At 45.6% G+C, this 62596-nt stretch overlaps 2 protein-coding genes across 2 annotated transcripts in view; both read left to right on the top strand.

Annotated features, from left to right (window-relative positions):
• The first annotated feature begins 3111 nt into the window (after positions 1-3111).
• Positions 3112-44576, top strand: LOC148532593 (Fc receptor-like B). Its single transcript, XM_088467520.1, has 9 exons — positions 3112-3129; positions 15085-15105; positions 16606-16866; positions 19596-19850; positions 29886-30164; positions 34596-34730; positions 42494-42519; positions 43954-43994; positions 44477-44576. The coding sequence occupies exons 2-9, from the start codon at positions 15093-15095 to the stop codon at positions 44574-44576; spliced, it is 1110 nt and encodes a 369-aa protein (XP_088323646.1). The 5' UTR covers positions 3112-3129; positions 15085-15092.
• A 4341-nt stretch (positions 44577-48917) lies between these two features.
• The window catches only part of LOC148532592 (basement membrane-specific heparan sulfate proteoglycan core protein-like), a 114732-nt gene continuing 101053 nt past the window's right edge, over positions 48918-62596 (top strand). The window contains 2 exon segments of the mRNA XM_088467519.1: positions 48918-49097; positions 50920-50975. Coding sequence (XP_088323645.1) covers positions 48961-49097; positions 50920-50975 — 193 coding nt within the window. The 5' untranslated portion in view covers positions 48918-48960.

Below are 62596 nucleotides of genomic sequence, written 5' to 3'. Positions count from 1 at the left end.
AGGCAACAGTGAAGCATGGTGGAGGTTCAGTACAAGTTTGGGGCTGCATTTCAGCAAATGGAGTTGAGGATTTGGTCAGGACTAATGGTGTTCTTAGTGCTGAGAAATACAGGCAGGTACTTCTCCATCGTGCAATACCATCAGGGAGGCGTCTGATTGGCTCCAAATGTATTCTGCAGCAGGACAACGACCCCAAACATACATCCAATGTCATTAGGAACTATCTTCCGTGTAAAGTAGAACAAGGAGTCCTGGAAGTGATGATCTCAACATCGAGTCTGTCTGGAATTACTATACATGAAGAGACAGAAGGATATGAGCAAGCCTACATATATCTGTGGTCAGTTCTCCAAGATGTCTGGAACAACCTCCCTGCCCAGTTCCTTCAAAAACTGTGTGCAAGTGTACCTAGAAGAATTGATGCTGTTTTGAAGGCAAAGGGTGGTCACGGCAAATATTGATTTGATTTAGATTTCTGTCCATTCACTTTGCATTTTGTTCATTGATAAAAGTAAACTATTAACGCTTCTTGAAAGCATTCCTACTTTGCATCATTTTTTCCACACCTGCCTAAAACTTTTGCACAGTATAGTGTGTGTGTGTGTGTGTGTGTGTGTGTATACAGACCCTCCAACATGACCCGTTCCATTATGTACACAGTGCTCTGCTTCTGTATGTCCTTAATGTATGATTGCAGCCACCTGTGGTGACACTTCTGTCATCAATTACCTAGTTCAACACAGGTGACTGCGATTAATACATTAGGTTGGAAGTCTAGGAGCAGTGCATTTTGGTAGGTGTGTAATACATATATATATATATATATATATATATATATATATATATATATATATATATATTTTATATATATTTATGTTCCAGGCTATATGCACTTATCCTTTGAGTCCATGGTGCCTTGTACTGTCCCAGCACATACGACAGATACCTCAATATTCCATTTTAAAAACAGGGCTCTCACCAATCCACATGAAATATAATCACTTTAATATTTTTTACCTTTTAAAAGTTTCTCTAAGTCATGAAAAAATGGCAGCTTTTGTTATTCATACCACCGTGTACATCACCACCACGTAGGCTTTTATGTCGGCATGTATGTTGATGTTTCGGACCACTCTCAGTCCATTTTCAAGACCACCTGGTTCTCAGCAAGCGCCTGTTACATGCAGCATCACCATTGTGAGAGATCATCCAGCACTTCCCTATAACACACTGGGCAATCAGCCCCTGCACCTGTGACAGGTCATCAGCACCAGCTTGTGTTCCCCTGCACTGAGCATGTGCTAGCTCCAATCACTACTTGTAACCATTAGTCACAGAATGTCAGTTCATGCGTCTTAAAGGTATAAAACTTCACTATTTTGTACTGTCCACTTAGTCAAAAACACTCCATGCGCACTCACTGAATCAGCAATGTGGACTAATGGGGCCCATCCATCAGCGATGGATTGCCACGATGCGGCGACACGGGATCGCAGAAATCCAACATGTTGGATTTTGACGATCACGATCAAAAAATGATCGATCGCCAAATCGCCGACGTTTAACATGGAAAATGTCTGCGATCCGGCGACTGATTGCAGAACATCGATGGTGGGAGGTCGGCACTTCCCATTGCATTGCCGGATCGCAAAATCCGGTCTCTGTCTGAACCTGTGCATGTAAAAGGTGGCCATACATCAATCACTGGGTATCCCTATACAATTTAAAGTGCGTCTACTGTATACCCAAAGCAAGTACAAACGCCACACATATGGATATTCAAAAATACAATACAGCAAAACACACACACAAAAAAAATATTGGCAGGTTCTATAACATAGCTCCAAGAAAAGCTCTAAATTCAAAGAAAACAGTTCAAATTATTATTTGTATTTAATCCTCTTGGCGAAATAGTATATAGTAGAAAAATCAATTTTTTAGTTTCTTTTTGTAAATACTTCTGCTCCCTGGGCCTGACTCAGTAAGGATCGCTGTTGCGATTACGCACGCAGACCGATTTGCATCGCTGTGTGTGAAGGTTCCACTGTGGTCGCAGAGACTACGCAGACCCATCGCAGAGCGATTGACAGGAAGTGAGTGATTTGGAGGTGGTGATGGGGGGTGGTCGGCGACACGTAGGTGTGCCATTGCGTTTTGAACGCTGTTACATGGGCGTGCATAAATTGGCTAGTGCAATGGCATACGCAGCTGGAGCTATCACTGTGCAACAGAGTTAGCAATATCTGAGTAAGGTCAGGGCTGCTGTAATTCTGCGTGAGGGACCGATGGTACTCGATGTTACCGATGTTTCAAGGATTGTAAAGTATTACGGATGTGAGGTAGCAGTAGTGGGAGGCAGTGGGCGTCTCTATGCTGACTGTGCGATGACATTGCGATTGCAATCACTAGCATATTATCACCTGCGTGTGTGATTTATGGAGCTGCGATCCTTACCTCTGTCACCCTTTGCAAGGCTGGAATATCATCTATAATCATGCACTTGAACAATTCTAAAAAATTGGCCTATTGTTCAGACATTGGGGTATATTTACTAAAGTGCGGGTTTATAGAAGTGGAGATGTTGCCCATAGCAACCAATCAGATTCTAGTTATCATCTAGAAGGAGCTAGATGAATGAAAGGTAGAATCTGATTGGTTGCCATGGGCAACATCTCCACTTCTAAAAACCCGCACTTTAGTAAATATACCCCATTGTATTAAGGAATCTGAACAGACCTCCTCTGATATTTCTGCAGAGGGCCACATTTAAAACATACATTGATGAGACCCACATTGAATTTTCAGAAGGACAACAAATGTGCATTGGATGTATCCCCTGTAACGTAAGGCTTTGTACAAGGCACCAGTGACCGGCCGGTAGCAAAGCATATTTTTGAGAGAGGACACCAAACATCCATGCTTACATGCATACTGACCAACACGACCCCTTCCATAAATTACAAAATGCTCTGTTCCTGGACTTCTCGCTTTCATTTATGATTGCCGTCACTTGTGTCAAACTAGTTAATTGATAAGATAGGAGTTTCAGAACAGGTGGCTGCAATAAAAAATTAAGGGAGGTTCAGGAACTGTGCATCCTGGAATGGGTCATGTTGGGAGGTACTGTATGTAAGTGCACGATTATAGATCATATTCCAGCCTTGCATTGGGCCTTATTCAGAGATGGACAAATTTTGCAGAACTGCACACAAGCAGCTGTATCGTCTTTCAGTACACCATCACCTCCCCTCCTGTGTCGTCTCTCAGCCACACTGTCACACACTTACACAGATACACACACACATACAGTGCATCCGGAAAGTATTCACAGCGCTTCACTTTCTCCACATTTTATGTTACAGTTTAATTCCAAAATGGAATAAATTCATTTTTGTCCTCAAAATTCTACACACAATACCCCATAATGATGTGTAAATTTTTTTGTTTTATTTTTGCAAATTTAATCAAAATAAAACTAAGAAATCACATGTACATAAGTATTCACAGCCTTTGCTCAATACTTTGTTGATGCACCTTTGGCAGCAATTACAGCCTCAAGTCTTTTTGTGTATGATGCCACAAGCTTGGCACACCTATTTTTGGGCAGTTTCGCCCATTCCTCTCTGCAGCACCTCTCAAGCTCCATCAGGCTGGATGGGAAGCGTCGGTGCAAAGCCATTTTCAGATCTCTCCAGAGATGTTCAATGGGCTTAAAGTCTGGGCTCTGGCTGGGCCACTCGAGGACATTCACAGAGTTGTCCTGAAACCACTCCTTTCATATCTTGGCTGTGTGCTTAGGGTCGTTGTCCTGCTGAAAGATGAACCGTCACCCCAGTCTGAGGTCAAGAGCGGTTTTCATCCATGATGTTTCTGTACATTGCTGCATTCATCTTTCCCTCTATCCTGACTAGTCTCCCAGTTCCTGCCACTGAAAAATATCCCCACAGCATGATGCTGCCACCACCATGCTTCACTGTAGGGATGGTGTTGGCCTGGTGATGAGTGGTGCCTGGTTTCCTCCAAACATAACGCCTGGCATTCACGCCAAAGAGTTCAATCTTTGTCTCATCAGACCAGAGAATTTTGTTTCTCATGGTCTGACTCCAGGTGCATTTTTGGCAACCTCCAGGGGGGCTGCCATGTGCTTTTTTACTAAGGAGTGGCTTCTATCATACAGGCCTGATTGGTGGATTGCTGCAGAGATGGTTGTCCTTCTGGAAGGTTCTCTCTCCACAGAGGAATGCTGTAGCTCTGACAGCGTGACCATCGGGTTCTTGGTCCCCTCCCTTACTAGGGCTCTTCTCCACCGATCGCTCGGTTTAGACGGCCGTACAACTCTAGGAAGAGCCCTGGTGGTTCCGAACTTCCATTTATGGATGATGGAGGCCACTGTGCTCACTGGGACCTTCAAAGCAGATATTTTTCTGTACCCTTTCCCAGATTTGTACCTTCAGACAATCCTGTCTCGGAGGTCTACAGACAATTCCTTGGACTTCATGCTTGGTTTGTGCTCTGACATGCACTGTCAAGTGTGAGACCTTATATAGACAGGTGTATGCCTTTCAAAATCATGTCCAATCAACTGAATTTACCACAGGTGGACTCCAATTAAGCTGTAGGAACATCTCAAGGATGATCATTGGAAACAGGATGCACCTGAGCTCAATTTTGTGCTTCATGGCAAAGGCTGTGAATACTTATGTATATGTGATTTCTTTCTTTCTTTTTTTTTAAATTAAATTTGCAAAAATCTCAAAGTTTTTACACGTTGTCATTATGGGGTATTGTGTGTAGAATTTTGAAGACAAAAATTAATTTATTCCATTTTGGAATAAGGCTGTAAGATAACAAAATGTGGAAATAGTGAAGCGCTGTGAATACTTTCTGGATGCATCTCTATCTCCCCTCCCGCGGGAGCAATATAAACTAATACGTATTACATACCCGCGCCGGGAAAGGAAGGATCTGTCACCTGGCGGCAGCTGTCTGGGTGCAATATGGGAGGAGTGCCTTAGAGGTGCTGCTCACTTCTGCTGCAGCTCCCCCTACAGTCAGCCCAGCCGGCCCCATCAGGCACACTTGCCTGCTCTTTAAAGTGGTCCAGGCACAATGGTAGGTGGTGGTGAGCGGAGCAGGTACGATGTCCCCTCTGCTGGGCCTGCCCAGGGCACGTTCCCCGCTCGACCCTGCCCCACACTCTAGGTACGCCGCTGCCTGACCTAGTGCTACTCATGTAAGGTGCCAGGAATCTGCGTTGGTTGATGCAAATCCTGGCCTTGTCCCTACCGGAAAACTGTTTGCGGCTTGGGGGGTCTGCGAGCAAGATTGCAGGACCCGTTCTGCATATGCGTGGAACGGGTCCTGCGCAGGCACAGACCCCTACCAATTGGAGATCTACGTTCATTGTAGAATGAGTGTACATCTCTGGATTAGGCCCAGAGAGCGGAAGCTTTTACAAAAAGAAGATAAACAGAGTATTCTATTGGATACTACAGTGGTTCTTAAACTCTGTCCTAAGTACCCCACACAGGTCATGTTTTCCAGGTCATCCAGCAGGTGCACAGGTGTAATCATTATGCATGGACACGGGTCACTCAGCAGGTGCACAGGTGTAATCATTACTCAGTGACATTTTAAAAGATCCACAGGTGGTTATAATTATTTCACTTTTAATTCTGTGAAGAGACCTGGAAAACATGCACTGTGTTGGGTCCTAATGACAGAGTTTGAGAACCTGAGATACTATTTCGCCAAGAAGATTAAATGAAAATAATAATTTGTCTTAAGTGCTTTCCTTGAATTTAGAGGTTTTATTGGAGCGATGTTATAGAGCCTGACGATATATTTTGAGTGTTTTACTGTATTGTATTTTTTTTTTTTTTACTATCCATATGTGTGCAGTTTGTTTGGGTATAGTTGCTTTGGGTATAGTTGCACTTTAAATTGTATATTTGTATGTGGGTTACCCAGTGGCTGTCTGAATCAGCAATGATACATGCACAGGTTCAGTGAGTGCGCATAGTGTTTTTGACTTTTAGTGGTCAGTACAATATAGTGACGTTTTTGTACCTTTTTAGGTGCATGAACTGACAGTCCGTGTGACTGACTTTATATTATGTCTTGCTGTACATTGCACAGGTGCTGAATTGGCTGTCCATTAAGTGAATAATGGGAAGTCATGGTTACAAGTAAGTGATTAGAGCCGGCACGTGCTCCGTGCAGGGGATTACAAGCTGGTGCTGGTGACCTGGTGCAGGGACTGATTGAACAGTGTGTGGCGGATCAATTGATCAGTGCTGTACAGTCAATGGAAGATATATCTGTCCATCGTGCTGTGTATGGGTGGTCTGCCAACCACACGTCGTACACTTGCTGCAGAGGCTGCGGGGAGAAACGCGCCCCGCGGCCAGATGATGGTTGGTCAGTGTATATGAACAACCATCATCTGCAGATACAGAGCCGGCCCTAGGCATAGACAAACTAAGCAAATGCCTAGGGGCATCCAAGCCTGCCTAGGGCCGGTGGAGGTTTGGAGCAGGCATGGCCTGGCACCTGCTGCCGGCTGGGCAGAAACTCTGGCATCCACGATCTGAGCTCAGCTGACAGCTCTGATCGGGCATGGCAGCAGCAAACAGAGAGTGGGCAGCGGCAGAACAGCCGGCAGAAGCTTGCGGGGGCGCAGCACCTGGACAGCGGCTAGTGGTTAGCGCAGGGCCAGCTCTGCGGCATCACACAATCTGAATGAGCTTCTGCACATGGACAGAGGCTCAGTCAGGACTATAAGAAAGTGGTTGCGGGACGGCTGCTGCATCATGGGCCTTTGCAGAGCTCGGAGTAGTGAGTCACACACCTCAGCGCTCTGGGTTCCGCCCCCAGCAATTTTCACACACAGATGCGTCCTGCCAGCCTAAGATGGAAAAAGCGGGTCTGCCGCCTGTGGCTTGCTGTACCTTGAGTCAGACAGCTCTGCAGGCTCCGCTCAGGTAAAGTAAATTTGGAACTGGGAGAGGGCCGGGATGTTGTGGTGCTTACTGCTGGGATAGGGGTGGTGGGTACTGATTCAGTGCTGTGCTGGCCACACCCCTTTTCAGGATCCCACGGGGAGGGGGGCACCACCCAAAATCTTGCCTAGGGCACTAATTTTGCTAGGGCCGGCTCTGTGCAGATATATCTGTCAAGTGTGTACCCAGCTTTAGGGAAGTGTTGGGTGATCTCTCACAATGGTGATGCTAGATGTGACAGGCTGCTGCCATGAAACTTGTGGTCTTGAAAATGGACTGAAGCTGGCCTTCCACTAACAATTCTCATCCAACTAGTTGGTTGGAATGAAAATCTGCTAATATATAGGTGCCAATATAGCAGCCGACCCGATGGATTGGTACAATATCGCTGATCGTACCTTGTGTGGGCATGATATCGGCCAGTGCGCACTCCCTTGGGGTCGTACATCGCACCTCCCAGATCTTACTGCATGTTCACTTGATGTGGGGATGCGATGTCTGATCCCATGCAGCACTGTGGGGGTGCTGGTATATCTGGCAGTCGGGCAGCAGATCACTCCGTGTGTGGGGACCATCCGATATTTCGGCTGTCGGGTCACGTCATAAGGTGCATATCACACAGTGTATGGGCAGCTTAAGGGAATCAACAATTTGCTCCCAAACACCAGAAAACAGAGTACAATGGTTGTTAGACATGTTGGTTAAATCTGTTTGATAAGAACTTGTCTGAATGTCAGGTTTTGTCCATTTTTTGGGGACTTGGGAGCAAATTGCTGATGGTCATTTGCTCCCATACATGACCGGATTTTCATTCCAACCACCCAACTAGTTGGATGAAAGTTGGTCTGGTGTATGGCCAGCTCTAATGGTGGTCCCAAACGTCGACATACCTGCTGACATAAAAACCTGTGTGATGGTGATGCAGGTTGTCCGTCCCTGTTTGGCTTCTTATGTGAGCGGTTGGGCGTCTGTGCGCGCAGCCTCTCTCAGTAACACGCCAGTGACACCCCTCATTAGGAGGAGCCTCCCTGTGCGTGCGCTAAGCCACCTCCTGTCACCGGCCAGGGGGCATCCACTACATTGTCCACACATTTCTGAGTCTCCCATGTGCCTCACTGGCAGCGCTATGTGCACACGCTATGTGGACGCAGGCGTAGGGCGATAGATAAGCATTCACCGAAGGAAAAGATCGCTCCAGCGCATTCCAACATCAGCCGCGCTTGCGAGACGGAATCAGTCCCTTTTATGTTTAGTCGCGCTGTGACTTTTAGTGGCAAATGTATCAGCCTGGGGGGCTCGTTTAGAATTAAATATTTGTCATATTCCCCAAAAATACCCGTCCTTGGGGGATATCTGCAAATATTTAGTATCCCCCAGATGTGTTATGGAGGAACCATGGCAGATATCTGCTGTGGTCTTTCCATTTCCGACAGCAGTCACAACCCCCAAAGGCCGCCTTTGCTCCATCTGATCGATGCGCATGTTTGGTCTGTAATATATATTTTTTTTTTCTCCTCCTTGAATTTTATTCTTGTTTTATACCTACAGAAGATTCGGGAGACTGCCGAGGTTTCAGTTTGTCCCTTGTACCATTGGAGGAGTAAGTGCATCTCCCGAATCCTGCCCACATACTGGTGAAGTGTGCAGGATGGGGAGAAAACAAAGAATCACCAGTTCGTAGGGAGGAGGCAGGGCTAACATTATTTTAGCCCCCTTCCCCACATACCTGTGATTCGCTGCATTTATCCGTGATGGGGGCGGAGCCTTATGACATGAAGAGCCTGGCTCCGCCCTCAGTGGTCAGCTGCATCTCCTCTCCGGGCTGCTCCAGGACATTAAATGCAGTTATCATTTCTCAGTGGTCCTGTTGATTTTACTGCCAGGGAACCCTTTATGTACTCTTATGCTGTATAAATATGTTTTTGGTCCACCGAGACTCAACCGAGAATATCAAAAGGAAAACTCTTACTATTCGCTAGAGTTGCGGGAACAGCAAAAAAACTATCCTGTCACAGTGGATCGATCCTAATTCTATTCCCTTAACGCTTATGTTACCAAGATTAATGTATCTTTATCAGATGGACTGGGTGGAAAGCTCGCTCGATATTGAAAATAGTAGAAAAAAATTATTTTGAGATCTGGCTCCCTTATATCAGTATTTTACCTCCATCTATTAAAGAAAATATACGTAAAGTAGTATATTATAACCACGTGGTATAATACACAGTGGCGGAACGCCCGGAGACAATGGAGTCATTTGCCGCCGGGCGTCAGCCCTGAAGGGGGCACCTGGCTCCATTGTCCCCGGAGCTGCATGGAGAAGAAGCGCCGCTGATCGGCGCTCCACCTCCATTGGCCTAACTACAGAGGGTGCAAGGGGTGCGGTCGCACCCCCTGCACCCTCCATTTGCCGGGCGCCCGCTGAGTGTGTTACCAGCGGGCGCCCGGCTCCTATCCTCCTGGCGGTAGCCGGAGGACGGAGCTCCCTCCGTCTTCCGGGTCTCGCAGTGTACTATGGGAGTGATGTCATAACGTCACTCCCATAGTGCCGAGGAGCGGATGCCAGGGGTGGAGCTCAGGAGTGAGCTCCGTCTTCCGGGTCCCGCAGCGCACTATGGGAGTGACGTAATGACGTCACTCCCATAGTGCCGAGGAGCGGACGCCGGGGATGGACGGCAGCAGTACTGGAGCGGGGATAAAGGTAAGTGTTTGTTTTTTGTGTGTGCGCGCGCGGTGGGGGCCATCACTACTGGGGGTAACTACAGGGACTTCACTATTGGGGGCAACTACAGGGGCCTCACTACTGGGGGCAACTACAGGGGCCTCACTACTGGGGGCAACTACAGGGGCCTCACTACTGGGGGCAACTACAGGGGCCTCACTACTGGGGGCAACTACAGGAGCTTCACTACTGGGGGCAACTACAGGGGCCTCACTACTGGGGGCAACTACAGGGGGCCCGACTACTGGGGGCAACTACCGGGGGCTCACTACTGGATGTACTGCATAGGGGGACCATTACTGGGGAGCACTACATAGGGGGATTACTACTGGGGGCATTATATAAAAGGAACTGCATAAGGGGGCCGGCGGCAGCTGGGGCTGGCATAGGTGCTGGGGGGTGGTACATTTTAGTTTGGGGGGGGGGGGCACCAACATTTATCTTGCCTCCGGGCACCTGGGATGAGGTTACGCCACTGATAATACAGAGATACTTGAGAAAGGTCATCCACCATTCTGAGGGTAATCCTATTGTTCAAACCTCATTTTGTAGTGCAGGAGGGTTTTTGTACAATACAGTCACTATATGGTTCATGTTGTTGTGTTCTATGTATTATTTTTCTGAGATGCTGACTAATAAGTGGAGAATCTGTCTTTTATTGTATGACATACATTTTAGTTTCTTCTATATCACTATGTCATATTACTATGTCCTAGAATTGTTATAAATGCAAATTATATTGAGAAATGTATTCTCTGTTTAAGTTGTGTAGTAATAATAAAAATATTATTCAAAAAATTTTTTGGCATCAAGGGGTATATTTACTAAAATGCGGATTTTTAAAAGTGGAGTTGTTGCCCATAGCAACCAATCGGGTCATACTTGTCAGCTCTCCCTGATTGCTACTATTTCAGGGTGTCTCCCTGACTCCCTGAAGTGTAGTAATCTCCCTGATTGCACCTTACCCCCACTATGAAGCTATATATAGCAGAACAATATAATTTCAAATGGGATCATTAGTATAATTTCCCTGTATTGGGTATAAGGCACAATGATCCCTATGGCTACATACATTTTATGAAAAGTATCAGTGCGTTTTCATCAACAAGTAGATCTTACAAACTGCTTTGGGGCTCATTTGCATCTGGATGTAAATTAATTTATGACACGCCCCTCAGATGTAGCAGTACACACCCACTTTACCGCCGCACTCATAGGTGCTGCTATCACAATCTCCCTGAATTGCTTTCTTTTTTAAAAGTTGGCAAGTATGAATCAGGTTCTATTTATCATTTATCCAGAAGATAATAGCTAGCATCCGATTGGTTGTTATGGGAAACGCCTTCACTTGCATAAACCTGCACTTTAGTAAATATACCCCAAAGGCTGGCTGCCAAACTAGTTCCTGGTCTTTGCTGGTAGAAGTGTGTATTGTATTATATAGAGGAAGTGATTAGTGCCTGCAGACTGGTATCTGGCACACACTGCGTAGTCACCATGTCTGTCCTGGCATCCATCATCCTAATCTGTAAGTACAGAAACCTTCTCTTACTATCTCTATGTGACCAGATAAATAGATACATGGAAATCAGGTTATTGGAGATGGAATCAGTTATAGATGGGTAATATTGTGCTGCGTTAGTCATATATCAGTGTGGGGTTTGCAGCCATCTGTGATTATACCGGTACCTGTACAGGCCCCTACACACTAGAAAATATTTTGAAATATTTGGCCGTCTCTGAAGCATCAGTACGACAAATTCTTCAAATCGTCAAGTGTGTACGCACTATGTGCGCTCCCACGTCGTCAGCCGCATCTTCAGATCTTTAGTACATGCAAGAATCAAGAATGTCAATCTCGTTAATGATTCGCCGCAGATCGTGCAGTGTGTATTCTCTGCCAAACGACCACGCGATATGGTTACATTATATAGTTAACGATCTAACCACCAAACAATGCAAGATATACCGTTTGTTAGATTGCACAGTGTGTATGCACTAGATCGTTTGTCCGGGAGTTCAGGGGAAATCGCTGACGACATTGCACCGTTTGCAAGTCGTCCAGTGTGTACCTAGCTTTATGAAAGCCCAGTTTGGGGAAATGTGATCTTACATGTTTGTAACAGCACAAATCTTCAAACATGTTACATTCATGACCGTCTTTTGGACAGTAAATAGATTTATTCTGGAAACCTTGTCAGTGCAATGCTCTTTGCAAGTTAATAATTGTCGTTTGGTTTCTACATCAGCGCTGAGAGGAGATAAAATAAATCACTTGTTAAGGGCAGGTGCTACAGTACATTGCTTATTTCATTGTCTATTTTACAGCACTTTCCATTAACTGATACCGTTAGTCAGACATTTGGTGCATTTTTTACAGTGATAAATATATATTTATTCTTCAGGGTCCATAGGGTCCACAGAATCTACCTTGGGGGTATGTAGTGGAAACTATCCATTGCTCCATACAGCTTCTAGCTTTGCGGCTCCCAGCATGCACCGGTCCTCCTCCCTATATACCCCGTCCCCAGCCACAGGCATTCAGTTTGTAAACAAGACTAACGGTAATAGACGGATAATGGAGAAGAAAGTACATCGCACACAAGAAACACTCAACATACGAAGAGGGAATCGGTTATACGAAAAAAACTAAATAACAGATCCCAACTGAGGCCAGGTCCATCAGGGAGGGTGCTCTGTGGACCCTATGGACCTCGAAGAAAGAGTTATCTAAGGTATGTTATACCGTAACTCTGATTTTCTTCTTCAGGGTCCATAGGGTCCATAGAATCTACCTTGGGGACGTCCTACAGCAGTTCCCTTAAGGGTGGGGACGCTCCTGCGCAGAGGAGACTCCGCCGCCCAAAGGAAGCATCCTGGGAGGCAAAAGTATCAAATGCATAGAGTTTGATAAAGGTCTGGGCGGAAGGCCAAGTGACTGCTTTACACAGCTGTTCAGCCGATGCGCTGAAAAATCAAATATGGAGAACGACATGACAGTGCTGCCAAGTTAGAAACTGCGAGCTAAAGAAATAGTGAGGAGAAAAAGTGTCTTCGCTGTCAGCCATCTCAAGTCCACCATATCCAAGGGTACAAAGGGAGGAGATTGCAATGCCCTGAGAACCAAGGTTAAATCCCACGGTGCCACCGGTGGGAGAAATGGAGGTTGCAGCTGAAGAACCCCCTGTAAGAATGTTCTAACATCCGGCAAAGGGGCAATCTTGCGCTGGAATTAAACTGTCAAAGCAGAAACTTGGACTCTCAAGGTAGCCAGACAAAGACCTAAGTCTAACCCAGCCTGAATAAAAGCAAGTACTCTTGATACCTTGAAAATCTTAGGGTCATATTTTCTGTGAGAACACCAAAGAAAAAATGAATGCCAAATTCTGTGATAGATGCGGGCGAAAGCAGGCTTCCTTGCCCTCAGCATCATCTGGATCACTGAAGCAGAAAAACCCCTGGCCTTTAAGACTGAAGACTCAAGAGCCATGCCGTCAAAGCCAGCAGAGGTAAATCCTGGTATAGGCAGGGACCCTGCATTATTGGATCCGGCCGTAGAGGCAGTGGAAGTGGACGATCTATGGATAGACATGTCAGATCTGGGAACCAATGCCTCCTGGACCAGACAGGGGCTATTAGTATAATCCTGCCGCCTTCCTGCTTGAACTTTCTGACGACTCTTGGGAGGAGGGAGATTGGAGGAAATGGGTATGCTAACCTAAATTCCCACCTCACCGCCAGAGCGTCCACGAAGGCAGCTGAGGGGACCCTTGTTCTGGACCCGTACCTGGGGACCTTGTGGTTGTGACATTACGCGACGCCATGAGGTCTACGTCCGGTATGAGAGTATGGACATCGAAGAAAAAGTTATCTAAGGTATGGTATACCATAACTCGGATTATTTCTGCAGAAGTGAAAAACTTCCTGTTTTTCTTATGGCAACAAAAGTGATTAAAAAGTAAAAATCAATTTGGATCAGACTTTTTTTTTGGCCCCAATTTAATGCTAATTTCAGTCTAATTCAGCTTTGGTGCTGGGATGTAGTTATGAGACCAGAGCCCGCGGGTCTCAATCCCGATGCTGGAATTCCGACAAGGGAGTTAAAATAGGTGTCGAAATACAGTGGCAAACGCAGGAATTCCAGAGGGGTTTTTTAAATGCTTAATTTTAGAGTGAGTGTGGCCTGTCAATGAAGAGGCTATACAAAGTGTATTGTGTGTCATAATTCCAGCATATACAGGAACAGTAAGCCATTAGATGCATCAGTAGGGCCATCCTGTCTGAGTTGAACGTATATATTTTAGATGTGGGCACCATTCCGGAGCATGGGAGCAAGTACGGGAGTCTGGGGGAGCAACATAATAACCTAGCACTGCCCTGAACATACTGTATATGTGCATGTTTTCCAGATCTTCTAGTTTGTGCACAGGTTATTTATTACTGACTGATACATGTTAAAAGATCCACAGGTGGTGCCAATTATTTCATTTGTGATGCTGAGAAGAACATGCAGCACTAGTAACAATCTATTAAATTACTATTTCTATAGTGGTCATGGTGTGGGCTGGGGAAGGGGGTTTCCAGGCAGACAGAAACCCACCCTGCATTTGCCTATGAAACTCTGATGCCTATCTTAATCCCGACGCCGGAATCCAGGAGGATGCATGCCCGAACGAAAGTAAGCCGGGGTGCCCTTAGTGTTAGCCACGGAGGGGGGGGTTTAGGTAAGCTAACGCTAGGTGTTGGGGGGGGGGGGAGGTTAGGGTTACGCACCACTGGGGAGGGTTAGGGTGCTGGTTGTGGAGGGTTAGAGATAGGCTACAAGGACGGTCAGTATACTTACCCAACCCCTGTCTGCATACCAACCATTGGGATGGCGCTGTTGGTATTGTGACAGGAGTCATCCCTTTCCTTTCCAGGCCTGAGTAATACCTGCTCCCCCCTCCTGTTGGCGCCCCTGCCTCTGAATCAGATGGACACCTGATTCTGTTGGATCTTTTGCACCCAGCATGGGGCGGGTGAGAGTGCAGATACTAATGATGATGCCTGCGGCTGCAGACGTGAAGTCAGTGGGCAGGGTGGGCCGGCCTTCCGCATACAGACGCGTGGATACTTGCCATACACGGGCAGATAGTGGCTTTAGCATAAGGTTGCAGCAACCGCCAATGAGTCCTTCTCAGAATCCGCCCCAAAATGTTTAATACGTTATTACTGTATGTGAAACGCTGTGTATGTACTTTGATAATAATAAATAACTTGTGACAGAATGTGTAGTAAAGTTAATAGCAGCCAAACAATAAACAGTATATATTATAAGGTATTATATTGGTTACATCAGACAAATGTTATCTTCTGTTTCAGCTTCCTTTATGGATCTTTCCCGTGAGTATATTGTCTATGAAATTGTTATTATATCAGCTTTATATCTGCATTATGCTAAGCATCAAGTCTATTACTCTCACCTGCTATAAAATCTGTATATTGTATGTAGAAATTACACTTTCATTATATTTCAGATATTTCTTGCTGATCAGTATCATACATTACTAGACAGTCATTTGGTTGAGACAAATTAATAAAATACTAATTTCAATATTGCTGTGCTTATGGGATACATTTAAAGCGTATTCAAAGAAAACTACTCTTAAGTAGCAAGAGAAGATTTATAGGAAGTTTTAGCAAAAGTCTTAATATTAATGTAAATTAAGTGACCAGTCTCTTAACCAAAATACTGTAACTGGTTTTTGTTCAGCATGTAGGCATTTATATTTTTGATTAAAAGTTTACACTGACCAATGCATGTACATCGTAATAATATAACGTATATCAGCCATGCCAAAATGATCTGTAGTGAAAGGGAGAGAATTTAAGCCACATACACACTAGACGATAAATTGGCCGATATGGATAACGATATCATTATCGTTCATTGCATTCAATATCGTCCAGTGTGTATGCAGGGGCATATCTATAATGGGTGCAAGGTGTGCGGGGCACACGGGTCCATGGGGGCCCCGCACCGCACACCCTGCACCCATATGGTTACTTACCTCTCCGGAATCCCACGTCGGCGCGGGGGTCAGGCACTGAAAAAACTGGAAAATGCCCGCCGCGGACATTTTCCCGTCATTTGCGCAGTACAGGGAAATTGCCCACCGTGGCCATTTTCCCGGTGACCTGCGCATTGTCTATAGACTCTGGGTGCACTCTAGTGCCTAGAGTCTATAACTCCGGCGCTGGCCGCGCACAGCTCAGTGCGCTGCCAGCTGCCGGGCAGAGAGGAGGGGGCCCGTGTCGGAGACTGCACACAGGCCCCCTCCTCTCTAGAAACGCCCCCGCGTGTATGCATGATATTAACGATGCGTGCTCCCGCTGATCGCTGGCAATGTCTGTCATCGCCCGTACTTGCAGGGCAACCTGACTATATCGTCAGGTTGTGCAAGGTCGGGGATGAGGGAGGGTGCAGTCACTGAACGATATTAATGATATCGTTCAGTGTGTACAGTATGCTCAATGTCAGGAATGACATTGAGCCTGGCAGCGCAGGGGAAACACTTAACGATATTGCTCCTTGGAGCGATATCGTTAAGTGTGTATGAGCCTTTAGATGTATTGGGGGTGGTCTTGGGGAATAGGGCATTGTCGTGCAGACGAGGCTTGTGACTGGGTGTATTTATGTGGTGATATAACCACCTGTGCTCAACCATGGATATCTCTAAAACCTGACCTGTTGGGGAGGCTTGAGGGCCGCGTTTGGGAACCTCTGCGCTATAGTGTAATCATATGGGTTATGTTGGTGATCGGGGAAATAATTGCAGATTACGTGATTCTGATTTCCCATTGGCTAAACTGTCTGTGCCCAATCATGTTGCTGTTTTTAAGAGGCTGCAGTGGAAACTTGGGTGAGTTTGGATCCAAACTGGAGCAAGGTATTCAGAGGATCATCAGTGACTCTGACATGTAACAGCAAATACACCGGATGGAAAGAGCCGAGTTCTAAATGGTACAAAGACCATCAATTAATAAACGGAAGTCGGCAAACTCTGCAAATTGACTTTGCCCTGGAGAAGCATAGTGGCAGTTACCATTGCGAGACGACGGACAGCGGCAGAAGTTATCCTGTGCGGTTGGATGTTACTAACGGTGAGTCAAACAGATGCGTGTGTTTATACGTGTCCCTGCAGCCGTCACTTCCATTCATACATTACATATGTGCTGTCTTTTACTGCAAGTGTTTTATGTTATTTTTGACTGTGTAATGCAAAAATGTAAAATAATAGAGGATATAATTGTAAAGCACAAAGGATTATGCTGGCGCTGTGTATTCTCACCATAACTTAGGTCTGAGATCATTTTGACAGACCATGATTAGCGAATTACTGAATTCTTTCTAGAATTTGATTATCTGCGGCCAAAATGGAATTGGCTGACGATTATTCATATGATATTATGGCCATCGGCCAGCATCACCAGTAGTGCCCCGCAAAGCTCAGCCATTTATCCTGACCACCTACCAGTCCATCCTCTGGCTGAGGCCAGGTCATGACACGGTGACAGTGTAACAGCCGCGCCAGGCAGCCCCTCTTGGTGCACCAGGTCCTGGGCGACTTGACAGCGTGAGCTTCCTTTTTTTTAACAAAACAAAAGCGACAAAACTACTTTGCTAGATTACACTGATTAATATGACGTGTACAGCTGTGTGCAAATGAGTCTGAGCCTGTAAACAGTGCTATGATGCTGCGGCTTATTCTCACGCCTAGTGCCGTTGTGCTTCATGTGCGACTTTGCTCGTGTATAATAATAATTCCTGTGCAGGTAAAGTCGCAGCCCAGCGTCTCTAGCTAGCGCGCTGTTGTGGGGCAGATGTACTAAGCTCTGGGAAGTGGTAAAGTGGAGAGTGATAAACGACCAACCAATCGGCTCCCAACTGTCATGTTTCAAACACCGCCTGTGACGTGACAGTTGGGAGCCGATTGGCTGGTCAATTATCACTTTCCACTTTACCACTTCCCAGAGCTTCGTACATCTGACCCTGTGAGTGGCGTTTTGCTGCGTCTGCAAAATGTAAAGATGATGACTGCACGCTGCACCTCTCGGAGCAGTTTAGTCGCGCTAGGCCTCTTGCGCCGTATGGCGTATAAGCGCTAAATGTATGAGGACACATCTGTAGCTATAGATGTTGCTAAGTTTCAGCTTGACACAAATACACCATTATGTATCATCCTTAATATAACATTGGGCCTGAATCTCAGGTGGGAGTAAGGCAAAAAAAAAAGAGCAAGTAACTGCATCTTGGTAAAACTATGGCGCGCTGCAGGGGCGCAGATGTTCTATGTGCAAAGAGGGTTAAGGCCTCGATGTCTAGTGTGTATGACCTCGTCAGCGGGGGGCCGCAGTAGAAAAGGAGTCTGACCCATTTTGGAACATTGTTCCAAAACTCGGGTCAGATCCGGGACTTAGGTGGAAAAGCGGTATTAGACAAGACGCGTCCCTGACTATGGGGCGCTATGTGCTGCACCTATGATACCTCTGGACTCGCAGTTTTTTATTGCAGCCCTATAGGGTACAAAAATCCACGAGTCTGGGGTGACTGAATTGACTCTTAAGGCTAACTGTATAGCGCACAGCCGTACAACTTTCACCTCACATGCTTTCTTTCTATAAGCACTTACATTCTTACTATAGTCTTTACCCAGATTTTGCAGATTTTTCCAATACAAGAATTTGAATATACTGTACAAATATAAGTTATATTTTATTTTGCCTTTTCTCGGCATGCACCATATAACAGCACTTAGCTCATATTTCACTGTTGGTAGTAGCACAGCAACCCCGGGAATGTCATAACTGATGATTAAAGGGATATATGTCCATCATCGGAATGGGCGGCCGGCGGTTCGATTCCAGTTAGCAGCAGCCCGACATCAGCAGAGTTCCGAGCAGCGGAAGCCCGACAGCGCTGGAAATCCCGATCGTGGATAGGTGAGTATATACCTAACCCCCCTAACCCTCCTTAGGGGTGCCTAACCCTAACTTCCCCCCAAGTGCCTAACCCTAACACTCCCCCCCCCCGCGGGGGTCAGCTCGCGGCGCCCGGAATCTCTAGGATCGGGATGCCGGGCGCCGGTCTCCCAGCGTCAGGGAAATGCGGGCGTCTACATCTAGACGCCCGGCATTTCACCCTTGCCGGGATATGACAGTCGGGAAGCCGGCTGCCGGTATTTAGGCAGTCGGCTTCCCGATTGCATACCCCATCATGTTTTGTAAATGGGGATACATTTTCCTTGATAGCTGGGGTCTCTCTCGGAGAAGTAATACAGCTGGTACACCCTCTCCCTTTTTCATACCCTCACAGTTATAAAGAGTTATAGAGTTACTGTATTTGTGAGATACATTAAGCTCAACTTCTCTTCCAAATATGACTAGTCATATCATGCAATGTCTGAAATAAAGTTTAGTACCTGATTTATACAAGCAGAGATTATCTATCTGAGGCTATGGTGCATTCGCACGGGACGATCGTCTGCAATATTGATATCGCTTAATGATCTTCCTGCACCTTCCCGGTGTGCTGGATGACCGATATCCATCATCCAGCACACCACCAACCCATCAACGATGGGCCAGTCCCTATAGTAACCTGGCTGGTATTGACCAGGTTGGCTTGCATGCACGGCTGATGGACGATACTGTTATCGTCCATATGTGCCCGCGCATCGCAGGTCGTTGGTGGGTCGGCAGGCACCAAAAAATGCATGATGTGATCGATTATCGTTCATATCGTGGATTTTTATCGTACCGTGTACGCATCTTTAGAGTCTCTGGGGAAGATGATTAGCAGGGCGCTGTTACACCTGTTTGTGTTTTATTAGATTGGCTCATTCTCCAGGCACCTGCTGATGTGTATGAGGGGGACACACTGACTATGCGATGTCACGGCTGGGGTGAGAAATATAAAAAAGATTCATCATTTTACAAGGACGATGTTCCAGTACCATCCACGGATTCCGTTTTTCGTCTAGAAAACGTAACTAGCGGAGCGTCAGGACGATATAAATGTACTAGAGAAAGGTGGAACTTTGTCAAATACACGAAAGAAGCTTCTGAGACATCTCTATCTGTTCATGGTAATAAAAACAGTCTAAATGAACTAATAAAGGATCGACTTATTGTAAGGAGATGGAGAATTTTGTTACAGTGCCTTTATCTTGGGATGCCTAAAAACAATTGCTAAAAAGAAATCTTTTTTAGTAATTCCATTGTTAAATCAGTCAAATGGAATATATTGTATAAGGGTAATACAGTGGTAAACTTGGATTAAATTATAAAACAAATAGATTTAAGAATCAACAAGAACTACTGTACACCCTCTATTGAAATGTGGTTAAAATTTGAACGGAATTCTACGGCAGCACAGATGGCGTAGTGGTTAGCATTTCCTGGTGAAAAAAAAATGGAACAGCGCAGCATTCAGTTGTCTACACAAGGACTGTAAATTTAAAAAATAATGCTGTAGCTGTGCTACAAATTTAGCAGCATTTAACTTTAACAAATATAAACACAGTAATAGACAAGAATACAAATAAAATTAAAAATACCAAATATAAAAAATGTGTACTATTAAATTAAAAGTTCATGTCCAGACAGCCATAGTCAAATGTATAATTTGCTCATCACACTTATAGATACAATAACCCTCTAGAAAAGTACAAGCCTGAGCAATCCTGAATCAATGTCTGGTATTGAGGTCCGCAATCACAGGTGTAAGTGAAATGCGGGTGTCATACTGAGCCTGCATCAGAATAATAGCGTAAGACGATGCAGTTAGATACGAATACATGGCACAGATCTCACCAATAACAGTAGTTGTAGTGATGTCCACTCGGTAGTGAGCTGGGAGCCACCGGAATGTTTCTTATACCACTTTTCCACCAAAATGCTGGGTCCGATTTAGGTTTTTGAACACTGGGCCTGATTCAGACCCGGTCGCAAGCGCTGAGCGCTCACAACCGGGTCGATGGTGGCCCAGTGCGCACGCGTGAGCCCCGGAGCAAGCGCAAACAGCACTCGCTCCGGGACTCACTACAAAAGGGGCGGCTGTCGATGTTGATCGACAGCTCGCCCCATTTTGTAGGCGTGGCCGGGGGGGTGGATTCACAAACTGAGGCGTTCCCATGCGAACGCCTGCCGTTTGTGGGTGGCCCCACTGACATTACCAGTGATGTCAGTGGGAGAGCTTCCGACTCTATTTGAGCCAGAAGCTCTCTGGGGCTTGCGGCCACGAGACCCTACCACAAGGGTCTCGTCGCAAGCCCGATGGTCGCGATGGTCTTGAGCATCGCAACCATCATCATGGCCACTCGCTGTAGCTGTGGGTGGTCACCCACAGCTATGCGAACGGCCAGGAGGACGCTCCTAAAAAAAAAAACAGCGCCCGCCCTGATTCAGAGCGAGCGCTCGCTTTTTGCGAGCGCCTCTGAATCAGGCCCACTGTTCCAAACCGTGTCATAGCCGGGTCTGACCCCTTTCACACAGCACCTTGGACCCAGGTTACTCCCGGGTAGACCCCAATCACACTGAACCCATGTCTGCCCTGTAAAACTTGTGTAGCTACCAGGGTCGGATTCCCGGGTAATGCGACCCGGGTTGACCCTTTCATACCTAACCCGTACCCAGGATGCCTCGGCAATAACCCGGGTTTTTAAGTTTGGTGGAAAAGGGTTATTAGTGATTTGATGACAATGCGGAGCTCATGACTTCACTAATACCCCTTTTCCACTGACCTGAAAGTCCCGGGTTATTGCACATGAACGCGAATCACCCCGGGATTTAGGTCAGTGAAAAAATCTCCATCCGGGTCCAGTTACCCGAGAAGCCGTCCCTGCTAGCAAGCAGGGTTTTTCCTTGGAAGGACCTGGGTACGGCGCAGTGTAAACTGGTAACCCGGGTCAACCCAGGACCCGTTTACAGCACGGGGAGAGACTCAATCTGGCGCAAGGAGATGATGTCCTCTCCAAGTGCCAGCACTGCACCCGTGAGCAGTGTGAACGGCACAGATCCAAAAATAACTCGGATTGGCGCCGCAGGGAAAAAAGGGTGTTTCCCGGGCCTGACAGAGTTTGGAACTGTGGGCCTGATTCTCTACGGATCGCTATTGCGATAGCGCATGCAGACTGAACTGCAATCGCACTGCGATTACGCAGAGCACAGTCAGCCATCGCAAAGTGAGTGACAGGCAATTAGCACTTGGGGGTGGTGACGGGGTAGTAGTTGGAGAAACGCAGGTGTGCCTGTTTCATGGGCGTGCATTAGTCGGCCACTGCGATGCAGATTGAGAACTCCCTACGTGCGATGAGACCTGCAATCTCTGAGTCAAGTTAGGGCTGCTGTAAATGTTTCGATGGTACCGATGCGTACACCGAGCTCAAAAGGCATCGGATGGCGTGCGAGGAAGTTGGCAATTTCTGAGTAAGGTCAGGGCTTGTGTAAGTGTGTGTGTGAGGCTGCGATGGTACTCACTGTTACCGATGGTTTTGCATTCTTGCTAAGGATTATGGATGTGCGTAAGGTAAAGTGGGCGTCCTTGTGTAGTGCTGCGTATGGCATTGCGATCGCTATGGTAGCTATCTCAGCTGAACTGCGTGCGTAATCTCTATTGCATTCGCAGGTGCGTTCTGTAATCAATCAGGACCATAATGTAGTATGTAGAAAGCCAAACATTTATAAACCAAAACCTTGGTAAAACACTAGATAATGTGTCGCTATTAAATGTCATGCTTATATATAATCTTACAAACCAGGTAGAATTAGATCTGTGATTTTTGGTTTAAAAATCCCTATCTGAATGTGTGTGCCAATTTTTATTTGTTATTAAATTGTTTTTCACTTCAAAATTACCATTAATTACACAAATGAAATAAACAAAAAAAAAAAAACCATTGGGCTTTATACAAGTATTTCTGGAAGGGTTTGTAGGGGTAACACACAAATGCTGCACCAAATGTTCCTCTTCCTACAACACAATCACCTCCAAATGTGTATGCCAGTACTTCAACAGACCCAATATATGATGGCAACATACCAGTGCCAGGTATTAATAAGAGGGAGGCACATCAAAGAGTCAATGTCCAGATTTCATAGTAGGCCAAAATTCTAATACATCATTAAATGATCTGGATTGAAATTGACAAAAAAGTTCATTCTGTGCAATGACTCTTCGCTGTTGACTCAGGACCTGATGTCCTGGATCCACGTGGACCAACGTGTACCCTTCTCCGAGTGGTTTCCTTGGTGGGCAGGACACAAGTCCACCTCTTTGGAGCTTGCACGTGGGCCAGGTAGTCTTTCTTTTATCTCCCTCACATCTTGGTGAATTTCCCTTAGAACTGGAGGTTCTCTCCCGAATGTTGGTCTAGATTGTGTCATGCATTGACTCAATGGCTGCAGCCTGTCTTTCCACTGCCACCCTAAGCTTATTAATGACTTCTACAAGGGTGGCAGTGGTGGATGGGGGTGATACTGATGGTGGAGGTTGTTGCACACCCCCCGTCCGACTGCAGCCATTGATGGTGGTCGTCTTCTAAAAAAGAAAGGGAAGAACAAGATTATAATTTGTAAGGTAAAAGTACATAGATGGATACATTTTAACTATACATAAGTACCAGACACAACATGTGGGGCATCACTGGCGGGCACCACAGGATGCTGTAGGTGGGCATCTGCCAACTACACCCGTTCAATTTTTTAAATCTTGTGGGATCAATTCTAAGATCTGAGGGAGGGGACCACCTGGCCCTTTTTCGTGCTCGATCCAGGATTTCTGTTTGCTCCTGAGTCTGCTGCGAAGATCACTCCATCCTTAAGAAAATATGAGAGGGAAAAAAAAAAACTTTAATAAATAATGGATTGACTAATTTATCTCTGATTTTTATTTTTTTTTTGCTCTTGAAAACATCTAGGAGTAAATTTTCTAAAGTAAGAGTTTTTAAAAGTGAGTTTTAGAAGAGATGTTGCCCATAGCAACCAATCAGATTCTAGCTATTAACATTTCTTGCTTCTTCTAGAAGATAAGTTGAATCTGGTTGCTATGGGCAACCTCCTATAATTCTAAAAACTCTCACTTTAGTAAATTTACCTCCTATTGTTTACAACAAAAGCAATATGCATATTTGACAATTAGACTGTACACGGGTCCTAAAATTATCGGCTCACAGGTTGTTTGAAAAAAAAAATAATAATTACATTTATTTTAAACATTTACATAATTTTTTATTCTTGGTTCTTTTTACAATTCTTAGTTTTAGCAAATATGTTGGGGTACGTATACTGGAGCTCATAAAATGATCTTTTGTTTGCAATTTTAATATAGATCCTTCCATGATCTTTGGGACGTACTTTGGTCCCACTAAGAAATCTGCATATCGCTTCTTCTATAAGGACCTTGTTTTCCCAAACAAGTGGTTCTCATATCTTGACATCTGTTGAGTCTCCGCCAGTTCTGACAGACCCATGTGGAGGTGATGTGTGTGTGTGTAGGAGCAGGAGGAGGAACATTTGGTGAGGCAGCAGCAAAAGGATCACCATCCACATCTGCATGTATGTCCAAGGGCAGATCTTCATTTGGCAAGTCCCTTTACAAATCTTTCAGACATCCAAAAATTTTTGGAAGGATTTTCCTCCTCCATGTTTGCCAAAGTTTAAACACCATCTGAGCCTTTTAGACGCACACGCGGGGCGGGTGGTGCGTCAGTACTCCACCAATACACAACGAACAATTGGCTATAAAACCATGTTCTGAAGGCATCCGCACCATTTGTCACTCAGATCTCCTAGATGCTGCCCACGCGAAGAAATGCACAGGCAAATGGTAAGACACCTGTCCATGTGTTGAGTGGTGATAAGAATTTGAAATACAGGATGCTGTAGACTACCTAAATCATAACCAGTTATGTGTCACAATCTGACATTTTAATGTAGACAGCCAATCAAAGTACCAGAGTATTTATAATGTGTCTACTGTAATAATCGCCATTGCCATCATGAGAGCCGCGTGTTTCAACCGGTGGGAGCTCCGTGTCCTCACGGAGGTAATGGACTGCCGCCTGGGGCATGCGATGCCGTATTTAGGGAATGTAAGCGGCGGCCTACCGCAAGGTGCAGAGACGCTTCTGCAGGATAGGCTGCAGACGTACCATCGTCCAGCTGGAACAACGACGAAGCGACTTGCGGAGGCGCCAGCCTGATTTTCTGGCCCGTCTGCGGGCCTTGATTGCAAGCGGTCAGTATGCATGTAATTGCTAATGGTTGCGTGTACCATGCTGGCGTACTTCTCTATCCACATGTTTAGTGTTGCTGCTATGGCAGCATGCTGCTACCATTTTGTGTTCTGTGTGGCCATTTTGTAGGATATTTATCCACACACTGATCAATCTGGAACAAGGCAGGGACTCACAAGAACTTTTTAAGGAAACCCGGGCAGCACGTCTGCTTGAACACATCCCCAGAGGAAGGCCATTCACGGCTGAAACGCGTTGGGCCAAATCACAGATATACCGCTTCCACACCTGTATTAGTGCCGCTATACAGTATGTACGTCCAAAGTGCAGGGACATGTGACCGACAGACTCATGACGTGACTGGGACCCAGAAGACACCAGACAGTGTGGAAAAGCAGCCCAGCAGAGCCCAAGAGGGATGTGCCCGCGGTGAGCTCTTCGCTAGGGACAGCCACGGACAACACCACCCAAATAATGGATGGTGATCCCCACAAAGAGAACCGCCGGCAGCATCTCCGCCAAAGAGGTGAGCCCGCCAAAGCTCTGCACCAGAAGGCGCTACTGCACCTGAACAGCGACACTGCCGCCAACCAGGGCCACGCATCTTGCAGGACCAGCTTGAGCAAGGCCGGCTCCTGGCACCTTCCTTATGCGCGGTTGCACAGGGGCACCGGGAGTCGGCAGGAAAATGTCCCTGTCCTCCACCCACCTGTGGCTTTGATTATTATATGGGGGAGGGCGCAGTGAGGGGAAGGGGCGGAGGTGGTGTACGGGACGGCGCTGGGTGCCAAATCACGTAGCACCAGCCCTGAGCTGGAGCACAGACGCAGCAGACAAGCTTTACTGTTACACCATCGATATCACACTACCCTATAGGGCAGCGACTATAAGTGCACTTGGAGACTATCTCTACCACGTCACGAAGCCTGCCATATAGACAGTGGTGTAACTAGGACCGGCAGCGCGCGGGGGGCTGCCACCGGCCATGGTGCCGTCCCATCCTAGTTAGCCAGTGTAGTGCCAACCGTAGTGAGTGCAGTCAGCGATACGCATTTACTCAGGACCGGTGCTAGGCTTCCCTGCGCCCAGCGTCTGTCCTGTGCTGCACAGCTGAGCCCCTTCCCTCCCTCTGAGTGCTTACCCAGTAGCGCCAGGTGGAGGGTGGGAGGCAGGGTCAGGCTGGTGCATTTACACCAGCGCGATGTGGGGGCACCATTGGTTGGGGGGGGCTACTACTGGGGGCACTGCATCGGGGGTGGACCTCTACTGGGGGCACCACTGTGTGGGGACGACTATAGGGGGCACTGCATCAGGGGACCACTACTGGTGGCAACTGCTACTGGTGGGCACTGCATAGGGGGTCTACTACTGGGGGCACAAGGGACATTGCACTGGGGGGACCACTACGGGGGGCACTGCATAGGGGGGACCACTACTTCGGGTCACTGCATAGGGGGAACTGTATAAGGGGCACTACATTAAGGTGCATATGGAATGGAAAGGAATATTCAGTGATAAAGGGGTGTGACATGTTGACACGCCCATTTTTTTGGCGCACACACATGGGGGGGGCTCTATTTTTAAATTTGCCCTGGGCTCCAAATACCCTAGTTACGCCACTGCATATAGAGGCACCCAAGTGCCCAGCAGCTTTGAGAGGACTGATTCGGCAAGGATCGTTATTCTGCTCATACGCCCACAACGCTGTTGCTATTATTAGCAATAATATGCAAATGATTCCATTCGCATTGCGATCGCAGCCCACTTCCCCTTACTCGCATCGGAACACTTCCCCCCCCTTACTCGCATCGGAACACTTCCCCCCCTTACTCGCATCGGAACACTTCCCCCCCTTACTCGCATCGGAACACTTCCCCCCCCCTTACTCGCTTCGGAACACTTCCCCCCCCTTACTCGCATCGGAACACTTCCCCCCCTTACTCGCATCGGAACACTTCCCCCCCCCTTACTCGCATCGGAACACTTCCCCCCCACCCCCCTTACTCGCATCGGAACACTTCCCCCCCCCCCCCTTACTCGCATCGGAACACTTTCCCAACATAACAAAATAATCGGTAACATCTGCCCCTATACGCACAGTTAAGGCAGGTCAGACCGACCCTCCCCTCCCCCCCCCCTGTTACTACCCACAAACTGCACTTCCTGTCAATCACTCTGCAATGGGTCTGCATCGCCACTGCGATTGCAGTTCCGATCGCAGCAGCTGGTACGCGCACTGTGATGCCTATGCATGCGCAGTGCGAAACAATCAGCCGATTGCGTGCATATCAGCCACTGCGATCCTTGCTGAATCAGGCCCTCAGTGACTATTATTCAGCCGAGCGGCTAAAACCCAAGGACATTATTTTCATTTCTTTAATAACCAGCGGAAACTTTGTATCCTCATTGTCTCCTGCACCCACTTTATTGCATTGTTTAAACAGCATGGTCATACCATGTATACTGATTTGCCGTGATTACACTGATTGTCGGTGATTTTATGTGTCTTGCATCACCCAATAAAACATTACCAAGAGTTACTAGGTTCCATCAGTTTATTGGCAACATTCCCACATGCCACACATTGGGGCTGAGCGCAGTACACTTAATAGATAAAAAATATCTGGTTAGGTCAGGGCGACCTCACTACCTGCAGCACCCCCCGCTACATTACTAGCATCCAGTGCGCAGGATACTCCCTTTATTTTAATTGTTTTAATTGTTTTTGATTTTTTTTTTTTTTTTTTGATCTGGTGCATTAGTTTGTATTTTATGTTATTATTTGCATTGGTACATAAAGTGTCAAATATGGTAAAATTCTTTGTTTCCAATTTCAGATGCAGAACGTCAGATGCCTGAGTGGCAAGAGGGGCTTGTGCGAGAATTGAGCCTCTTGAGTAATTATTTGGGGCAAATGTAGGAGTCGCTGGACCAAACGCTCAATTTATTAAAATAATTGTTTTTGTTTGCTCCAAAAAAGAAAATCCTAAACTTTTTTATTATAATCTTGTTTTTTTTTTTTATATATATCATGTGTTGTGTCATTTATTATAGGTTAGCTTAGTATAGCTTAGAAGTGGGCATCTACTAACAATACACACAGGAAAATAACACACATTAGACACAACTTTTATCAAATTAATTAAAAACAATACACTTTAATTAAAATAAAGGTACACAGACAGTTATACAATTTCGTCCTTGCAAATGCAGCAGGAGGTATGACACCCCTTGACCCCTTGTTGCATTTGCAAGCCCAGCACTGCGAGCGAGGTTGCAGGCTTGGATCACCATAGCGACGATCGGTCGTGGGGACAGCGGCAGTACACCAGTCAGCTGAATAAGCCTCACCTTACTCAGGCTGGCCAGCTTGCGAGACCAGGAAAACTGCGTCCGTCGACCCAGTCCTTGCCACTCCCGGAAAATGGGGCAGACACACACCCGTTTGCCAGCACATCGTCCAGCCCCATCCTCGTACCACCCCTTAAATGCCTCTGCCTGTCAATCAGGCAGAGGAATCGATGGGACTGCGTGAGTTTACATAGGACCCATTCTGCGCACTCTGGAATTTGCGTGCAATGCTGAATCACCTCAATACAACCACAGCAAGAAAAAAAAATTGATGCACAACTTGTAATAAACAATACACTTTAATTTAAAGTCCGTCTATCATTTTCTAATTGAACACATTGCACACAACAGATTGATAGAAAAAAAAGTGCCTTTTGTACAACTAGGGGTAAATTTACAAAGATGAGATTTTTTTTCAGATTCTGCTTCGCATTTAACTAGCACCTTCTAGAAGATAATAGCTAGAATCTGTTTGCTATGGGCAACATCTCCAGTTCTAAAAACTCATCTTAGTAAATTTACCCCCTAGTCTTTTTTCATGTAGGTCATTAGCCTAAATTAGTAAGCTATCCAGATCAAAAGTACAATTAGCATGAATTATGTGTGCACAGCAATTCCATCAAACAATAATTACAACAAGAACATGGAATGCTGTGAGAAGACCCTTATCTGTGCAGGATCTGCGATCAGTTGCGATCACTGCTGGTTGCAATTTGCGTTTGCTGTCCCGTTTGCATTTGCATACGAAACTGCGTACCGGTGGATGTGTTTAAAGTTTTTAAACCCTATTGCAGTTCAGCAATTAATCGCAATTTCGTGCTATTGCTGTTGCAGTTGTGATCCGTGCTGAATCAGACCATGTGTTCCAAATCTCGGATAAGACCCAGGATTTAGGTGTTGTATAAGAAACATCCCGGAGGCTCTCAGCTTGCTACTGAGTGGATACTAGAACTACTGTTATTGGTGAGATCTGTGCCGTGTATTCGTAACTAAGGTATATAATCGGGAATCCCGACTGTCATATCCCGGCGAGGTATGAACTGCTGGGCGTCTATATGTAGACACCTGACATTTCCCTGACACTGGGAGACCGGCGCCCGGCATCCCGATCGAAAGGATGCTGGGTGCCACGAGCGAGGGGGGGGGGTTAGGGTTAGGCACCCCCCTGGGGGAGGGTTGTGGTTAAGCACCCCCGGGGGGGACTTAGGGTTAGGCAGCGGGGAAGGAGGAGTTAGGGTTAGGCACCCCTAAGGAGGGTTAGAGTTAGGGGGTTAGGTTAGTTAGTACTTACCTATCCACGATTGGGATCTCCAGCGCTGTCGGGCTTCCGCTGCCGGGAACTTTGCTGTTGTCGGCCATGCGGCCGGCGGTACTTCATACCGATTCCGTATCTAACTGCATCGTCTTATGCTATTATTCTGATGCAGGCTCAGTATGACACCCGCATGTCCCTCCCCCTGTGATCGCTGGAATTATTTCTGCATTGTTACACTTGTGCTGATGATAAAGATGTAAATGACGTATTATATTTCCTAGAGCTGTTCTCCGTTCCGGCAATAAAGTTGTCCCAGTCCCCGGTGACGGAAGGAGGAGACATGACCCTGACATGTGACACAGATCTGGCTCCGCCCAGACAGAACACAGAGCTGCTATTTGCTTTCTACAGAGATGGGCGGATCGTGCAGGAATTCAGTGTATCCGCTACATACAGCGTTCAGTCAGCGCAGCTGGTGCATTCTGGGGATTATTCCTGCGATGTGAGAGATCCCAGCGGCAGTGTGAGGAAGAGGAGTGACGGGTTATCTATTCAGATCGGTGAGAGAGGTACATTTTTATTTTCACTTATTTGTAAATTTTCATGCACAAACCAAATAACAGTGTAAAGCAAACACAGTCAGGGGCATATCTATAATGGGTGCAGGGTGTGCGTGGCACACGGACCCTTGTGTCCAGAGGGTCCCCGCACCGCACACCCTGCACCCATATTATTTAAAACTCTCATGTCTGTGGTCCTGCGTCGTGTGTCAGCGCTGCACAGTACACCGGAAAATGGGTGCCGCGGCCACATTTCCGGCGTTCTGCGCAAGCGCAGTAGACTCTGGGCACACTCTAGTGCCCAGAGTCTACTGCTTCTGCGGTGGCCGGACATCCGTCAGTCAGCATCACATAGGTACATATATTATTATAATGTACACATTGGTACATATATTATTATTACTACGGACACATAGTTACATATATTATAAGGTACATATATTATTATTACGGACACCTAGGTACATATATTGCTAACACATAAGTACATATAATATTATTACGGTCACATACAGTGCATCTGGAAAGTATTCACAGCGCTTAACTTTTTTTCACATTTTGTTATGTTCCAGCCTTATTTCAAAATGGAATAAATTAATTTTTGTCCTCAAAATTCTACACACAATACCACATAATGACAATGTGTAAAGTTTTTTTTTTTTGAGATCTTTGCAAATTTAATAAAAAAAAACAGTAAGAAATGACATGTACATAAGTAGTCACAGCCTTTGCAATGAAGCTCAAAATTGAGCTCAGTTGCATCCTGTTTCCACTGATCGTCCTTGAGATGTTCCTACAGCTTAATTGGAGTCACCTGTGGTAAATTCAGTTGATTGGACATGATTTTAAAAGGCATATACCTGTCTATATAAGGTCTCACAGTGCATGTCAGAGCACAAACCAAGCATGAAGTCCAAGGAATTGTCTGTTGACCTCCGAGACAGGATTGTCTTGAGGCACAAATATGGGGAAGGGTACTGAAAAATATCTGCTGCTTTGAAGGTCCCAATGAGCACATTGGCCTCCATCATCCCTAAATGAAAAGTTCTGAACCACCAGGACTCCTCCTAGAGTTGTCCGGCCGTCTAAACTGAGCGATCGGGGGAGAAGGGCCCTAGTCAGGGAGGTGACCAAGAACCCGATGGTCACTCTATCAGAGCTACAGCATTCCTCTGTGGAGAGACTCGAACCTTCCAGAAGGACAACCATCTCTGCAGCAATCCACCAATCAGGCCTGTATGGTAGAGTGGCCAGACGGAAGCCACTCCTTAGTAAAAAGCACATGGCAGCCCACCTGGAGTTTGCCAAAATGCACCCGAAGGACTCTCTGACCATGAGAGACAAAGATTGAACTCTTTGGCGTGAATGCCAAGCGTTCTGTTTGGAGGAAACCAGGCACCGCTCATCACCAGGCCAATACCATCACTACAGTGAAGCATGGTGGTGGCAGCATCATGCTGTGGGGATATCTTTCAGCGGCAGGAACTGGGAGACTAGTCAGGATAGAGGGAAAGATGAATGCAGCAATGTACAGAAACATCCTGGATGAAAACCTGCTCCACAGCGCTCTTGACCTCAGACTGGGGCAATGGTTCATCTTTTAGCAGGACAACGACCCTAAGCACACAGCCAAGATATGAAAGGAGCGGCTTCAGGACAACTCTGTGAATGTCCTTGAGTGGCTCAGCCAGAGCCCAGACTTGAATACAATTGAACATCTCCGGAGAGATCTGAAAATGGCTGTGCACCGACACTTCCCATCCAACCTGATAGAGCTTGAGAGGTGCTGCAAAGGGGAATGGGCGAAACTGCCCAAAGATAGGTGTGCCAGGCTTGTGGCATCATATTCAAAAAGACTTGAGGCCGTAATTGCTGCCAGAAGTATTGAGCAAAGGCCGTGAATACTTATGTACATGTGATTTCTTAGTTTTTTTTATTTATTTTTTTTATTAAATTTGCAAAAATCTCAAAAAAAAACTTTTTACACGTTGTCATTATGGGGTATTATGTGTAGAATTTTGAAAAGAAAAATATATTTATTCCATTTTGGAATAAGGCTGTAACATAACAAAATGTGGAAAAAGTGAAGCGCTGTGAATACTTTCCAGATGCACTGTAGGTACATATATTATTATTATTAGGTACATATATTATTATTATTAGGTACATATATTATTATTATTAGGTACATATATTATTATTATTAGGTACATATATTATTATTATTATGGACACATAGGTACATATATTATTATTAGGTACATATATTATTATGGACACATAGGTACATATATTATTATTATTAGGTACATATATTATTATTATTATGGACACATAGGTACATTTATGTACCTATGTGTCCATAATAATAATATATGTATGTAATATATGTACTGTACCTATGTGTCCATAATAATAATATATGTACCTAATAATAATATATGTACCTATGTGTCCGTTAGAATATTTGTGCCTATGTGTACCTAATAATTTATTATTATTACGGACACATAGGTATGTATTATTATTATTATTAGGTGCAGTTCTTTTGACAGTGATTTTCAACAGACCAAGCACATACCTCTCAACTGTCCTGATTTCAGTGGGACAGACCCGTTTTGCGGCACTGTCCCACCCACGGGCCATAGTGTCCTGCAGGCGGGCGATTGGGGACACCTTGGCACCACCACAGCACAGCCCTGCTAAGCAGAGAGCAGCGGTGTCGTGAAGCTGAGTGGATGCCGCACACATGCACGGGGCATCCATTCAGTGCAGGGAGAGGGCTGGGGGCAGCCCAGCAGCTGACGGAGTGCTGGGCTTGCCCCCAGCATGACTTAAAACGGGTGGGTGACTTGTGGATACGCCCCCAAAGCGTATTGCAGAGCACAAAGGCGATGTTGCGATTGAGACATACAGTGCAAGAAATGTTGTAGAAAACATTGCTGGGTGGTGACTGGGAGGTGGCTATGCAGATGCATGGAGATGGTCCGCCTTATGGGGGTGTTATGGGAGTGATGTGGGCATGTCACTGAAGTGTTTGTGTACTCAGGCGCTCAGCCACTCACATAGACCATACTCTGTTTGGAAATCTGCAGCCGCCATAGGCCGGTGCAAGTTTTGATGGTGGCATCTACAGATGCACCAGGTGGTATTACTGCATCTACATCTACAGATGATCAGAGCGGGCATCTCAGTCATAGGCGCGGCTGTACACCAGGGATTAGCTTTCTAGCACCACCAATAGATGCCGTGGCATCTGCGTCCAGCTCTGAGACAGGCCCTATGTGTTGAGTCCAGGGCAAAAAAAAATAAACAAATCTGTGTGGAAGTTAAAGACGTCAGAAGGTGGAACTCCCATCTAATGTCATGTTTCATTGGATGATAGTAAATTATACTTAAGCTGGCCATACATCAGACCAAGTTTCCTCCAACCATCCAACTGACCCAACTGTCCAACTTGTCTGTCCAACTAAAACGCTGCCCCACACACCTGACCAACTTTTCATCAGGCCAGCCATCCAGGCAACTTTTCTTTTTTCTATCAGACCAGCCAACTTCTGTCCAACTTGATGTCACAGAAGTAGGCAGCCCAGCATCTACGGAGATGCTGGGCTTGCCCCCAGAGTGATGAAAAAGGGAATGTTCTGTAAGGCCACGCCCCTGCACAGCGAGGTAACGCCCCCTTTTCAGTCCATGTGGGAGTCCCAACTCTCGGCTTTGCAACATTGGGAGGTATGCGAGGGGGACTACGAGACCAGTAACAAGGAGCACTGGAATTATGAATAGTGCTAGGGCCAGACATGAGGACGGAGGGCCCTGCCTGTGAGAGCTCACATACTAAAGTAGTGATGAACAGTTCGAGGGGGTAAATTGGGGAGAAGAGAAGGTCAGGGGAGCAGAACAGTGGAGGTTTAGGAGGAGGGATGGTAGATTACAGCTGTAGAGACTGGTAGGAAGTTTCACTGGGCCAGCGGGTGACTTCTAGAGGAGGGGTGCAGAGCACTCATAGAATACCTATAAACAGAATAGAATGTTTTTTTTATTTGAGAACAGTTTCCATTCACTGGGGTCTAAGGGGTAAATTTACTAAAGTGAGAGTTTTTAGATGTGGAGATGTTGCCCTTAGCAAGCTATCAGATTCTACTTAACAATTATCTAGCACCTTCTAGAAGATAATAGCTAGAATCTGGTTGCTAATGGCAACATCTCCACGTCTAAAAACTCTCACTTTAGTACATATACACCTAAGTCTCCATAGACTTATCTCTGTTCTCAAAGCAGGAAGTGTATATCAATGACTAGTTTAGGGGAGCACAGAATTTGATGGAAGAAACTACTGTAACATCTTGTTCTAGAAATCCTCTTTTTAAGTGTTTATATCTTTTTGGAAAGAAATTCTCCTAAACTGATGTCATCTCCTTCTCCTGACAGAGGGGAGTATGTTGTGGCTGGTGTTAGCAATCGTGATTCCGGTTCTTCTCCTTGTCGTTGTCCTGATCTACCTATATTATAAATACAATGTGGCTCATTCATCCACAAGAGGTGTCCCACAACAGCCAAAGACAGGTAACGTCAATCCTATATGTGGGTAAAGCCTGGGAAATTCCCCTTGGTTCACAATATTATATGCAGAAACAACATTATAATAATGTAACATTTCATGTGTGTTTATCTTTGTGCTGGGCTGAATGATCCCTATTTTATGAGATTGTTGTTGTTGGAACTTTAAAAGTTTGCTGTGAAACATGAACCTTTTTTTGCTGCAATAGCATTGGTAGGTCAGATGCTGGGGTAGTTTTATCGAGACTCATAATATTTTGATACAATAAGACATGGGGGGGTAGAATTGTTACGATCACCAAGGATTCACTGTGTAAGTGTCACGACTGGGTCTGGGTTAGGAGCCGGTGTGGAGACAGAAGACATCAGTGGAACGGTTTGCTGGTATTGAAAGGAAGCCGGTTTCAAGGGGGTGCGAATCATGAATGACGAGACGACAAGGAGATCCGGACAGGTACTGAAGAAGCGAAGGTACGTCGGACCCGGGCACTGGAGTGGAGAACTAGGACCAGAGTCTCGGGGACGGCAGGCCCTCCTGGGGAGCAGGAACAGAGAGCGACACACAGGAACTGGGGACAGCGGAAGGCAAGCTGGAGCTGTACTGCAAAATACAGACAGACTGTGACAACATGCAGCGGACAGGAGCTCAGGAACTAACACACAGCTCACGCTGTGTACGACGTTGCACTGGCAAGGAAAGAGTGTGCAATGCACCCTTAAGTACCATGGGGTGTGCAGGGATTGGCTGGAGCTCACAGAGCAATGCAGGGATGGGATAGGCTTCCCCCAGGTCACGTGTCTGCATCAAGATGGCGGCGCCCAGCAGCCACCGGCGAACACAGAGGTCCGCTGCCATCAGCCCCCCAGCGCCCAGATCACTTCCAGGAGCCGCCGCAGGAAGGGCCCTGCCAGAGCGCCCGGACAGGTAAGGTCCGAGTGCTCCGTGGCAGCGCAGCCCGGATCGTGACAGTAAGACCCCTAGAGCACAGGTACTCGAACTCTGTCCCCGGGAAGCCAAACAGTGCATGTTTTCCAGGTCTCCTCACAGAATCACAAGTGAAATCATTCGCTCGTGTCGGTGAGTAATGAATACAGCTGTACACCTACTAGGTGACCTGGAAAATGTGACCTGTGCGGGGTCCTGAGGACTGAGTTTGAGAACCTCTGCCCTAGAGTTACGCTGGTGAGGTCTTCTGGCAATTACAGCCACCCACTGTTCCCTTAGAGCTGAACATGCTCACCAGTACTTAGGTGGCCGCCTGATCTTAAACTTGGGACAGTAGTAGGGGCTTACCCGGCACTCTTGGTGATCAGTGGATATTTTGTGGCTGATGGTGGTGCAGGCTGATAAGGTCACAATGGTAGTCGCTGGAATGTGACCAGAATACAAAGTGGTGACCATGGGGGCCGAGGTGCTACAAGTGAGACAAGGTGCAGCCTTGAGAGACTAGGTGTCACAAGTGAAGCAAGCCTTGAGGGCCGATTCTCAGCAGCTTTGAAGGCTGGATTTAAAAGGGCAACAGTAAAACAGGTCAATTCAGGTTTGTCTGGCGCGTATTGCGAATGCCCTTTTTCAATCCAGCTATCGGCAGCTTTGAAAAGCTGACCTTCAGTAGATATACCACCCGGCTTGTACTCTTTGTGACCTTTCATATATTGAGGTGCATGGTTTCATAGGTTCTGCCAGTAGTCGGTTACCAATAGGTCTGATCTGTGATTGATACATACAGCTGCAATAACAGGATACTGTCTATATTTTACTCAGTCAATTTATAATTGTCACACCTAGAAGGATTGACTATTAATACCCAGATAAACGACCTGTGTAAACCAGCCGTGTAAACTGGTAACCAGTTCCTCTGCACACGGGCACAGTGTAAAAGGCGTGACGCTGGAATAACCAGGGTCGGTGCCACAGTGTGAAAGCTGTCTGTCCCGTGTCTGACTCATTCTGGAGCTAGGGGGCTGATTCATTATGGATCACGCACACTTGCACAAAGTCTGACCTTACTCAGGAATTGATAACCTCAGCGCACGCAGAGAAAGCCCAAGTTGCGTATGGCATTGCAGTGGTTAATTTATGCATTCCACTGTAACGACGTTCAAACGTACTGACACACCCACATTTCACACATCCCCCGTCCCGTCACCACCCCCCAAACGGTCACTTCCTGTCAGTCACTCTGCGATGGGACAGCGTAGTCACTGGGATTGCAGTCTGATCGTAGTGAGACCTTCGTGCACGTGCGATACATGCGCAGAGCGCAGCAAACAGCCGCCTGCGTGCGTAATCGCAGTTGCGATCGGTAATGAATCAGGCCCACTATTCCCCTTCAGTAATAGGAGAAATTTCTCATTTTCCTATCATTTAATCAACATCTATATAACTATATTTCCGCTCCACGTAGGAGATTGTTCAATACAAATAGGGTATCACTGCCCAAAGACGGACAACACCACTTTCCTAGACAAATATTTAAGAAGAAATATAGGAGCAGGCAGTCCATGCATAGCTTTATAATTACCTATTCACTCTGGCCCTCATTCAGACCCACTCGCAAGCGGCTGTCCTCTCGCAAGTGGGTCGATGGTCTGCACTGCGCATGCGCGAGACGCGACGAGCGAAGGACTTTCCTTCGCTCGGAGTGTCTCATCAAAGGGGGCGTGCTGTCGATATTGACTGACAGCACGCCCACCAAAGGGGCGTGCTAGGGGCGTGCCTGCCAGACGGAGGCGTTCCCAAGGGAACACCTACCGTCTGAAGCCGGCCCCACTGACATCACTAGTGATGTCAGTGGGAGTGATTTTGGCTCTGATAGAGCCAAAATCACTCCTGGCCTTGCGGTTGAGAAACTCAACCGCAGGCTTCTGCACGCGGTTTCAATGGTCGCGATGATCAAGACCATCGCGACCATCATCCTGCACGCTCGTATAGGCTGTGGGTGGTGACCCACAGCTATACGAGCGTCCAGGAGGACGCTCCATAATTATGGAGGTGGGCCATGATTCAGAGCGAGCGCTCTGGTCAGAGCGTCCGGCTCTGAATCGGGGCCTCTGTTCTCACATACGCTATATTTACATTTTATTTAGCTATTATTATTATTATTATTATTGTTATTGTATATCAAGTGAACTAAATAGCATTTTAAAGTTTTTTACTGTATATTTTTGTAGGCACCACAGAAGACAAATCTTTTTCTCTCTCCTGATATTGTGATGTTTTATTTGTACGTGGTAGGACCCCCTATTAAATAATATAAGTTCAGTTTGATATAATCTCTATATGTACTTAACTTTAGCGCTAGATAAAGTACGAGCCAATCACCACCTAGCTGTCACTTTACAGACTTTTTGAAAAATGGCAGGAGCTGATTGGTTGGTACCGGGGGGGGGGGGTTATTTATAAAGTGTGCAGGGTGTGCGGTGCACACGGGCCCCTGGGTCCAGCACACCCAGCACCCATATTATACTTACCTCTCTGGAGTGCCACGTCAGCTCCGGTGTCTGCGCTTGTAAAAACGGCTGGAAAATGTCTGCCGCGGCCACTTTCCCATCGTATGCGCACTACAGGGAAATTGGCCGCCGTGGCCATTTTCCCAGTGACCTGAGCGTGCGCTATAGACTCCGGGCACACTCTAGTGCCTAGAGTCTATAAGTGCAGTACTGGCCGCGCACCGCTCAGTGCGCAGCCGGACGGAGAGGAGTGGGCCCGTGATGGAGACTGCACACGGGTCCCCTCCTCTCTAGAAACGCCCCTAGTTGATAGTTTATCTCCGACCATTTTATCTCTCTCCAAGGCTTTTTAAAATCAATGTTCGTCTTCTGTCGTCTCTAGTGTGGGGACAAAAGCGTGCTGAAATTAGCCTCCCTACATTGTGTGTAAGCCTTGGGATAGGGGAAGACTTGTGATGCCTAATGTATTACTTTATTGCTGTGCTGCACAGTTTATCCATCTTAGATTATGAGTTGGGGATTCCGGACTATAATGATCAGTGGCGTATCTATAATGGGTGCAGTGTGGGGGGCACATGGACCCCCGGGTGCAGGGGGGCCCCGCACCGCACCCACTGCACCCATATTTTTTTAAACTTACCTGTTCGTGGTCCCGCGTTGAGTGTCTGTGCTGCTCAGAACCCCGGAAAAATGGCCGTGTTCTGCGCATACGCAGTAGACTCCGGGCACACTCTAGTGCCTGGAGTCTACTAATGGCCCGGAGTCTACTAATGGTGGCTGGCTAGTCGCGTCAGTCAGCTGCCAGCCACCGGGGAGAGAGGAGGGGGCCCCGCACGAGGAGTGTACACGGGCTCCCTCTTCTCATAAGATGCCCCTGATAATGATCTTCTACATTGTGAATTGCTAGAAAGGATGGACGGGTCCCATACCCTGTCTCAGGTTGTTTTGTGCAGTAAGATCACCAGCTCTGCGTCTCCGGTTCTACAGGCCTGCAGGATCTGAACACAGGATTACTGGGGCTGCGGCCTTTGGCCCACTTATTGGGTAATCCTACAGTAGTTTTCCAAAACTGCAGTCCTTGTGTGGTTATGAGCTATGGCTGGAACATAGACGGGTTACTTCTGGTACAGTCCCATGCTTTAGCATTTGTGTAAGGACTTGGCGATTCCTTTGAACGATGTTTGTATATTTGCAAATAAGACATGCACTGTGGCTTGATGCAGAGATTTATGCGATGCCGATATTTACACAGATGGAGCGATGGTAAGCCAATGCACATGCATGAAAACTGTACTACGCTCGCACAGCGATTGGATTGTGCTTGCACAGAAGATTCAATCACAAAGTTAGTGACAGGTAGTCAGCATTTGGGGGAGGTAAGGGGACCATGTGTATGAGGCAGGTCAGACATGACTTACAAGTTACAAGCTGCATGGCTGCCCGATATGTGTCGATGCTCCAGATCAGTGATTTCCAACCTCTGTCCTCAAGGCACACTAACAGTCCTGGTTTTAGTGATATCCATGATTGTGCGCAGATGGTTAAATCAAAATAACTGAGGTACTAATTAAGTCACTTGTGCTTGAGTATGGCTATCCCTAAAACCTGGACTGTTAGTGTGCCTTGAGGACCGAGGTTGGGAATCACTGCTCCAGATGATTACGCTGTTTCACGTCATCAGACTTATACAGTCAGGTGCATAAATATTGGGACATTGACAGAATTTTCATAATTTGGCCTCTATTCACCACCACAATGGCTTTGAAATGAAACAAACAAGATGTGCTTTAACTGCAGACTTTCAGATTTAATTTGAGGGTAATTACATCCAAATCAGGTGAACGGTGTAGGAATTACAACGGTTTCTATATGTGCCTCCCACTTTTTAAGGAGCCAAAAGTAATGGGACTATCAACTCAAAAGCTATTTCATGGACAGGTGTGGGCTATTCCCTCGTTATTTCATTATCAATTAAGCAGGTAAAAGGTCTGGAGTTGATTCTAGGTGTGATATTTGCATTTGGAATCAGTTGCTGTCGACTCTCAATATGAGATCCAAAGAGCTGTCGCTATCAGTGAAGCAAGCCATCATTAGGCTGAAAAATCAAAACAAACCCATCAGAGAGATAGCAAAAACATTAGGTGTGGCCAAATCAACTGTTTGGAACATTCTTAAAAAGAAAGAACGCATCGGAGAGCTCAGCAACACCAAAAGACCCGGAAGACCACGGAGAACAACTGTGGTGGATGACAGAAGAATTATTTCCCTAGAAAAAAAACCCCTTCACAACAGTTGGCCAAATCAAGAACACTCTCCAGGAGGTAGGTGTATATGTGTCAAAGTCAACAATCAAGAGAAGACTTCACGAGTGAATATAGAGGGTTAACCACAAGATGTAAACCATTGGTGAGCCTCAAAAACAGGAAGACCAGATTAGAGTTTGCCAAACAACATCTAAAAAAGCCATTACAGTTCTGGAACAACATCCTATGGACAGATGAGACAAAGATCAACTTGTACCAGAGTCATGGGAAGAGAAGAGTATGGAGAAGGAAAGAAACTGCTCATGATCCAAAACATACCACCTCATCAATGAAGCATGGTGGTGGTAGTGTCATGGCGTGGGCATGTATGGCTGCCAATGGAACTGGTTCCCTTGTATTTATTGATGATGTGACCGCTAACAAAAGCAGCAGAATGAATTCTGAAGTGTTTCGGGCAATATTATATGCTCATATTCAGTCAAATGCTTCAGAACTCATTGGACGGCGCTTCACAGTGCAGATGGACAATGACCCAAAGCATACTACAAAAGCAACCAAAGAGTTTTTTAAGGCTAAAAAGTGGAATGTTATGCAATGGCCAAGTCAATCCCCTGACCTGAATCCGATTTGAGCATGCATTTCACTTGATGAAGACAAAACTGAAGGGAAAATGCCCCAAGAACAAGCAGGAACTGAAGACATTTGCAGTAGAGGCCTGGCAGAGCATCACCAGGAATGAAACCCAGCATCTGGTGATGTCTATGCGTTCCAGACTTCAGGCTGTAATTGCCTGCAAAGGATTTGCAACCGATTATTAAAAAGTGAAAGTTAGATTTAGGATTGTTTAGTTTGTCCCATTACTTATGCACCTGACTATGAGAAGGCAGCAGTGGGCGTCCTTATGCTCGGCTAAGCTTTTGGAAGGCATTAGCAGTTGGTTGTTGCGATTGCATTAGCCCTTTGTGGTATGCATACTAAAGTGAGAGCTTTTAGAATTGGAGATGTTGCCCATAGCGAATAATCAGATTCTACTTAACATTTAACTAGCACCATCTAGAAGATAATAGCTAGAATCTGGTTGGTTGCTCTAAGCAACATCTCCACTTCTAAAAACTCTCACTTTAGTAAATTTGCCCCTAAGTGCTCTTTCTGAGGAAGACTGGTAATCTGTCAGCTATTTATCATCCCCTGAGTACATCTTAGCCCCTATCGTCTTGTTAGCAGAGCGGTGACTCGAACTCTCAAATGCCAGTTTCTGTATTTTGTCTTTTGGCAGCTTGTGTGGCACTGCCCTGTGGGGCATTGGGTGTGGGGATGTATTGCAAGGACGGACGTCTTAGTTCCTCTATGTAGGCCTTTAGTCTGTCTCCTTGATTTATAACTCTCACTGGTAACTGAAGACATTTATTCTCCTCCAGCTCCATAACCGGATACACTCTTGGGAGGGGAGGAGGAGGGGGTTAGCATACCTTCTGCGCATTTGCAGATCTCAATACATTGCATAAATATTATATTTACATAAATCTCTGAATTAGTCCCTAAGCCAGTGTTTCCCAAACTCAGACTGCTAGGGTGCCATAAGGACCGAGATTGAAACCCTGATTATTAGTTACTAAGCAACAGTCACCGAAGAACAAAACAAAAATCCTTCACCATAGCTGAAAGGCATTGCATGTTACAGTCTCTGTAATCCCGTGTGTTACATTAAGAATGTGACTTTCTTTGTAATACATGGAAAACGTTCTGATCGATACAGTATAGAATGAGAAAACTATGGTGGAGATTTGCTGCACTATGGTTTCCTCTCCATACCGCCACAAATCACATGCAGTTTCCAGGACCAAACCAGGGAGGGTAAAAACCCAAACTACATTACAAAACCCCAAACCACACGCGGTTACTGCAAATCACATTCAAACATCTGACCTATCAGAGCGGTCATTACTAAGCAGTGGGAATCTTCCAGCAGTAATATTATATTAATATTATATAACTGAAGTTGCTCCTGTTCCTGTCTGGTTCATGAAATACATGTCTGTGTTTTTCCTCCAGACTCTCCAGCTCATACAGAAGGAAACGTGAGTATTTAGGAGACTGGTGACGATTACAAAGAGTTTGCACAAAAAAACCTGGACCTCTTGTGAGCTCTCCTAAACAAAAAGTATCACATGTAGATTTGATTATTATCCTTTATTTATATGTTGCCACAAGGGTTCTGCAGTGTTATACAATGTACATAAACAAATGAGAGAAAAGGACACAGATGGGGTAGACGGTGAGCATGGGCAGAGTGCTAGGATGAGAGCTGGAAGGCTTTAATGAAGAAGCGGGTCTTGAGAGCCCGTTTGAAGATTCGTTGAGAGGTGGAGAGTCTGACAGGGAGAGGTAGAGAGTTCCAGAACACAGGCAAAATATTGGAGACTGGAGTGGGAGGAAGCAATCAGTTGGCGGGAGAGGAGGCGTGCATTAGTGGAACGAAGAGGGCGAACGGGAGTGTGAAGGGAGATTAGGTCAGAGATGTAAATGGGAGAGAGCTAAGTAAGTGAATGTGAGAAGCTTGAATTGTTGAATTGGGTTCCGAAGGGGGGAAGGGGAGCCAGTGTAGGGCTTGTAGGAGAGAGGAGGCATATGTAGGTAGTTTGGAGAGGAAGATGGGCCGAGCAGCAGCATTGAGGACAGATTGTAGTTGAGAGAGCTGGGAATCAGGGAGGCCAGATAGGAGGTGGTTATGGTAGTCCAATCTGGAGATGACCAGTGAGTGGATGGAGGGTCTTAGTTGCCTCCCGGGCGAGAGAGGGTCTGATTCTGGAAATGTTTTTTAGATGGTAATGGCAGGACTGTGTGAGGTGCTGAATGTGTGGTTGGAGGAAGAGGGAGGAGACCAGGAAAACTCCAAGACAGCACACTTGGGGGCCAGAGGACACAGTTGTGCCATTAATAGATAATGAAATTGTGGGAAGTGATGTAGTGGAAGAGGGAGGGAAGATAATCAGCTCAGACTAAAGCACAAACACACGTAAAGGGTTTCTGTCCAACCATCCAACTAGTTGTTTGGTTAGAATGAAAATCTGGTAACGTATGGGAGTAACTGATGATCAGCAATTTGCTCCTAAATGCCAGAAAACAGATGAAATTGGTCATCAGACAAGATTGTTAAATGTTTGATCTAAACAAGAGGTTCCCAAAGTCCGCCATTACAGTCCACGTTTTAGGGATATCCAAGCTTGAGTCCAGATGGTTAAATCAAATGGATTGAGGTACTAATTAAGTCACCTGTGCTTAAGCATGGATATCCCTAAATGTGGACTGTAATGGCGAACTTTGGGAACCTCTGATCTAAACAATTTGTTCAATCAACAGTTTTTGTCCATTTTCTGGCATTTGGGAGCAAATTGCTGATTGTCTTTTGCTTTCATACATTACCAGATTTTCATTCCAACCAATTAACTAGTTGGATGGTTGGACAGATAATCTTTACATGTGTATGCAGCTTTTGACATGTTACGTTTAAGAAAGTGCTATCTCCTCATGGAATTCAAAGCAGAGAGAGACGGTAGGAATATCATGTTTCCTTCCCTAATCACTGCGGAGAGCACTGCTAAAGAATTAAATAAAAAATGGGAAATTGCATAGTGAGCCAAATTATTACATCAATAATAAATAATGATCCAGAAAACCCTAAGAGCCCAGCAACCTCGATACTAGATCGGCATTATTCTCTAAAAAATAGAATAAATATTTTCAAGTCTAACCACTCTTTACAGGAAAATAAATACAAAGTAGGAATATAGTGAAATGAAAGGACCTTAGAGGGTTCTTTATACATTATCTGTATTGGAGAATTCTAACAGAAGGTGCTCACCTGCTCACTGTTAGATTATATATACCCCCCCCACACACACACAAAAATAAAAAAAACTCATATGTTTCCTAAAACCATTTGCTATTGAAAATAAACCAGTGGCAGCTACAGTAATTGTCATGAGTCGCATAATGTTTGTTCTGTTTCATACTGGTGGAATATTCTACAAATAGCAAGTCTTGGACGCCAGTTGAGCCAAGAGACGATGAAGACATGCCCGACCCTGCCGACATCTACATGAACTTCACTGACCAAGAGCATATAAGCTTTTGACACACATGCCAAGAACACACTGGTCCCTTATGTACAAAGCTATACAGTTCTGCGCCACAAAACGCGTTGGCTAGTCTAGATCATCCACCTAGCGCTTTGAAAATGCAAGCCGGCATTTACTCTTCATTCAGGAGCTGCTATCACAATATAGAATTACGTCAAGGTGAAAAGAGATGGATACAAATTAATTTAATTCTGCGAAACGTTCACATGAAAGTCCAAGCACCTCTTTAATAAAAAAAAAAAAAAAAACCTTTTTGAGTTTTCCTATGATCAGTCTGGCTTTATGTACAGTATAGCTTACATAAATAATGTGAGGGGGGACATCTGGATTATTTTTATTATACTCCCTTCTGTGTGTATGAGGCCTCTCTGTCGTCAGAGGACAGATCAACAACGTAAATGAACCAAACTTAACATCACTAAACTTCTGCAAATATAAAGACACATGTCCAGATTGTGTAATTCAAAAATGGTCAGCTTTATTTATAACCGATGTACGCAGACCCGTGACAGGGCTTCACAGCGCCCTGTGCCAGCTGCAGCCCCCGGCATCATGAGGGGGGGCGGGGCCACCAACAACGGTAAAGATTTTCAGGATGCTCCGGGTGCTGTACAGGCTGCCGGCTGCATGTCTGGTGCATCCAATGGCGCTGGAACAGTGACACTGGCTAGAACGGCACCTTGCTTGCCAGATGCAGGGACCGTAGGGCAGCGGTCTTTGCGGCAGCACTGCCTGCACACCCCTAGTTATGGCCCAAAACTACCCGCAAGCAGCTTTGCAATTCCGTCCTTGCCATTATGTTAGTGCACTAATGCTGTGCTGTATGCCATAGTTTAAGGTGATTTAAAGTAGATTATGCTGCATCTACCTGTGAATCAGGCCCCAAGGGATTAAAGATGGCATTACTTGCATGGTCCACAAGGGGTCACCAGACACAGCAATCAGAAGCATAATGTGACAATGGACAATATGATATATACTGTTACATGCAGCTAATATCATGTATTGTACACTCAAAAAAAGGTAATACCCATTTTACACTGATTTAAAAATCCCGGGTTGATGCACGTGAACGCGCATCAACCGGGGATTTATGTTAGTGTAATCGGATCAACCTGGCTCCAGTGACCCGGGGATCCGACCCGGCTAGCTTGCAGGGTTGAGCACGGGTCGCTCCCGTGTCACCCTGCAGTGTAGATGGCGCAACCCGGGTTGCGCCGCATGCTAGCTGATTGGCCGGCTTCAGCGGCGGTTGGAGATTACATCATCTCCAAGCGTCCACTGCAACCAGCGCTGGCCTGACCAGAGTGGAGCGGCGCACCCCACCCGCCCTCCCTGCTTCCAGATCGCTGCGTAAGGTAAGAGGATCGCGGAGGGGAAGAAGCGCTACTCACGTGCACCGGAGAGCCGGGTCGGTCCGGTGTGAGGCACCGCGGTGTAAAAGGGGGTCTGATCCGGGTTACCCCTTTGGTGTAAAAGGGGTATGAGTGTGGTCTGAATAAGGAACTTGCAAAAATGTGGATCCTTAACTTTGTGTCAGCAGCTTAAATGTGTTGAACAATATATACACCAATGGCGCACGTTTCATTTTGCTGTATTTTTATTTGTAATGAACCCTCATCCATCCACAATGTGTATTTATTCCACAATCCCTCATTGCCGGTACAGAGACCTGCTTTACCCCGTCTGACCATGGGCGCCGAGAGGGGGAGGGGGGAGCGGGTACAGTTTACCCGGGCTTGCTAGTGGAGCCCAGGTCTGGCGTCGCCCCCCCCCCCTCCCTCACACAGCAGCTCAGCACACACTTGTGCTGTTCTGCAGTGCAAGACCGCTCGTGGCTGCTGCAGCAGCCGGAGCAGTCTCCTATGGCTGTGGGAGGGGGGAGCGATCACACTCCGCACTCCCCGTCCGTTTAGGGCCGGGCTGGGGGATTACAGCGCCCCCCTCCCCAGCGCGCAACGCCGCTACACGGTGCGCTAAAATAGTGGGGGGTTTTTTCAAGGGGGTGTGGCCACGCCTCTTGCGATTAGGCCACGCCCCCTCCTTTGCCCGGGTCCTCCCTGCTGCCCTGCCTCTGACACTGCGTCCTCTGCAGGTCTCTCCTATGGGGGACGTCTCTTCTCTCCTCTGTCTGCCAAATATCATTTGCTGCCTGATGCTCATTTTCCATCCCGTGACCGGCTTACTCTCATACTAGGAGCAGGGCCCGATTTAGGGTTGGTGGGGGTCCCAGGGCAACTGACTTGTGGGGGCTTCTACCAATAACATTGTCAATAAGATATGCTGGTGATGTCATTAAAAAGTATAAAGTGTAAATACTCCCAGCACCGCAAATGTTATACACACTGTAGTGCGCCCAGTTCACATATGTCATAGTGGCCCCTGTGCGACTCGGATGCCTTGTTGTTAATCCCGCACTGACTAGGAGCCTCCCCTCCCCTCTTCATTCTGTGTCCCTCAGCCTCATCCTCATTCTGTGTCTCTCGGCCTTATCCGAGCTCTTTGTCTCTCAGCATCATTTCCCCCCGTGTCTCTCAGGCAGGCCCCATCATCTTATGTCTCACCAGCCCATGTCTTTATCTCCAGCCACCCCAACACCTACTTGGTGCTCCGACCTTCACAGGCACTATTTCTTCATGGTACGCCATACATACCACCCTGGAACTGCCATACTTTTACTACTTGTTGCGACAAAACATCCTTTTACTTCATACTTTGGTCTCTCCCGGAGTACTTCATTTCCCAATCCCACCCATTGCGATGGACGCTCTCTTGATCACTCTCTATTCCTCCTCTCTGACTAATGTCTTCTCTCTTACTTCAGCCTCCTTCTACTTTATTCTTCCCCAAGTAGACAGCTGAAAACCACACAGTGCCACCCATATCCTAAGGCTTTTGTCCACTTCTCATCGTCCCTAAAATTACTGCTCTCCTATCACTATCCTGTCTGCTTTTTGTTTAACCTACAAAAACGTGCTCATTTCAGCCCTAAACATGGCCGCCACCGCAACTCTTAAAATCCCCCATCTCTGTTACGATCCACGGCAGTACCCCTCTTCCTCCAGTGGTGGTGCGCTTCCAATTTTGATTCCTGCAGTACCGTTTCTCACCAGTGGCGCTGCACTTCTGCTACTGCTACTAGCACTATGTGGCAGGGATGGCAATCAGTGTGGTTACCATCAATCGTTACCATCCATGGCAATACAGCAAGTGGCCATCGATTGTTAACAAATATGCAATGGATGACCATCAACTGTTCCACCAACCGATGGTCATCCCTGTTCTTTGACTGGCCCATGGGTTAATCAGAACATAAAGGCGGGACTTTGCAGTGGTCGGGGACAGAGCTATGCTTAAGGCGCACATCCACTACCCGATATTAATGAGAGATTGCGATATCCTAATCGTGCAATCTCTCATTAATTGTGCACTCCAATGTCGGAAATGGCCAGCGATGCGCGCTCCCGCTGGTCGTTTCCAACATCAATCGTTGGCTGAACATGCTGGTCAATCTGCCGGTAACTACAGATTGGGCATGTTCACAGATGATGGAGGGTGCTTGCACTGAATGACATATTGTTCAGTGTGGGCACTCAAGGAAACGGGAAAGACTGTACGATTACGACGATGTAATTGTACAGTCTTTCTGGACTCGGCAAGAGGATGTGCGGCTTAAGTGTCCCGGCACCTTGTAAAAAAAAAACCAAACAAACATTCGGTTATACTGTGCCATCGATGGTGGGAAACAATTTGGTTCTCCCTAATACCCCTTTTACACCGGAGCTAAAACCCGGGTTTTTGAAGGGTTAACCCGGGCAGCTCCCTGGTGTAAAAGGTGAGAGAGTTGGATCGCCGGGTCGAGTGACCCGGCAATTCAACCCAGGTAACTAGCAGGGTTTAAGACGGGCGTAGCCCATGAAACCCTGCTGTGAGAACAGCGCACTCCGGGTCAAGATTACCTGGAGTGCGCTGCTAGCCAGCCGATTTGTCCGGAGATGACGTCATCTCCAAGCGACCACTTTCACTCCGCAAAAGCCGGGTCTATGCAGACCCGACTGCGGTGTGAGCGGCGCTGACTCGGGAATATCCCGAGTCGGCGCCGGCAAAATTCCGGGTCTGATCCGGATAGGAACTTTGTTCCAACTCCGGGTCAGACCCAGAATTTAGGTGGAAAAGGGGTATTATTGATGGTAAAAGCAGTTGATATTGGCCATAAACAATCTATTTTTTATGACTCATCGATGGTCAATGGCCAACCCTACTCGGTGGTTTGTCTCTCTGCAGCTGGAGGCAGTTGGCTAATGAGCTGCACCTGTTCCTCCTTATTACCCAGCTTCTGTGAGCACTCATCAGTTTTAGTTACCTGAGACTGTCCAGCTCATGCTACTAGTGGAAGCTTCTCTGCTGCTCATTTCATGTTACCTGAATTCTGTTCTTGGCTCAGGTTGTTCAGAGACTGCTACAGCTCCATGCTGCTTCAGAGGCCAGTCTGCACCCTTGCAATCCATGCTTCTCCTGTGAGTATCTGTGGCTGTTCTTATTAGCACTTCTAATATTTGTTATGTATGGAACTTTTCCCTATTACCACTGTTTTTTGGTTTTTTTTGCATTCCCAGTCAAATCTTCTATCCAGTATATTGCATTTCAAGATAGTCTGCTACCTTGTATATTACAGTGCAAGCTATTCTGTCAAGTCTGCTAACCTGTTTTCCTGCATCACATGTATTTCTGCTCGGCTATCTAACCCCTAACTGCAGTCGTGTGTGTGTGTGTGTGTGTGTGTGTGTGTGTGTGTGTGTGTGTGTGTGTGTGTGTGTATATACACATATATATATATATATATATATATATATATATATATATATATATATAATGTCTTTATTAAACCAGCTTAATGACATGCACACTTTCCTTCGCATTCAAAAATTCTCAATATAAAAAACACTTTCCCAATAAGAATACTTATTAAACGTTCACATGTAATTCACTGATAAACTAATTACAACATACACCTCCAATGTTACTACTAAAAAAAAGATTTTCCACTAATATCTGTTCTAGTAACCAGTTGCATTTTTTAAAGCACACATAAAGAGATCACAGGTCTATAGACAATGTCCGATCTCATTTAGGATAAACTGAAACAGTTGGAGCTGCTTCACTTTTTAGCAGATAATTAATGTGTATCCATGTGAGGCTTTTATTATCCTTCCTTGATATTCACTGTTTCTGGAATATTGTATATGAGGTTTTAGTTCCAGCTAACACCATATGTTTCCTTTAAACTGCAGTTTTGTATAGATTGGTGAAAAAGAATGTCCGTTCTGCAATATCCCTAAGTACACAGCAAACCGTTCTGTTTATGGCTGAATATACAGACACAGTGACAATTGGATCCTTTTCAGTTGCAAGAATTTGCTTTAGATACAAATAATGTCCAGTTATGTTTATCGCTGACTACATACGCACAGTGGCAATAAAATCTCTTGTGCCAGATTTGATCGTATACTTTGTAAAAAAAAATAGATTGCATCCACAGATATATTGTATCAGCGATATACTGTATGTTTTTGCATGTATAAAACTGAATGCTTCGCATCCACCAGGTGTATGTATCAATGATATATACGTTCCAATGCATCAATTTAAAAAAAAATAATAATAATAAAATATATCTATATCTATATATATCTATATATATCTATATATATCTATATATATCTATATATATCTATATATATCTATATATATCTATATATATCTATATATATATATATATATATACACACACACAAATGGGATCATTAGTATAATTTCCCTGCATTGGTTATAAGGCAAAATGATCCCTATGGCTACATATATTTTCTGAAAAGTATCTGTGTTTTCATCAACAAGTAGATCTTACTAATGGCTTTGGGGCTCATTTACATTTGGAGGTGTCAGTTATAGGACACGCCTCTCAGATGCAGCAGTACACGCCCACTTTACCGCCACGCTCATATGTGCTGCTTTCACAATATCCCTGAAATGTTTTTTCAAAAGTAGGTAAGTATACCTCAGCCAGCCCCACCCAGGTCAGCAAATACCCACTGAAGTGTGAAGTCACTTATACACAGTGCTTCTCAGCCTGGCCCCAGTGGCTGCCAATCACTGCTGGTCGCACCCTCCACCCGGCAACTGCAGAGAGGAGAGAGAGAGATCTAGAGATATAAATAGAGAATATATTTTTTTTATTATTTAATTTATTATTATTTTTTTTATTCATGGCCATGATGGAATTTTTACCATAAAAAAAAAAAGAAAAAAATAAATAAATAATTATATATATATATATTATAGAGAGAGAGGTGGAAACGACCGGCACTCTAGGACAATAACTGTAACAACGGGCCCAGGTAAGGGACCTTACATTAGACAGCGTCTTTTGATTTTGTCATTTCTGTCCCGGAGTTCCGTCCACTACCGACATATATATATAATTTTTTTTTTTTTCCTAAATAATGGGGGTAAGGTGCAATCAGGGAGATTGCCAGGCTCGTCAGGGAGATTGCCACTATTTCAGGGAGTCTCTCTGACAATGAGGAAGAGTTGGCAAGGATGGACTGAGGAGCGCTGTGTGACCACAGTGAGCAGGTGGAGCGTGTGTGATTGTCTGTATTGTAAGGTGAACTATAGATGTGACCCACCCAACCAGGTCACATCTATATTTCAGATTAAAATATGCACCACGATCAGTAAAGAATACATACTGTTGAAGTTAGAGGACAAATTTGGTGCGCCAATATTTTTTTGTTCCTGTGGATTCATTTCTTTTATTAAAAGATAGGAAATATATTAATTTTGTTCAGTTAACAACAAAAGTATTGGTGTGGGGGGGGGGGGGCTCCAACATTTCTCGCACAGGGTACTAGTAAACCTGGAGCCGGCCCTGGTATGATGTGATCCACGATCCGACGGCCGACCTATCAGGCAGTCCCCACACACGGAGCGATCCGGTGCCGGATATGCCGTCCCCATAGACCTGCATGGAGTCCATCGCTTCTCCAGATCTCTTGTGCATGCGGACAGATCTGGAGGAGCAACGGACAACCCCACGGGAGCGCGCAGTAGACTATTATATGCCCACACACGGAACGATATAGCTGCGATATCGTTCCAATCCGTCGGATCGGCTGCTACATCGCTCCGCGTGTGGGAGCCGCTACACAACCGCCTAACGCTAACTTTTCTCTTATTCCTTTACTTTCTGCAATGGGCTTTCTCACCATGCGTTATACTGAGACTGACCCCACACAAGTGATAAATAGTCTACTTAAGTGTAAAGGTCTCATTTCCATACTTACCGTGGTCCTCTCTTCTGTTTCTTCTACGGCAGATTCTTTAATCCTGAATTCATAGAACATGCAGGTGTCATAGAACATACATATTATTCGCAAGGGGTGTATTTCTAATGGGTGCAGGGTGTGCGGTGCACACGGGCCCCTGGGTCCAGGGGGGCCTGCACCGCACACCCTGCACCCATAGTATACTTACCTCTCCGGAGTCCCACATCGGCGCGGGGGAGGGTGGCGCTGTAAAAAACGGCTGGAAAATGGCTGCCACGGCCATTTTCCCGGTGACTTGAACATGCGCTATAGACTCCGGGCACACTCTAGTGCCTAGAGTCTAAGTGCGGCGCTGGCCGCGCACAGCTCAGTGCACTGCCGATGCCAAAGGGAGAGGAGGGGGCCCGCGTTGCAGTATTTAAAATCGGGGCCGTAATTAGGGGTGTGCGAGTGGTGACACCACGCAGGGCTCTGTGGGTGGCAGTCACTGCCCATGCTTCTGGCTAGCTGGGTGCCGCAGCCGCTATGACTGGGGCAGTGCCGCCCGGAGCATTTTCCGGACGCACCAAACATGCACACGGCAGTCTGTACAGCTGATAAGATCGTGCTCCGGATACTGCCTGCAGTCAGTGCCTCACCCCCTCTGTGTGATGTAATGACATCATGCGTTCAGAGGGCAGGGTCGGCACAGTGTTAGGGCACTATTTAATAGTACACAGTATCTCTTTTTTTTTATATTTTATCTGATATTTCTTTACCAGTAAAATTGTTGACTACTGAAATATGAAATGCTTAGAAGAATAGTAACCGCAGTATTAGTGACTGAGGGCTTTTGGTCAGTCGTTTACAGCAAGTGTTATACGTCAGATGGTGACCACACACCTGAGTGAGACTGACTTCTACATTTCCATTACACAGAGGAAACTGCACACTAGTACCCAGCACAGAGTCTTATACATACATTGCAAAAATTAATTTCTTCTTCAGGGTCCATAAGGTCCACAGGAACTACCTGCTCAGGAATTCAGATGCACCATTTTGAACAGGGGACTGCTCTGGCAATCCCAAGCTTTTATTTTATGATTTTGTTTTAGTTTTACTATTACTGGGTTAGCAGTGCTGAGCGTCCTAAAAAGACGCATGTACTGCGACGACTCCTACCATGGCCGATGCCTGAACACCAGTAACGTCTCTGGTGATTTCGGTGGGTCACAGTGGCGCTTGGCCAGCAGCGACACTGGAGGCCTGGACTGCAGTCAGATGCACGGAGATGTCAGGTGAGGGGAATCGCGTGCGGCAGTCCTTGCTTCCAGCTCTTGAGACGCACCGGAAGCCGCTGCAGTGAAGGCCCGGCCGCTCCCTCTCATCCTCACTAGACCACCGTGACCTTATCTGGCGCCAGGGATTGCCAGTAGATTCCTCTACTGCCATGAGGCCAGCATACCCGGTAGGTTGATGCAGCTTAGGGGAGGTACTGTAGGCTCTCCTCCCCAGACGCAGGCGCTACGAAAAGTATTCCTGCATCTGGGTTGCTCCTCCTACCCACCTCTTGTATATGAGGCGCTCAGTCGACCATCCGTGCTCTGCTGAAGCTGCTGTTATCAGGATTGTTTCTCTCCCTGTATACCTCTCCCCTGGGTCAGGTATATAGTGCTCTACATCTTGCCAAACCACCAAGCCTTGGGTGTTGGTCAGTTGATTCAGAGCATTGTGCTAGCTGTTGTTTGCTACTGCCTCTTATTTCTGACTATCACTGTTTTTCTCCTCATCCCTCTGTACAGGGTGTGTGGTGTTTTCTGTGTACTTAACAAATACTGGTACTTGTGAAGACTATTGCATTGCATTTATTCCTTATACCTTACCTTTTATACATTGATATGTCAAAGGTTAAGGATAATCAGGAGGCTGAAGCTCCTTTGCTGGTGTCATGTAAATCCTGTTCAGCAGGCCTGTCTGCTCAGGATTTAAAACAGGATGGTTTGTGTGATCCCTGTCATAGCAGGCAGCTACCTCACCAATCCAGTGCACCAGCTCCTGTACAAGAGCCATCCTGGGCATCCTCTTTGTTTCAGGTTATGTCGCATTTAGCGGACCGTGCAGCAGCTCTGCTGCTGCCTCCCACTATGGGGTTCCCGCAGCAGTTACATCCTGCTATCTATATGCCCCCATGCATCCTTTCTGGATGGATGCCTATGCTCACTCAAGTCAGAGTATGGTTCGACCATCTACCGCTGCTCAGCAAGTAGTGCAGGAGGATAGAACAGCTACTGTTAAACCTAGGCATAACCGAATCCCCAGGCTGCACCTGATGGGATACTCCTAATACTTCATTAGATGATGATACACATGGTTCCTCTTCTGGGTCTCTCTCGGCTGGGGAAGACCATCAATTCTCTGTGGATGTCCCTTCTCTGGTGAGAGCAGTTAGATCCATCCTTAGTATAGGGGAAGAGGAGGTTCAGGCTAGATCTAAGATCCAAGTCTTTAGGCATCAAAAAGGGGTAAAGGATTACTTTCCTCAGTCTGAGCAGCTTACGGGCCTCGTGGCTGAAGCATGGAGCACTCCCGATAACTTTCTTGTAGCATGAAAACGTTTAACATCTTTGTACTCTTTCACCTGGTGAATGTACCAAGTGGGAAGTCCCTCCGGCTGTTGATGCTCATGTGACATGATTAATCAAGAACTTTACATTACTGATTTCATCTGCATCCTAACTTAAGGATGTTACAGATAGGAAACATGAAACATGTTTGAAATTATTTTTTTCATTGTCTGGATCTATTACCTGGTCGGCTATGGCCGTAGACTGGGTATCCAAGGAGATGGAGGAATAGGCAAAAACTCTGGAAGTCCGCATGCCACAGGCTACCAGAGAACAACTCCTATCTCTCCCAAATGCAGGAAGTAGCTGTTTATGTGGGAGAAGCGGTTATTGACGCAGGACTTCTGGTTTCTAGAGTATCGGCGACTTTGGTTATGGCTCGCAGAACTTTTTGGTTAAGATCCCGGAAGGCAGATATGGGATCTAAGAGATCCCTACAATCCTTGCCTTTTGCTGGAAAAATTTTGTTTGGTCCAGAATTGGATAACATAGTAGCTACCTTTGGCAGCAGCAAAATCTGCAGGATTGCCATCTGAGACTACCTCTAAAATAGGCAGTCTTCATTTCGGACCTTTCGCCTGAAAGGAAGGGCAAAGAGACAGTCCTTATCCAGACAAAATAATTCCCGCAGGAAGGCCAGATCGCAGATTAAGAAAGCATGGTCGGCCAGGTGTCCAGCTTCCAAGGCACACGGTAAGCCATCTGCCTGATGGGGTGGCCCTCCCCCTGTGGGCTCTCAGGGTGGGAGGCGACTTCTTCAGTTTTCCTATTCCTGGCATCAGACAACAATGGAGGCTTGGGTTCGAGAAGTGGTTTCTCAAGGATATGCCCTCACATTTCAGAGGCATCCCCCTCCAGAAGTTTTTTTTTTTTTTTTTTTTTTTTTTTGTACAGCTCCTCCATCAGATCCGGTCAAGGCCCTGGCCCTTCAGGAAGCTATTTGTGCCCTGTTGGTTGCAGGAGCAATAATCCCCATTCCTCTGGCCCAACAGGGAAGGGGTTATTATTCAAATGAATTTTTGATTCAGAAGCCAATTGGGTCTCATCGCCCTGTTCTGAATCTGAAATCTCGCAACAGGTTTATCCATATGCCCGAGTTCTGTATGGAAAGCCTACAGTCAATTATGCTGGCAATGGAGCCTGGCGATTTCATGGTTTCCCTGGACATACAGGATGCATATCTGCATGTGCCTATTGCCAAAGGTTTTTGTGGTTTGCTGTTCATCAGCAACATTACCAGTTTCAGGCTGTGCCCTTTGGTCTGTCCACAGCTCCTCAGGTGTTTTTACCAAGATAATAGCAGTCATGACAGCTCATCTCAGATGACAAGGAGTCAAGATACTGCCTTACTTGGATGACCAAAAATACACAGCGCTGCTATATATTCAAAACTTTATATTATGAATATGAAAGGGGTATACACATAAAAATACTCCCGGGACTGTAATACAATAAATAAATATAACAATCTATAAATACACCAGACAAAACTTTGCAACTATATCACCTTTTGCTACAGCATTGTGTACAATCTCTAGAAGGGTAATGTATCCACGAGATAGCTGATAAATGTAACAAATGCAACTAAAAGTACATGGATCACTGATTATGAAGAAGTGAAAAGTCAATAATGATTACTGAGTCAGTTCCTCATAACCAGCCATAGTGCAAGTATATAATTGGTAGAGATTCTCAAAAGCGTGTCTGTCAGTCTCTAAGCACTAATGGGTCATCCAGAGTGGTGAACCGTGTGCCGGCACAGTGAGGTATAATTGCCGTCAGGAAGCTCGATGCCTAGTTAAATAGAGAGGGTGTCCTGCAGCGTGGTGCTCACAGGGACCAGTGTAGCAGACGTCTGCCTTCTATCCCTGTCGGGGCTTCCGTGTGGCGCGCTCACCTCCAGGTGATTCTGCTGCTCCAAGGTGCACGGTCACGGGAACAGATGGAAAACAGGTATAGGCATTAGGAGATGATAGAATAATCTGGTAGCTAGCACCAATGGAAATGGCAATCACCGGTACAATGGTAACTGGTGTAAAAATATCCGTAAGCTTCAACGCGTTTCTCTGCACACGGCAGCTTGAAAAAGCTGTCTTATCAATCCATTTTTTGTCTGATGTATTTATAAATTGTTGTTTTCTTATTTAATTTTATTTTATGTGGTTTGAGCCCTTCGTATCTATGTGGAGCGTACCACTTCCATCAGGAGATCAGATGCGCTTTTTGCATTATATGGTTTTCACAAGCGGGGCTGGCTAGCTAATAAACAGACTTTGGCTCGCTGGCTGCGTATGACTATTTCTCAGGTCTATACACAGGTGATCTCCCTGTCCCTAACACGGTGATAGCACATTTGACTCGGTCTGTGGGACCATCATGGGCGTTTAGGCATGGCACCTCTGTGGAAAAGTTGTGCAAGGCGGCCACTTGGTCTTCTGTCCACACTTTTTCATGAAATTTTATGCATTTGATACTTTTGCCTCCCAGGATGCTTCCTTTGGGCGGCGGTTACTCCTCTCTGCTCAGGAGTGTGTCCACCCTTAAGGGAACTGCTTTATGACATCCCCCAAGGTAGATCCTGTAGACCCTATGGACCCCGAAGAAGAAAATAAGAAGAGTTATGGTAGCCTTGTTGGCTCTTTTTGTTCGAGGTCCACAGGGTGCCCACCCTGACGCATCAGGCCTCAGTTGGGATCTGTTGCTGCATGTCACTGATTCACTCATCTTTGAGTGTTTCTAGTGTAAGTTGTACTTCCTTCTCCACTTTCCTTCTCCTGCCATTTAGGCTTGTTTACAAACTGAATGCCTGTGGCTGGGGCCTCGGTACATAGGGAATGGAGGAGGACCAGTGCATTCTGGGAGCTGAAGCTTTGACTTTTTGGTGCTTTGATCTCTCCAACTGCATTACCCCCCAAAGGTAATTCCTGTGGACCCTATGGACCTCAAAGAAAGTTAGCAAAGGTGAGTCTACCATAACTCTTATTTTCTAAATTATACAAAAGAATATCCACTAAATATTGTACTGATATGAAAAGGAAAAAATTAGTAATGCAAAAAGTTCTGTACACATGACACAAACATCGCAAAAGATATAGAAATAAATATAGAACCGGAGGTGCACCACCAACCCAATGTGTGTCTATATACTGATTCTTTAATATTGCCCCTTTAATATAATAAATAATATTGTACTCCATAAAATGAAACCCTTTTTCCACTAAGAAATTACCAAACTAATATCTCCCGACCCTCATAAGCGAATGATCAATGTAACAGTTTGAGCAATCTTTCAATACATAATTGCCTTTACTATTAATGTACGGTAATTCCCCTTACAGTAATGTATGGTGATTCCCCATAATGTGTACCATATGGTGATTTTCCATAGGCCAGATAGATGCGTCACTTTTACATGAATTTTGTGTCAGTTTGGTCAAAATATATTAATGGGAAACGATTGTTTATTAAGAGAACAATATTTATTAATTTATATTAATGGGGGAATATTAAGTAAATATTAAATAAGAAAATGCTTCCCCATAATTAAAAAAAAAAAAATTGTCAATGTAAATGAACAACCACTTAATATTGCCCCTTTAATATAAAAAATATTGCACTCTTAATAAAACTCTGCAATAATTTTTCCAACTAATTTATTAATAAACTGATATCTCCCTCAAAAGAGAATGATCAATGTAAGTGTTTGACTTTTTCAATAAATATTAATTGCCTTTATTAGTGTATTGTAATTTCCTTCCCTCTGATTGGCCAGATAGATGCATCAATTTTACATCGATTTTCTGTCGCTTTGGTCAAAATTCCATTATAGAACCCCCCTATCAAAAATGTTATAAAACCGATGCACAATGATGGCGATTCACAAAATCCCATCCAGTCTGCTGAATAGTAAATATTGCGGTTTGGTGCTTCAATTTCCCAGCGATGTGCAGGGATTTCAAAACCCCCATAATAAAACTGACACTTAGTAAATTTACCTCTTTGAGTTCAACTGAATCTGAAATCTAATCTAATATAATATTGCATTCTTAATAAAAATAAAAAAATTCTAATCTGAATTTTCACTGTTCATGAAGAGAGAAATGTTCAAGCCCAGTAGCTAAAATTTCAAATACAGGGCTATGAGACAGTTTTTGATGTATTCTATATACAAATACAGGGTAGTATAAATTTTTTTAGCAGATTTAAATATTCATGTAATGTTTTTTTTTTTTTTGTTTTTGTTTTTTTTTTACACATACATTTCGGTTTGAACAGCTTGTTGAGGTTTGGCTGCATTGCCGATCACCACAGTCACACCCATTGTAGTCTTGTATTAGACAGTAAATTACATGTCTAACAAAAAATCCACCAAAGAACTGAAGTCAGCCGTCCGCTTGTGACGCCTCTAGTGACACCAAAATAGATTCTCACAAGCATAAAGTTTCCAAAATGTAGCTTGTGTTATGTAAGGCACCCTGAATCTGTGCCGAATACACAACACTAGTGAGAAATACACTGACCTAAACTATATAGGAGGAGATTTATCAAATCTTGGAGATTCTAACAGTCATTTTCTAGCACAGCCTGTAACATGACGGTCAGAAGCTGATTGGTTACTACACTAAAAGGTCTATTTACTAAGCAGTGTTGGGAGACAGTAAAATGAGATAAGGTACCAGCCAATGAGCTCCTAACTGCCATGTCACAGGCTGTGTTTGAAAAATGACAGTTGGGAGCTGATTGGCTGGCACCTTATCGCTTTTCACTTTGTCTACTAACACTGCTTAGTAAATAGACCCCTATCTCTCTCTGAAACTGAAGACTTTATAAAAAGAACTTGGAATATTTAGGGATTATGGGCCTGATTCAGACCCACTCGCGAGCGGCTGTCCGCTCGCAAGTGGGTTGATGGTCTGCACTGTGCATGCACACGACGGAGGGAGCTCCGTCGTGCGCATGCGCGAGACGCGAAGAGCGAAGGACTTTCCTTCGCTCCGATCCGAGGGGGCGTGCTGTCGATGTTGATTGACAGCACGCCCCCTTTGGTGGGCGTGCCGGGGGCGTGCCTGCCAGACGGAGGCGTTCCCAAGGGAACGCCTACCGTCAGAAGCCGGCCCCACTGACATCACTAGTGATGTCAGTGGGAGTGATTTTGGCTCTGATAGAGCCAAAACCACTCCTGGCCTTGCGGTTGAGAAACTCAACCGCAGGCTTCTGCTCGCAGTGGCGATGGTCAAGACCATCGCGACCATCATCCTGCACGCTCGTATATGCTGTGGGTGGTGACCCACAGCTATACGAGCGTCCAGGAGGACACTCCATATTAATGGAGGTGGGCCCTGATTCAGAGCGAGCGCTCTGGTCAGAGCGTCCGGCTCTGAATCAGGGCCAATGCACTTTTGTTAACAAGTACAGACAAGCTAAAGATGTGTTAATTATATGTTTTTTTTTTTTCTACTTTAACACAGTACTGTTATATTTGAAGTGAACCAATGTTCTCTAAGGAAGTTAAACAGGGAGATATTAACATCTGTAATGAAAGGAAAGAGAGAATTCCTACGGTCATCATGTCCGGAGTATCGATTCCTACCTATCTATACCTTCTAACAATCGATTCCTGCCTATACCTTCTAAAATTGTCGCAATTCAGCGTAATGAGTCGTACAAGAAATAAATGCCTTCAGACTTTGAATGTGGTTCCAAAGCGCAAAAAGATATTATTCAATAAAAACAGATGGTTACACACTGTGATCTAAATACAATTAGCGCAAATAAATCATACAGGCCCAAGGTACAGTTGTTAAATACGCACACGCTCTGGGCCCAGATACCGGCTTCAGCATTAGAAACCTCCGTCAACAGCACAGCAAGAAGACTCAACACTGGGGTCAGAGAGCGCTTATGTATACTCTTGCAGGGATAGGCAATACAATAGACAAGTTTGACATTCCATTGGTGGTTCTTTAAAGGTGCTTTTGTTACAGGATAGTTCATATTCATAGGTCAATTCAAATAGACACAAACAGCCTCCAACCACCCTTTGTGTCCTTTTTTCCCGCTGCATGCTAATCTAAGCTGCTAACATTACAGAGTACATTTTAATGTTTTAACTCTCTATAGTCCACAGTTTGCAGACGCATGTTCCGATCTTCTCACCGATGATACTGGAAATCTGTTGAGACACAGTGGATCAGTACAACACCAAACACTGTCTGCTTACCATGTACTAAACCTTAGATATCACATCTTTATTTCGCAACATTAATTACTGCATAAACCTTGAATATTACATTTTAATACTAGAGAACCTTTTATGTAAGTGTGTAAGTATTGGGGAATTGGGGAAAGACGCTAGATAGCGCTGTGCGACTATGTCTTTTGTGGAGTACATTATGGTACGTGTTTTGTAGGGATAATCATTTTTATATGTTTTAGTGACTGTATTTACATGGTGAGGACTTGTAACTTCTTTCTATTGAGTGGGAATCGCACGATGCTAAATAATAGCATCACCGTATGTACTTATAATGGCGAGTTTCACTAAAATGGCACTGGGCGGCCAGTCGCAAAATGGCGTCTCATTGCCATTCGCAAAATGGCATCGCGCAGATCTAATTTTAAACCGATCCTGTCTCAGCCAATTATCTGGCTTCGACAGGAGTTAGAAGGGGCTGCGTGCCGTCATGGTCGCCCATGTGGCTGCTATGGCAGTGTGGGAGGGGTGGAATGATCCAGTCTGGAACCCAGCACTATGATGGAATCGGAATGTTATATACAGTAGAATCTCTTCCTGAAACTCATTCTCCAAAAAGGTCCTGAGAACTAGAGTGGAAGAAAGTGAATAATTGTTGCTGTTGTGGGAGAATGATACATGCAGAAATGATCACCAATTTCCTTCTGGTCACTGAGAGGAGCGCTGCAAAACAATTTTATTTAAATTAAAAACAAAGAGATGAACCAGGGGCAGTGTGGGAGAAGGATTGGGGTAATCCGGAAATATCAATTGCAAAAAAAAAAAAAAAAAATGCACAGAGCTCCAAGTTCCCTAAAAATGGCTAATTCAGAAAACCCTCTGTCACAAGCAAGATTCATGAATCCAACACACAAAAACTGTGTACTCCTAGTAATACCATTATTGCCTGACACTACAGATAACGCAGAAGGGACTCACATACTTGCAGCTAGTTTACAGGATATTACCATACTGCAGCGATGAGCCGCTCGGATTTGCCAAAAACTGAACACACCTGAACTTTGGGATTCTGAGTAGAACAGAGTCCCTGCTCAGGTTTTTCCGTGGTTTCGGAACTCTGATCTAAGAACCAAATCTGGGGTTATGGATTGTATGTAACCATGTCCAAATTACTTCATTTTAGCTGTTTTTATAAATTTTAAAGAAAACTGAAACCCGAACCAAAACACTTGAGGGTGGTTATACCAAAACCCAAAAAACGGGGGATCGCGCACATATCTAGTAAACTGTAACTGACTCTACTCTTTTGGGGGCCTATTCATCAACATTTGAATGGCCTGGTAAACATGTGGAACTGCTACTTTCCACATAGTTAAGGTAAAGGACCATTCATCATCAGGAGTCCGAATAGGGCCACCTGATATTCAGTAAACTCCGAAAACTTAGTTTTCTGAGTTTGCCTGCTAGTTCTTCAGTTGGCGCTTGTTCTTGTAGCCCCGCTCTCTCATATGGGAAGGAGTTCCGGGGCTGTGAAGAGGGATTTGAGTGGATCCCTCCGCCGCCTCCTCACTGCCTCCCCGATGACTTTGCACATGCGTGACTTCAGGTCACACATGCACAGGAGCCGGTGACAGGACAGGTCTGTAATGCAGCTACTTCTGCAGCAGTGCTAATAATTGTGGGGTCGGCTGCTTTTCAGAACTGTCCCCGCACCGGAGCAATGATGAATTGCTCCGGTGATAAGTATCCCCTATGGCTCCCTATGATGAGTAGTCTCCTTGAAGTGAGAGATAATCTGGTATTAAACTAACACAGGACTGTTTTCTAGCACCCAATATTGTAGCGTAGGATTTTCCGTCTATACTGTATTGAACGCTGTGAAATAAATAAAATAA

The sequence above is a fragment of the Taudactylus pleione genome, unplaced genomic scaffold (assembly GCF_031769625.1).
Source record: "Taudactylus pleione unplaced genomic scaffold, aTauple2 ptg000073l, whole genome shotgun sequence".
Taxonomy (NCBI): domain Eukaryota; kingdom Metazoa; phylum Chordata; class Amphibia; order Anura; family Myobatrachidae; genus Taudactylus; species Taudactylus pleione.
The sequence above is the reverse complement of the archived record's forward strand: the minus strand, read 5'-3'. Positions and strand labels throughout refer to the sequence as shown.

Bases quoted from the DNA above. Each gene is read 5' to 3' on its own strand.
- LOC148532593 (XM_088467520.1), top strand. The intron at 16,867-19,595 runs GTGAGTCAAACA...GTGTTTTATTAG, and splicing joins GCGGTTGGATGTTACTAACG to ATTGGCTCATTCTCCAGGCA. The intron at 42,520-43,953 runs GTGAGTATTTAG...GTTACGTTTAAG, and splicing joins CAGCTCATACAGAAGGAAAC to AAAGTGCTATCTCCTCATGG.